The sequence below is a fragment of the Adiantum capillus-veneris genome, chromosome 22, assembly GCF_014529385.1.
Source record: "Adiantum capillus-veneris isolate H3 chromosome 22, ASM1452938v2, whole genome shotgun sequence".
NCBI classification, from domain to species: Eukaryota; Viridiplantae; Streptophyta; class Polypodiopsida; order Polypodiales; family Pteridaceae; genus Adiantum; species Adiantum capillus-veneris.
Window position 1 is genome coordinate 136,007,224 of NC_140952.1, and position 72,089 is coordinate 136,079,312.

Here is a 72,089-nt window from a genome sequence, read left to right on the forward strand (position 1 = left end):
AGTAAGCGCCGTCAAAGAGCAATTGAAACTGAAGCAAGAGAGTATGCTTTTATTGGGAACCAATTGTATTGGAGAGGTAAAGATCAACATTTACGTCTTTGTACAAATGAAAACGAGTATATTCCGATTATAGAACAAGCACATGCTGGATTAGCTGGAGTTCACTTTTCTAGTGAGACCACCGCAAGAGCAATATTGATGGTAGGCATATGGTGGCCAACACTTTTTGTAGATGACAAAGAATATGTTCAAAAATGTGATGCTTGTCAACCAGCAAAAATGCCAACACGAGTAGATAGCATGCCCTTAAGACCAATGATGGGGGCTAGAGCTTTCGCAGAATGGGGTATAGATTTTGTTGGACCAATACAGCCACCTGCTTATAGAACCCAAGCTCAATATGTCATTGTAGCTACGGACTATTTGACCAAGTGGGCCGAAGCTAAAGCAACTCAAAAGAATGATGCCAGAACCATTGTTGCATTATTATATGAGATTGTCAGTGATCGGGGAAATCATTTCCTCAATGAGGTAATAGAGTATTTGCTTAATGAGTTTATGGTCATCCATAACAAATCAGCTCCTATCACCCACAAGCAAACGGACAAGCTGAGCATACAAATAAAATTCTTAGCTTGGTGCTGACTAAAGTGGTTAGTTCATGAAGGACAGACTAGGAAATGAATCTCCATGCTACTCTATGGGCTTATCGAGTTTCATTCAAAACAGCTCTAAATGCTACACCCTTTAACCTTGTTTATGGTCTTGATGCCATAGTGGCGATAGAATTTCTATTGCCGACATTAAGAGTAGCACAAAATCTTGAGTGGATTGAACATGAATTGTCAGAAAGACTTGAAGATTTGGAAAATCTAGACGAGCAAAGGCTAACTGTTGTAGCTCATATTTATGCACAAAAGCGGAAACAAGAATAGTTTTTTGATTCCCACTTAATCACAAAGATCTTCAAGAAAGGGAACTTAGTTTTAGTCTATTCCCTCAAGAAACACATTCCCAAGTTCAAGAAAAAGGAAAACGGACCATTTATCATTGAAGATATATCTCCAAGTGGGGCAGTAAAATTGTCCACCCTAGATGGTGAACCAATGGCTAATTGGATTAGTGGATGTCGTTTAAAGAAATACAATTTTCCACTAACCATGAATTGCTAGAAAGAATGCATGCAACCAAACAAAGGAAGATCAAACGACAGCAGGTGATTGAGGAAGCCCAAGAGGAAGCTCGGCTTCGGGTACTCAAGCGGAAAGCTACTCTCAGAATCAACAGATATCGATTCCCATCAACACTTTTGAAATAGATGATTGACAATGGGAATTACCTAGAGACGTTGTTTCAACAGATGATGACTGGTTAGATGGAATGAACTTGCGCATCAAAGTACAGCTCAACAATCATAGCACCAATGCTTTCGTTGACACAGGAGCTAGATTAAATGCAATGAGTTATTCCACATACAAGAAGGCCACAAGTCAAGCATTGACAGCAGGAATAGTGACAATCAAAGGATGCAACAAGAACCCAACTCCAACATTGGGAGTAGTCAACTTGAACGTGATAGTACATGGATGTTCATGTACTCATCAGGTTGTATGCTTACCAGATGAACACATGAATGAAACGATGATTCTTGGAATTCCCTGGATGCGTACATACAAAGCAGTACCAGATTGGGATACGAATCAACTAAAGCTATCACCTAAAGGAGGGCAGCTCATTGTTCCAATTGCACCAAGCAAGAAGGCATGGAAAAGAAGCAATTAGCAGACCGATCCACAAAGTCAATCTTCTCTATCCCCTCGACAATCAAATGCTACATACAGCATGCAAGGAGTCAGGCAAATTTGGGTACCAAAAGCACAGCTTAAGGATATACCAATTCAGATCTAGGTGCCTAAAACTTCACCGACGAAACAAAAGAAGGTTCCAAGGGTTCGAACGCAAAAACGAGCATCTCCGAGCGAGGAACCTAACATGGAATTGGTTTGGAAGAAAAAGGAGCACTTATCTTCTCCACAACCTGCGAAACCAATCAAGCAATGGCAAGTTAAGTCTCAACAGACTCCACCACACCATGCAGCACCACGCCGACCAAATTACCAATGGCGATAAAAAGCTTGACAACAGTCAAAAGTGCTACCAACACCTCAAGCAATCAGTGTGCTAAAGCATCTTGATGGTACAATCAAACAGAGAGCACACAAACTACAATATTTTCTCTTTGGAAGACATCAGCAGAAAACCTCGACATCGAAAACCCTTGAGTTAATTACTCAAGACCCAGCTCTTACACAACATATTGGTTTGAATTGCATTGATCTTCATATCATGGTAGAGCCAATCACGGCTATGCATAGACATGATTGTTCAACCCATGCACACAGTCGTCCCGGAGTATGCCATCTAGGAGGGGTGGAAGGGCACTAAGAACTAAGTACTAAGTACTAAGTAATTAAGGGCAATGTTTGAAGAGGGAGGAAAAAGTTCTATGTTAACGTGTGTTTGTTTGCAAAATTACTTAATAATGCTCTTATAATTCATCACCAAGGAAAAATTCACTAATAATATCTCCCCGATGAGTGTAAATAGTGTATATACTATCAGAAAGTCATAAAAAATAGTCCTTTTTTTAGTATTTTTCATCATTGTTTTTATAATGAGGCTTAAAAACAAAAAAAATCCAACAAAAAACAATAAAGCTGTGTTTTTCAAGAAATTTTCTTAATTATTGGATTTTTACTTTCCTTTTTTGAGCATTTTTCTATTTTCTTTGATTTTTCCAAATAAATAGGTCAAAAATTAATAATAAGTAGCAGGGAAGCTCAGATGGAAAAATGAAAGACACGATGGTGATCAAAAAGACAAGGTGGACAAGAACAAAAAATTTCAATGAAATCAGAAGATGGAAGCGGAAGGCCTAAATTAGGCGACCATGCCTACTTTTACAAAACTCTTTTGCAGAATGAGCTACGGGAATCCGATCAGGAAATTTTTGAGTCTAACATAGATTTCACGGCCTAGTAGGACTAATGGGGGAATCTGAGGAAATTTGGTTCGGGAAGTCCGGGTATAGATATCCAAGGTAGGCTAAAACCACCTCATTTCCACTTGGAGCCTTTGCAGAGAGAGATTTCGGCCTCTTTCGCACGACTTTTTGGAGCCCACAGTTGACCATTTTCAGCGCCATCTCACATGAGACATGAGGGGTAAGTTCTTTACTCGACAATGATCCATTTTGTATGGCCGGTAGCTAGTCTAAAGCCCTAGAAAAAACACTAGAAACCGAGCAGTGCATGAAGACCTACAACCTAAAACTGCTGACCATAGCGACCTACCAGCTTGACCAAATCGGATGGGATTTGAACCATAGCATGCCCTAACATAATATAACCTTTCTATACCATCAGATGACCATTCAGCAGGGGTCGAGGGGTCCCCAGTAGAAAAGTTAGGTTTCGGCAAATGCTAGAATTCCGACTTGACTCCACAGATGGCTTGCTAATGAGGTCCATATACAATGTATATGATTGGTTTGGTGAAATCCATCAAGCAAAGCCCTTGAACAACAGAAAACGGCTCGAAGGTTACAAAGCATCAAATTCAACATATGAGGTCAAACTGACTCCAAATGCGCCAGAATTGGACAGGTTGCTTCACGACTATGTTACGGACATGTCCAAAGCCTCAAAGTTGACCAACCAACCCAACAGACAGAGTAGACACAAAAAACGTGGATTTCAGAGTCAACAGAGCACAAAGTGATGCCGGCATGACCAAACTTGACAAATTCAATTTAGGATTTGTATTAGGTGTATGAAACATGTATAGGTTAAAATTTGTAGGTTTTGCAAAGTTTTTGTCACTGTAGTAAATAATCGCGATTATTTACTTTTGCATCAGTTTTGCTTGGAAATTATCAAATCACCTCACCTATCATATGTACATACCTATTACATGCCAAAAATCAAGTATGAGCCAAAATGACCACCCATTACTTGTAAAATTGCCAAAAAACGCAAAGAAGTCTTTGCAAGCCAAAATTGGGATTATGGACCACATTTCTTGATCCAAATCACTTCATATCTCATACCCAAGGTCCATACAATGCCTAGAACCAATTTGTACCAAAAAATGTCAACTTTGGAAGAAAAGTTAATATTCGTGATTATTTACTTTCTGGTCAAAATTAGGGAATTTGGATATTTTTCCATCATACATCCAAAGTACATAATGTGTTAAGCCCACTAGCCAATTTTGAATCAATTTGGAGTTCAAAATCTCAAATTTTCTTTATATCTACTGTTTCAGAGACCTAAAGCCAAAATCTGGTACCATTTTCACCCCGTGCATCCAAATGAGCCCATATTTCACTCAGAGCATGTATTTGGTATAGATTTCAAGCCTATAAAGCCAAGTTTGCAAAAAGTTGGAAATTTTTCTCAGCTGTAAATAATCGCGATTATTTACTTTGGTTGCAAATTTTTGTTTTGATTATACAGTTTTGCTCCTTGCATGTTTTTATGCATCTTTGCTTGTTCAAAAATTGATTTGAAGCAAATTGGACCAAATTGTCAGCATTTCAGTCTAAAAGGACATTCCAGAGAAAATTCCGACAAATTTGCTAACTTTGCACTCTATTCACTGAACAGGAGCAATGCAAGCAGCGAAGAGGGCCAAGAAGAAGCTGAACCAAAAAGAGGAACTACAAGAACTACCTGCGTATCAACTAGACCCCGAGTCAGTCAAAGCAGGAAAGGCATCCTACCTTTTCAGAGAATAGTTAGAACAACACCACACTACTGTCTTCACTGGTAGGTTCAAGAGTGAAGAGGGGCATCAGGTGGAGTTGCAACTCCTACCCAAAGAAGTCTATGATGTAGCTGCCAAGATAGAGACAAAAGAGGCTAACCGCAGGTTGGGGCTCAGGCATTTCTACAAATAAGAGCCTTGCGGAGTGGACTTTCAGAAAGCTTACGAGCTTCTATCCACCATCAAACAAGACGGAACCGCACAGATATCAGACACCCAAGGGAACAAGGTCGAAGTAGTGATCACGAAAGAGATAGTGGCAGAGGCACTCAAACTGCCCACTAAAGGAATGACCATGCGGGCAAGAGACAAGAAAATCGCAGGCACATTTACCAAAGAGACAACTGCGGCTACATTCGTCGATCTTATCCACAAACAGGTGGAAGAGACAGCTCGTTTGTACCACCAACATTTCCATTTTCTAGCAAAAAGGCCACCAAGGTACACTACACCAAATCACGCCGTGGCCACCACATTCACTCAGGTTCTGAAGTCGATGACAAGGCAACTAGTGGACCACGTGCAGTATGCCTTGACAACATTGAAGGGCACCAAGAAGGAAGGCAAAATCACATACTTGGGCGCGCCAGAGGTCTTGACTAGAATAGCGTATCATGCCATCGGCATGACCGACAACCTACCACCTGCCCCTGATCTGCCCCTGATCAGAATACATGGATATTGGCAGCACAACCCTCTCCACGAGCTACAAGGTCAGGTAAAAGATCATATAAATTTGATGATGAGTCAGCTGATAGCTCGCCGGAACGGCACAGCAGTAAGAGCTCTGACAACAAAGAAAAGAGAGCTCGGAGAGAAGAGATGAAAAGGAAAGTTGTGGCCGCACACCAAGAGGATCTAGCTCAAAAACAAGCGCGCTTTGAAAGAGAGAAACAGGCGTACCAGCATAGTAGGCAAGCACAAGAGAAGGATCCAGAAAAATGGGTACCTGCAGGACTTAAAGGCCCTCGAAAAAAGCATCATGCAAGAAAAGAGGCAGATGCTCCAACAGAGCATTTAGAAAGAATGTACCAAGAGGCTGAAGCTCTAAAGCTGAAGGAGGCAGAAGAAGCTGCAAAGAAAGCCAAGGAAGTAGAAGACCAAAGGCAAGTCGAGGAAACGGCTAGCCAAGAGAAAAGTCATGGATCTCCTTGACCCACCTCACCGCATACAGAACAACAAGACCATCCCATGCCTAGCCCACCATCATCACCTGCAGGCTGTTAGACGGGAAGCTACTCACACACCCATGAAGTGCATGCAAACACTACCTAGATCAACATAATGTCAATCGAGGACACAGATGACACGATAGGCACACAGAGGAAATCTCTTAAGCTTGTCTGGCTGAGACCATCCTACACATACAACACTCTGGAAGGCCAACTAAACCACAATCAAGAACCTCACTGCCCTCAACTACACCACCTAGCCACATACACACATGCGTAAGGTAACTCACCTAATCATGCCAGATTCATAGGAAACTTAAGGAACACCATCCCCTCACTAGGATACACCTGTCCCTAAGCTTCTACACTCAAAACCCTCACTCTAAACCCATATGCAGAAAACGCGTAGGATGACAGAGCCGAATTTTGGAAGTTCCCGAAACTGAAATTTATGAGTACCTATGCGTAGCTTATGTCGCCACGATTCTATAGACTACTAGCACGCAGAAAACAGACATCGTTTGATACACTTACGGCGTGTGCGCTTCTTCCCGCGTGGAATGCTTGGCGTCGTCGCATAGCTCTCCTCGAGCCTACCGCAATGGTGCAGTCGGATCTCCAATGTGTTGAGCGAGCCGGGTGTAGCGGGAGGATGAAGCTCACACTCACTCTCTTTCTCTCTCACACACAGTAGACGGCAGCGCTCAATTTGATTATGATAAAAGTCTTTTTACAAAATGACCTATGTACCTTATATACTAAGGCTACCTTAGGTTTAACCAAAAATGGGCTTGAAAGGGTCAAATGGCTTTGTATTTACAATCTGGAAGTGCCATTGCACCCCGGCTTCTGAAACTAGAATAACTACTCATTACAAATGACGTTTATAGCCATAATCCGCAGCATTTCATAACTCTCAAAAGATAAGACTTTGGTACGAAACTTGAGTTATGTTGTGTTGTTGACCCAGAGGTCAACATTCCCCCCTTCTGCGTTCATGTCGTCCCCGACATGACCTGATTGTCGATGGCGATGTTGTCTTTGCTGTCGTTTTGTTGTTGGAAAGAAAGTATAGACTATAGCCTTTGCAGTAGCTTGTCTTATTCGTCCAATCCGATGTACATAGTCTTCTCATGATTCATGAAAATCATAATTGATGACGAACTTTATGTCTTTCACATCCACGCTCAGAGCTGCAACATCTGTTTCTGTCATTATAGGTCTACTGCCATATCTAAATTCAAAAAGAACCCAATGTCGTTTAACTTGACTCTTATCATCATGGATAGAGAAAGCTCCATCCATCATTTGCTCCAACAAACCTGTGAATTCCGAGTATTTGTGATTCTCAGAAACAACTTCTACAATCTGTAGAATTGAGTGATTGGCTTTCCGATCTTGTGAGCCAATGACAACTTTGTAAGGATTTTGTCTTGTGATTACTCTTATGTCTGCTCTTTTTCATTGAGGACTTCTTGGTTCTTGAGTTATGTTGTGTTGTTGACCCAACGGTCAACATTTTGCTGTTGTTTTGGCTTCATCTATTGCACTACTTGTAACAACAAGAACTATGATCCATTAGAGCGGACATCTATCATCGTAACCATTCATCTTTTGACATCCTCTGATTACTTTTATGTCTGCTCCTCTTCATCGGGGACTTCTTTGTTCCTATGCAATCATGTTGTGAGTGTTGTCTGTAGCTTTGTCATTGTAGGCCATTCTTCGACTTGCCATTGAGGAGAAATATGCTATGATCTGAAATTGGTGCTCCAATTCATTTGTCAATTGATTTGAGTAGCATTTCCTTATTGTTGATGTAGAAGGAATATGTACAAGAGGATGGTGATAGGTGTCTTTAGATTAGGGTATAAAACCTGGAATCGTAGGAAGAATTGTAAGAATTCAAGTGGCGATGCACTGACAGCAGTTATGTTGTTCTTCTTTGGGACCCATTTCTTTGCGATTATTGGTTGTTTTGTTGCTGTCTCTCGTTTGGGAACCCATACTTGCCCGTGCTTCGTTTGTGTTTGAAGAGACTCCTTTGGGATCCACCTTTTTGTTGTGTGAGTCAACAGTGGTCTTTGCTTCAGCCCTTGTACACTTGGTTGGTGACGGGATTCAGGCTTTGAAAGTTGATACCGTGGTTGTTTTGGAATCCAATGAATTCGTGATTTTTTTGTGCTTGAATCAACTTCTTTGGAGCCCAAACCTGAGTTGTGAAAGCTTGTGACTTTATGATATTCTTACCCGTTCGTGCACACTTTCCTTGTTTTTGTTTTGGTGTTGGATCTTGTGATTTTTCATTAGAGATCTTTGTCTTTTTGATCCATATCTGTTTTTGGCCGATCTGGCTTTTTGGTATCCAGATTTGTCGAGCTTTTTGGCTTTGACTTGTTGTCCTGTTCTTTTGACCTGTCATGGTTGTTGCTGAAGGGGTTGGTGATAGTGATGGCCTGAGTTGATAATAGGGGATGTCGTAAGATTCATCACTATCGCTACTATCCTCAGCAAGGTTGACTTCTTGTACTTTCCCTTGATTTTTTGGTTGGTAGTGGAAAGTTACTGTCTGTTTGCTCGTGGGTGGTAGTTTCTTGGAGAACTTTTCTGGCCCATTGATTAGAGCATTGTTAGCTCGTTGCTCTGGTCGTCTTCCTCCCAGATGAGTCTTTGCCTCCTTATTAGGAGCCATGTATGAGGATGCTTGTGGTGGCTGTGTCTTCACGGAGGACTTTGGAATCCACTTTTGATGCACTTTATTCGTGTAGCGATGACATTGATTCCAGGGTCATTGATCTTCTTGAAGCTCGAAGTGTTCTACAGAGTCATAGAACTTGTCGTCTTCTTCATCTTTTGATTCTCCACATTTCTTTGTTTGCTCCTTATTTCGAGAGCTTGTTGATGTTTGGATTTCTTCGTTTTCCTGGATTACACTCACTGCAAAATAAGGAACGACATCATAGCCATTTTCATCACAAAACTTTGTTGTGGGAGCATCCTCCACGGCACACACGTCCAGAGTAGCCAAGATGTGTTCCCATCCAAAAGGCTCTAACTCTTCTTCAGGAAATGGTTCTGGGATATAGTCCCTATCCTCCATAGCTCGCTCTAGGATACATTCCTCACGTTTCAAGCTACCACATTGTGAAGCTCCACACATCCACAGTTATTTAGGCTTACCTAACCAAGCTGGAAGTTCTGATCCTGCTACGGTGGCGGAATCAAACTCCTCAAGCAGTGTTCTCATCACATCCCTGTAGCTATGGTCCCTCAAGTTTATCTTTGTTATGGTTTCCATATGTCTCAGGTATATATGGTCATAACCCCAATCTTGGACCATTTTCAATTGTCGCATGAATGGTCTTCCCAGAATGATGTCATAGTTGTTCTTCTTGCCAAAGTCAACAACAGCAAAAGTGTGTTCATACTCAATGCCACAAGAAGTAACAAGTACTTTTTCTAGCAGTCCTATGGGCTTTTCCTTGTGTCCATCTGCAAGCTGCAGGGTCATTCGTGTGGATCTCAAGGCAGGTTTTCCCCATTTTTTCCAAACCTCTTTGGTTGCAATTGCCACACCAGCTCCACTGTCAAGGATTGCTATGGTTTGTACACCATTGAATTCCACAGGAAGGGTGGTGTTTCCATCTTCTCCCTCGTAATACTCGCCTACCTTGTTTAATGGCACTGGCCTAGTATTTAGTTGAGGCATTTCAAGCTCTTTGATGCCTTCCTCGATTTGAGTCATTGGGGTTTTTACACCAAATTTCTCTAGACATTTACCCACATTAGCCCACATGTTTGGTCTTATTCTGAGCAACTCAGCTAGCATTATTGTACAGGTGACTGGGGTAGATAGAATATCTACTAGCCCCTTTGAATCGATGGCCTTGTTGGGAGACAGTCTCTATGATGGGACCGCAACCACATCTGACTTGGTCTCATACTCTCCCATGTAGGACGATAGTGTTCTTAGCGAATGGGGTTGACTATCCATAGATTGTACAGATCCTTTGTCGCCCCAACACGATTGCACGTTTAGATTCATGTGAGATCCAGTCTCAAATTCCTCTATTGGTGGTAGAAACACTCCTCGTTCATCACCAGTCTCGTCTACTCGCCTTCTTAGGTCATCGGCTTCATTGGCCTCTCTGACTTGTTTCCACAATTCGCCAAGACCATCTATCTCTTTACAATCCTCAGGTATAGCTTTCAGGTATAGCTTGGTGAAATCCCTCGGAAGAGTTATCTGTGGTATTCAGTACTATCCTTGGTTCTAATGCTAGGTCTTTGAGGTTTGGTCTGTGTTCATGACTAGAATCTGGCTCTTTTAGTTCTTGGTTTGGTGGGACTACGTGTGTAGGCATGACACGAATCACATCCTCCGGTTTTGCAACTGGTGGTTCTAGCAAAGCTTGGGCTGTTTGAATCATTTTCCTGCACATTTCCAACCTTTGCTTTTCTAATTCCGCATAGGGATATGTTATCCACCTCTGTTCTTGGGTTTGGTTGTTTTTGAGCCTCGCATCATAGGCTTTCAAGAGGGCATCTAATGTCTCATTAACCTTCTCTGCCAACACCGATCCTCCTGAACTAGCACTTCTCGGTTTCTCATCCATGGATGGTTCTTCTAGAGGTTTAACCATCTGTGTAAGAGAAGGTGCCGCCTTTTCCTCATGTTGTTTTATCTTCTCCTCGGCTTCAGTAAGCTTCTCAGCTAGGGATTTTTGCTCTCGTTCCCTGCGTGCTTTCATCCTAGTCTTTCTAGCTTTCCAAATATTTCGTTTGCTCTTGGTTTTCTGACTAGGTGCATCTGTCTTTGGTCCATCATCTGTCTTTGGACTCGTGTCACTTTCTGTGTTCTTTGTCTCTGGATTCTTATCAGCTTTCTTTTGAGTTTGTGCTCTCATAACCACTTTAACTAGTACGACATTTTCATTTTCTGAGCTACTAGGTAGCTGAACAATCCCTAATGCATTTGTCGTTATTTTCCTGATTTTGTTTGGGTTTTTCGGGCAATCGGGGATCAAGTGAGTGATGCCACACTCAAGACAATAGGCATTTACTTCAATGATCTCCGTATGAGGACATTGTTTGACCAAGTGGTTGTCACGACTTTTGTGACAATCTGTCTCTGGTTGAGGAGATTCTTTTAGCATTTCCTCTTGGCTATAAGCAAGCTTTGACCTAGATAAGCCATTATTTGCAATGAATCGCAATGTCCTTTCATCCATTTCATACCTTCTTTCTTTCGACTAAAACCCAGGAGGTGGAGGTTGTACCGGCCGCACCACTCCATGTGTTGCTCTCACATTTTGTTTCTCCGAAGGGTAGTACTCACTTTGGTTTCTATACCACATTGTAGCTGGTACTGGCATTGGTTTATTTGATGCTTCCATCATTGGCATGTATCTCATGTCTACCGGCATTCTAGCACCTGGCAGCGGAGTTTGTTGTCCTAAGACAAGTTGTGTCCTTAATACTCCTACTGGTCCTGGCGCATTCCCCATAATGTATCTAGGTGGAGTAGGTGCTTCTGGAACAGGTTGTACATATCTCCCTCTAGCATTTTCCATGCTAGAATAGCACTCTTCCCCCGTATGGTTCGTCCATTTTCTCTCAATTTCACACCACTTTGGCTCTCCCAAATCAGACCTTACAAGAGGAATCAACCTCTTGACCAAGTCGTCGATAAGCTTTTCTTGATCAATAGGTGCCGTTGGCTTGGCAATGGACTCACTTATCTGTGAAACACTGTGCTGAGAGGATGTGTCATCTCCTTGACTCTTTAAGTCCGTTTCTTTGTATCCCTCACAGTTATCCACTAGATAAAGAGCTTCTTTGATCAACTCATTTAGCGTCATCCTCCTTATCATATGCAGATCCTTCTGAAGGCTCGCATGTCTCATTCCCTGGATAAATATCAGCATCAGTCGTGCTTGCGTAGGTAATTCCGCTCTCAGACAGAGCTTAACATATCTCTTGAGACGTAATGGTGCTTTGCGTACTGATTCATTCTGTTTCTGTTTGAATCTATGGATTTGCGAGACCGTGTTGTGAGCAATGCCTTTTGGCGAGAATTCTTCAATAAACTCCTCAAACAGCTCATCTAGGGTCTCAAAATCCAATATTTCCACCGAGTTGAACCAAGTAGCTGCATCATCTTCTAGAGTCAATCCAAATCCCGCAAACTGTGTCGCAAAATCTGAAACTTCCTCTGCTCTAATCACTCTTCTAAAAGCCGTTACGTGATCTCTCGGATCTTTATCTCCGGAGTATTTTCTGTTTACCCATTTCTGGACTTGGGATGGTCTAACTCGTCGATTGTCTACAAGTCTAACCAGAGACTCTCCCAATCCTTCTCTCGTTATCGCTCTTGAAGGAAATCCTGGTGGCTCTCTTCTTGGAATTCCTATAGGAATTCTCGTGTTTGGTGGAGGCATTTGTGGTCCTTCATTGACCAAATATCCACCTCTTTCTAGTACAGTCTATGGATTTGTGCTTTCTACAACTCTGTATTCTCGTCCATACTTGTCGACAACTATAGATATCCATTGGCAGTCGACTCCGTATGTGTAGACATATAAGAGCTTGTAATCTATTATCTCTTCTAGGTATGGATCTGAGCACCTATAAAGATTGACCTCATTGTCGTCAATGTATCTATATAGTCCTTCACTCTCATGACCAATCATCCAAACTCTCTCAACAAGATGGGTCTTTATCAATTGCAAGTTTGGAAGATCCATTGTGGGAGGATATTCCTCTATCGTCGGGCTCTCCAAGCTTGTGTAAGTTGCGTTTGAATCTAGGGTAGACATGATTTCTGGGCTTAAGAGCTTTTTCTTGGTTCAATAGACTTAGTCCACTGTGTTCAAGTGCTTTGGTTAGGGAAAAGTCGAAACTATGTCCAAAAGCGCAACCGTTTCGTCACAATTCTCATAAATTGTCGCTTTTAGACACCCCTAACTTCCGGATGAATTTTGAGGCCTTAAACGATATTTTTTTCAAAATAGAACTAAACGGTTGCCGTAGGCATCCATTTAGTTTTTGTTTTGCTCTAAGATCTGTAGAGCCACTCTCAGGCTACGTTTTGATATAAAAACTTTTCCAATCTGATACCGTTTGTGAAAGTTATGGCCAAAACAGTGAAATGCAGTTTGGACTGGTCAAAATGAGTCCAAAGTCAATTTTGAAAAAAAGATTTGGGATCTCTGTGACACTGTGAACACTCCTGTATGGTCAAAATTACAGTTGGGCCCTAAAACTGGCCTAGAGACATCCTACGCGTAGTATGTCTATATGCTAAGAATTTAACAAAATTTGGTCCAGAGACTCCCCTTAAGTCCAGCAACACAATGGTATGCTCAGAATTTCATTTGGATTTAAAAATGTCCTTGAGACATCCTACGCGTAGGATGTCTTTTTTCTCAGAATGACTTGAAATTTTCACCCCAGCTTCTCCTTGGTGTGCTGATCACAGTGGTGTGCTCATAAGCTGGTTTGGAGTCCTAAATCAAGCTGGATACATCCTACGCGTAGGATGTCTTTTTGCTCTGTTTCAACTCAAACTTGCACTGTAGCTTCCCCTTGATGTGCTAAACTCACAGCTATTTTTATTTTTTGATTCTGACACCTATAGGTTGGTCAAATGATCAAGAATCTGTTCCAAAAGCCTGATGTCTGTTCTGATGAATTTCCAAGTCAAATCAACTCCAAATTGGACCAAATTTGACTAGGAGGCTTGCCTAAGGCTATACAACACCCTGCTATGTCCACATTTTGAATTTGGCCTCTAAATCATGCCTTAGACATCCTACGCGTAGGATGTCTAACTGCTCAGAATTGCCCCAAATTTGAACCACAAGCTCTCCTTAAGGTGTTGATCACTGTGGTATGCTCAGAAATGTGTTTAGAGTCCAAAATCACACAGAAGACATCCTACGCGTAGAATGTCTTTTTGGCCTGTTTGACCCCAGACTTGTCCCACAGCTTCCCCTTGATGTCAGTAACCCAGTGGTATGCTCAGATTTTGGTTTGGATTTCAAAAGTCCCAAATTTTAGTTGTTCTAGCCTTTTTCAGTCAAAGATTCTAAATTCTATTCAATCTTCCTTCCGCTGACCCAAATGAGATGAAATTTATCACATGCACTCAATACAACATTTATAACATGCACATGAAGTCACCCTATGGTTTGGTCTCAAAAATTATGCCTTGGGTAGGATGTCTGACAATTCTCGTCTTTTGGCTTTGATCTATCAAAATTTGGTCAAATTTCCACTTTCCAGGTGAAAATAGGGTAAACCCTACCTTCTAAACACACTAGTAACCTCAGATTTCCAAAATTTCCACCAAATCACCCTGTAGACATCCTACGCGTAGGATGTCTACTACTTATTTTTTCAGACTGAAGTGTCCCTGATGCTTCCTTATGCTCTCAGCAAGTGCAAGTATGCTTCGCAATTGCAAAAACATGCAAAAATCACTCAATTTAAGCCTTTTTTGAAATTTTGCGTTTTCTGACTCCGCCTTTTGGCTTTTGGTCAACAAAAATAGGGAAAAACACCCAAGTCAATATGTTACTAGGGTAAAACCTACCCTCTAAACCCACTCGTGCAGTCAGAATTTTCAAATTTGGTCTCCAGAACCCCCTTGAGACATCCTACATGTAGGATGTCTATGTTTACAGAATTGCAGGTTTTCTTCACAGAACCCTTGCCAATGCTCTTTTATATGCACAGCATCAGTCAATCATACAAAAATATCCACAAAAGCTTGTTTAATGCATTTTTACCCTCAAAAGCACACTTTTCCGTGATTTCAAATGCAATCAAGCACTTTAGCAAATAATTCAATGTTGAATAGCTCTAGATCAGAATCAGATCACTTACCTAAAGCTACTCCTACAAATCATATGGGGTTTTGCATCTATGAGTAAAAAAACGCTTCACTGCCACACACGGACTAGTAAACGCTTTTATCACCTCACAAATCACTCGACCACCAACGACTACTCTAATCCACAGATCCTAACTAAACCTATCTAGTCGCAGACCCTCGGCAAGACACACGCTTCCTGGCTATCCACTTGATCGCGGAATATCCTCTTCCGAATCCACTTAAGAAAAACGCTTTCTTTAGCCGAAACTAAATCAAGCAACCATCACACGAGTGTTAGTAGGAAACCTACTTAGGTCCTTGTGTCCCCGGCAGCGGCGCTAATGTTGGATGGGAAGCAACTCACACACCCATGAAGTGCATGGAAACACTACCTAGATCAACATAATGTCAATCGAGGACACAGATGACACGATAGGCACACAGAGGAAATCTCTTAAGCTTGTCAGGCTGAGACCATCCTACACATACAACACTCTGGAAGGCCAACTAAACCACAATCAAGAACCTCACTACCCTCAACTACACCACCTAGCCACATACACACATGCGTAAGGTAACTCACCTAATCATGCCAGATTCATAGGAAACTTAAGGAACACCATCCCCTCACTAGGATACACCTGTCCCTAAGCTTCTACACTCAAAACCCTCACTCTAAACCCATCCGCAGAAAACGCGTAGGATGACATAGCCGAATTTCGAAAGTGCCTGAAACTGAAATTTATGAGTACCTATGCGTAGCTTATGTCGCCACGATTCTATAGACTACTAGCACGCAGAAAACAGACATCGTTTGATACACTTACGGCCACAAATAGCTCGTAGATGCGTTGGCATGTGCGCTTCGTCTCACGTGGAATGCTTGGCGTCATCACATAGCTCTCCTCGAGCGTACCGCAATGGTGCAGTCGGATCTCCAATGTGTTGAGCGAGCCGGGCGTAGCGGGAGGATGAAGCTCACACTCACTCTCTTTCTCTCTCACACATAGTAGACGGCAGCGCTCAGTTTGATTATGATAAAAGTCTTTTTACAAAATGACCTAGGTACCTTATATACTAAGGCTACCTTAGGTTTAACCGAAAATGGGGTTGAAAGGGTCAAATGGCTTTGTATTTACAATTTGGAAGTGCCATTGCACCCCGGCTTCTGAAACTAGAATAACTACTCATTACAAATGACATTTATAGCCATAATCTGTAGCATTTCATAACTCTCAAAAGATAAGACTTTGGTACGAAACTTGAGTTATGTTGTGTTGTTGACCCAGCGGTCAACACAGGCAAAGACAGCAATGAAGAAGCAGAGCCTGAGAAAGAGAAAGATGATGAGTCCACCCAACAAATAGAATCTGCACAAGAGACTGACCATCCCGACTGACAAAAAGAAAAAGAAGCCGAGCTGGAATAGGAGAAGGCAACAGAAGATACTCAAAAGACAGAAGAGGAAAAGGCAAGTAGATCTGAAAAAGAAACGATGCGGAAAAAGCGCCTACCACTGCACATGAGACGGAGCCCGAGCCAGAAAAGGAAGAAAGTCCGACACCTGAAGAGACAACAAGGGTTGAGACAACACTCTCTACTTCTACTCAGCCAGAAATTGTCGAGTCATCAAAGCCTGAGGATGGCCAAGAAGAAGACCGACCATCTACCTCCACACAAGAACCACCAGCAGTTACGACGTAGCAAGAAGCAATACATGAGGCTACAGGAACATCTCAGTTGGCACGACGGGAGGAGTGATAGTCAAACGATGAGGTAATAGTCCAAGTCAATGAATATGCACATCAGATGCAGGAAATGACGAAGAGACTCCGTTCAGCAGCTTTAAACTGCAGCACAAAGGCCAAGGAACTTGAAATGGTGATCGACGCTCTCCAAGGAGAGCTAGAAGACAGGATGACTATCATCACTGATCTCCAAAGGCAGGTGCAAGAGCTGAAGGCAGAAGAGGAACAACATCAGTTAGCCAGAGATAGGCAGCAAAAAGAAATGGAGAAGCTAGGTGATCTACTCACTAAACTGTCTGATGCCTGCAAAGCAAAAGATGAGCAGCTGACAGAAGTTACAAATGAACTTCTTACGACATCTTTGTCAGCTCGAAAAATTCAGGTACAATTAGATGTTGCCAATGCTTCTCTGCAATACTCGGAGCAGCGGATCAATGATCAGACCATTTTCTTACGACAAACTAGAGAAAATCCAGTTGTAGCCTCAATCAAAGGAACGGATGAAGTGTATAAGGCACTTGAAAAGAAAAACAAAGACCTAGAATTGGAATTAAAGCTAGAACCATCACAGCGCAAGGACCTAGCATTGATGCGGGTTCAGAGAGAGGAGGAGCTTCTAAAGGAGATAGCAGAACTCAAGCGGATTAATCAACTCCTCAGAGATGGAAAACCAGACAACGGGAAGAGGCAAGCACTTCAAAGCCGCCACAAATAGACATACCCTCGGTCTCATTGGCTGAGTTTGAGACACAGTCAACAATAGAGCCGAGTGGTAATGAAGATTTTCAAATTAACATCACGGATGAAGACACAGTGCCAATGGTCCACCTGTCAAAAGCTGAAGAAGACGCACTGAAGGAGAAGATCACCCTAGAGGTGGATGAGTAGTGGAAAGCCGCTATGGATTGGGAGTTGAGAGTTTTACACTCTGTCAACGTCCCTCAACTCACTCCCAATCAGATCAACGCTCAATGACACCAACAATCTCTACCGTAACCTCTCATCAAAGTAGAACTATTACAGGTGAAAGAAAGGCTGTATAAGGATATGCAAGAAGATGGTGCAGATAAAGACCACCCAACATGGAGGTTAAGCTGGCTGAACAAGAATCCGAGATACCTAATTCTGTTCACAAGAGCACCTGCAGCCCTTCAAAGAGATCCAACCTTCTGTCCTGTACCCAAAGTAAGGACATGGCAAGCGCATGAAGCACTGCAAGAGAAGAGGCCAACTTGGCTCAACTTTCCCAGACTTATATCAGCTCCAGAGAGAGGCCAAGCGATGGAGGAATACATGGTGAAAACCCTAACGGGCACCATGTCTTTCTTCAAGAGTCTGCCAGATCTCTCTTGTGCCATGTTGTATAAAATCTACAGAATGTTGCTGACATGTATATAAGTTTTTAATCAGCTTGAACAAATAAGAGCCCCATGGCTATCATTCTTGGAAGGAAACAAAGGCTTATGCTACGATCTGAGTGGGCAACCTTCAGAAGAGGTCTATGCCAGATGCATGTTCTTGCCATCGAATAATATGCTGGCCTTTGTAGAAGCTTCTACACTGGATTCTTCACCTGGCGAACGTAGATATTTGCACCGATGATCAGTAACCTAACATCTATCTTTGTAGGCTACTCGGTAGTGGAGCTGAAGAATCAAGTCACAATGCAATTCAAGTGTCTGACAAAGAACGAAGAATCAAATACCAGAAGGCAGTGGACGGGCTTAAAGACCACCTCACCAGCCATCAACTTGAAGACTATTTTAGCCCATAAAGCTGTGTCAAGGGATGACACAGGCGAGGAGGGAGGGAATGTTAGCAACAAGCTAACATGAACACCATTTTTCAGAGTTCTCTCTATAAAACATTTATTATTTTGATAAATCGGAAATATTGTAACTCCTATTTTCTCAGATAAACTCTGTAATTAATGAGCCAGGGCTACAAGCTTCCAGATTGTATCAGCCAGTCATCACCCAGCTTTGGTAGAACTCTAAATTATTAGTTTTGACCACCCAAAAACCTTGGTTAAGGTATAAAAGCCAATTTTTGTAAGGTTTTTATAAGTTTTGGATAAGAAATACACAGTGTGAGCTAACGGCGCTCACTTCTCTTCTTCTCGCGCTTCCTACTCCCTCTCCGATTGTCACATTGCGATTGCATTTGTTGCATTGCAACCGCAGGTAAGAGCTCTAGCATTGACATAAGCCATTCACAATATTTTGTAGCTTTTGGTGTCGCCAACTAATTTCATCATAACTAGGAATTTACACTTTTAAATCAAAAACTAAGCATAGGCGGGGTATTGGGGCATCATTGCTAAGCATTTAGATGCATTCTGGGTCGAAAACAAATAGGTCAAAAACCACTGCCGTAATAATCGCGATTTTGGAACTTGATGTAAAGTGGGGTTTGAGACGATAAGCATGTGTACAGTCTTGTAAACTTTTCCTAGAAGTTTCGTTACGTTTGGATGTCATTTGATGCTGTAACGGATGTAATTTGCTTACCGATGAGCGATTGACTTTTGGTGATTTCAGTCACTTGAGTGTAGCTTGAGTTAGATGCGAGTTGTAAGTTTTTTTCCGAGAGATAGACAACCTCTTGTAGCCTCTATGCACTAGTCGAGTCAACTTCGTCCCATGATTTGACAAATTAATCGTGGTTCTCGCTAATACTGCAATAAGATAGGATGGTGACGTTAGACATGAGTCCCACAAATCTCTTGTAGAGGCCTTTGCGATAAAGGTGAAGAGGTACTTGAAATTCTTAAGCTAAAACAAAGGAAACTCTTCCAAATTTTTGTCGTTTTTTGTACTTGAAAATTTGGTTTTGGATTCATATTTGTTTACTTTTAGCATATAGTTTGTGCGTACATTTTGTCTTTGACAAGCTCATTCAGGCCATGTTGCATTGCAAAAGAAGAAATAAATAGTACTAATTTATTGCAAGGGATTTTTGTTCTCTTTTTGTTTTTTTGAATGTACTTAATCTCTTGTAGAGGCCTTTGTGATAAAGGTGGAGATGTACTTTTTGAGATTTTAAAGATAAAACGAAGGAAACTATGTCAAATTTTTTGGTTGTTTAAACTTGGAAGTTTGGTTTTGGATTTTTTTTCAAAAAAACGAGATCTTTTTCTCAAGATGCTCACGTTCTTCACCTTATAAGTAGTCTACTTACCAATTGTGGTCTAATTTGGAGTTTGAGAAGGTCCCCTAAACCCTAATTTGGCAATTTTGGAGTCCTTTTCTGACTGTTTTGAGCCTAAATTATGATCCGAGTCTTCAAATTGATTTTAAAAAGACCAGTGAGTTTCTCACACCAAGGCCTATAAGCACACCAAATATCACATGTTTCTATCTATTTCTAATAATCTTTAGAAAAAAATACGGTTTTTCCTAAGGTCCGCACATAGAGTTGTCAAAATGAAGTTTATTATGTTTTGTTAGGTTCCCTACTCTCTGTAGATCTTGCCTACCAGTTTTGGTCTAGTTTTGACCTCTTTTGAGTGTTCTAGGCCAATTTCTAGCATTTTTTGACACTTAACTTGGATTTGGTTTAGCATAATATGCAAATACTCAATTTAGATTTTTACTGATCCTGGCATCAAGATTCCCCTCAGGTCTAAACTTGCAAAAAATTCTCACTTCAGCAGATAGCTAGAAAAGAACGTGATTTTTTCTCTACTCTTGCTTCTAGAAACCTTTTTCAATTTTAACTTGATAGGGGTTATCCTTGCATTAAGGCCTCCCACTAAACGAGATCTTGGCAAAAAAATACTTTTCTAGCAGTTAGCTAGAAAAAAATGCGGTTTTTTTCTCCACTTCTGCTTCTGGCAACTTTTCGCAAATTTTTCCAATTTTCAAGTATTTGGCCTTCTTTCAAGATTACACTCACCAAGTTTCACAGTGTTTGGTCAACTGCTTTGAGTTTAACTCAATTTTAACAAATTTTTGAGTCCAAAAGCTAGGATTTGATCTCACACTCCACACATTGTGTCCAAATTGACTTTTAATTTGATGGCTTGTTTTCTTAGGTTAAGCAGGATCTTCATCCCAAGTCTTCTTAGGTTCCAACTTCTCTAGTTGGGTGCTGAAAAAAGACGCGATTTTTTCCTTTCCTCCTTGTCCTTGAGTCCAATTTGATTTTTGACATTTGTAGTGTGCTTAGCAATCTCAAACAAGCTTAAAGACCTAATTTTGGACAATTTTGACTATCTTTTCTGCTTATTAAGCTCTTGTTACACTTCTTTTCGACTCAAATATCTGAGTGTGTGAGAGTCCACAAAGAAGCATACAATTTTTCCAACACAAATTAGCTTTCAAGGACCCAATGAACACATGTGTCCAAGAAAAATTCAAAAATTGAACTTCTAGAGTTACCTTAGGGAAAAAAACACATTTTTTTTCCTAGGATTTACTTCTGGACCTAGTTTTCAACTTTAGAAGTGTGCTTGAATTGGTCAGTGGATGCTCTATGCAAAATTTCACTGAAAATTTTACAAAAGAATATGAGGCCAGGAAAAAAACACGATTTTTTATTGTCAGCAAGGCAAAATCACAGTTTTTTCAGATTCACTTTTCCACAGGTTCTTGCTATCACTTTAGGTCTAGTATGTCATAAGAAATCAAACTTTCAACAAAAATTGAACTGCTTGGGTGAAGTTTTCTCTTTCCTCGCTAAGAACGCATCCTCTCAAGCAACTTTTTGCTAACTTCTTTTACTGATTTTCACATGAAGCACATGCTAACACAAATCTCAGCCAAAATGTAAATAAACCTCATCCAAATATTATTCCTAAAACAAAGTAAAAACAACTCTAAAAAAAAAAATTACGACAGAAACTCTGAAATCTTTTTTCTTGCATTTTTTTAGCGTAGTGCAAACTTCATTTACTATAACAATCACAAAGGTACACACCAAGCTCTTAACCTATTCTCATCACTTTACTCTATCTTTGATCACTCTTATAGCAAAAGAATCACCACTAAAAACACAAAGACAACGGATTCATTGATGTCCTCTTCTATCCTAGTCTATATAACTAGTCTATCTAAGGTACCTTTTTCGGTTCTTGTATGTGTTCACACTAGTCTAGGTACTCATTCCCTGACAACAGTGCCAAAGTATGAGGAGGTTTTTTACAGTATCTGTCACATCTCACAAAGAGCCGGTCCCAAGACTATAATATCAATCCTAGGGAACAAGTGACTCGAATAAGGCATGGAGGCATGCCAAGAGGTTGTCAATATGTTGTTTAAACACAATACGCTCTGTGAAAACAGTCTATGAATTCTCTAACCGCAAAAAACCTCATGTCTACCTCTCTGAACTAATCACACATCCACATTCAAAACAAATAGCAAATCAACTCCGACCAACACCAAACTTGGCATGCATATTCCTTACTAGGTCAAAAACACTTTTGGACCAGCAGAGCTAAAGTTTGCATCCTGGTAAAAAGTACAATTTTCTCTAGCAACAAAATTTTAGGTCATCAAATCTCATGTTGGACACACCTAATATGTGCTCCTAAGTGCTGGAAATTTGATGCAATTGACGAAATCTGAATATAGTGCTCAGATAGTGAGATATGTCACTTGAAAGGTGATGGGAGTCGACGTCTGGATCTTGCAAAATGCTTGCAATGTAGATATCAATGTGAAGAGCTCCTCGAGGCTAACACACTTATGCTCTTGGATTGTGGATATGGTTACCATGCGATGCGGTATAAAGAGATGAAATCTTGACAGCAAGAGAGTGCTCATGATGTATAGAGAAAACCTTATTATCTTATTTTCAATAAAAGAAACTAACTGTTCAAAACCTTACAAAGCTACCTTTGATACCCTAGCTAAGGGTCTTATATGTACAAAGGCTGAGACTACTTCAAAAATAAGTGACCTATCTAGGTAAATTGTTTAACTTATGATACATCTTGTAAGCTCGGAATGCCAACCCCAACTGCGACAAGATTTATAGAGTTTGTACAACTTTTGCATCAAATGTAATAACAATGTGCTGAAAACACCTGAACATTGTCCTCTTGTGGAAACTTGTATAAGCAGGCATACATGTGGACTACGAAGGTCTTGCAATGTTTAAAAGTCTTGTACATTAGCTACAAAGCTAGTACATTCACCATTGTCTCACTTGTGTTGTTGGCCCATTTTGAGGAATTCAACTGTCTTCAAAATTTAGGAAATTACATGTGTCCAAAGCCTATAACAAAGTTATCTTATGAGAGTTATGTTCATGCATGACTTGTTACATCAATTCTTAAGTTTGTATGGTGTGATGGAGAAGAAGTGGTATCCATCTTCACCACATCTTCAGATTCTTAATAGCATTTTGATCTTTTGTTGATAGATTAATTACACCACCTTCACAATTTATTTGTCTTGATCTTTTTGAAGAACATTACAGCAGTATTTGATGAGTAAAAACATGAAGTATTCTCTTTTAGCATTTCAATGCATGGATCCTTCTAACACTAGAATTAGGCACAAGCAAAATTTGTACGCCTCTCTCTTCTCATCAAGGCATATTAGCTCTTTTGACATGCTGAGTTATACCAAGCTTACAATCGTACAACGGTGCATCTAAAACTACTAATATTTTTCATCTACTACTGGCAAGGACATTCAATAATATTTGTAAAAATACACATAGCTAGTGCCACGTGTGACAAACATAGATATTGTGATTGTAAAAACCTACACACACACACACACACACACACACACACACACACACAATTATATTGTTGTTTTGTAGACATACTACTAATGGAGGCCAGAGGAAACCTTAAGAACGGGAATTTAAGGAGAGAGGATGTATATACTGGTAAGTTTAACACCGTAGCTTTAAGTTAATCTCATAGTCTCTTATTAGTATATAGGGCAGGTATAGCACAAGAACGTGCCAGTTTTGGGGTGTCGGGGCATTGGGAATGGCAACAACTTGCCATGCATGCCCCATTATGAGTTACAATGAATGTTAACTCGTGTTTTCTCCCCCCTGCCCCCCTCTCTCTCTCTCTCTCTCTCTCTCTCTCTCTCTCTCTCTCTCTCTCTCTCTCTCTCTCTCTCTCTCTCTCCCCCAACCTCCCCTCCCCGTGTAAAATATTCACGAAAAAATCCAAGAATAGATACTTGGAAAAAAAAGGCAAAAATAGATAGTTGAAATGCAATTATCTTGCGTTTTCTAACTAGGTGTGCACTATTTGGGTGTGTGACACATCCACACCACCAACTAGTGAGGAACCCCTCTACATTGGAAGCCTACACACTTGACATCACTGCTTACATCAGCAGATACTCTTTCCCAACTCTTTAAAAGACGCCTAAGCTACACGCTTATCCACTCATTACCATCACTCTAGCCCACTTTGTACTCATCATTTGCAAATTAGTTTGTCATTAACACTAGGTTGGTAATGGGACACTTTTATGTCTTGGGACACTTTTATGTCCTGGGACACTTTTATGTCTTGTTAAGTGACCATTTACCTTGAATTATGTCAAGAGTTTCAAAATGGATTTTGAGGTGCTATCTATCTAGAAAGTTGTCTCATGAGCTGAAAAAAACTCGACATTTTTTTGGAATATCAATTCCATCTTTAACCTTGTCCTTGCACAACATTTCACAACCTAAACTGTGTGAAAAAACGGGTCCTGTTTTTGGCTTTTTGCAACTATAACACTCTAGAATTCATGTTTGTGAGGTCTATAATGCTAGATAACTATCTTTAGTAGTCCTCAACATGTCTTGATTCTTCTAGGGAGAAATAAATGTTAAAGTTGTAAGTTATGACCAAATTACAAAAAATGTCAAATCCTGTTTTTTAGCCAATTTTAGCTCTTCTATGATTTTTTTGGTGGCTTTTATGATATTTAAATGCAGTTTTGATTTTCTATGTCACATATTGTAACATAAAGCTAATATTCCTTGAGTTTTGGGGCACCTAATACCCTATTTTTCATAGTAGACAACGATGGTTGATTTTTTCAATTATAGAAGAAAACGAAACATTCTAGTATATCAAGTATATCTTTTTCAATATTGTTAGTTTCTTGTCATAAGGATCAAATTTGGCTAAATATTGAATAGTTTCTATGGGATTCTACAACTCATAATGTTGAACCTAGTTTTTTCATGTTTGCTGTATTTAGCACTTCATCTTTGTCCCCAAGATTCCCCTTGGTAAGAGGTGTATTATTCTTTTGACATGCTTTATGGCTCCTTATGAACCTAAAGGACAATAGGGAACTAAGAAAACATGCATATATTATTTGTATTGAGCGTGGCTATAGAAACTTTGATGATAGGTTTGCAGAATGGTAAAATTTCAACTTTTTTGTACCTATTTCTTTTGGCAAAACAAAAAATAGTGAGTGAGAAGCAATCATATGTTCTAATCACCAACCCATTGAAGTTAACTAGGGAATTTATCTCAAGTCCTACAAAAATCCCTAATCATATTTTTATGCAACAAATGTAAGAAATGACTGTTTTGATGAAAATGTACTGGTCCATCAACTTTGGAGGCTTGGTGTGACCAAAAGATGAGAAAGTTTACAAGTTTCTTATTTTTTACATGTGTAGTAGGCCTTGAACTATAACCTCATGAAAGGATTTTACAAAATGAGTGGATCTACTATGGTTTTGGAGGTTTTTTTCAAAACCCTAAAAGGACACTTTTATGTCCTGTTAGGTTACCAACCTAGTGTTAATCTACTAAGGATTTTCCACTTCTATTAGTGCCAATCTCTCTTTCTAATCTCTTGTAATTAACAGACTAGTTATACCATGAACAACTCATTAGCATTTCCGCCATAATGCCGTTCCTCCCTTTCATGTGGTATCAGAGCCGATGGTTCATACCTAAGCTTCTTAACCCTCATTACATTAGCATCGATATGAATTGTAAAAACCTAGAAGAAATTGTGGAAAACCTTGGTGTCAAATCAACCATTCACCCAATATGCTAGAGCTAAATCTATATTTTTTTGGTAACTTGCTTAGCATGCCCAATACATGGAACGCCATCCTGAAAAAGTTGCACCAAACTTTCCTCAGCGCCATCTTGTGGGGCCAAAAAGCCGCGTGTTGTATATGGGTCACAAAATCACTATATTCATCCATTATCTCTCTCACCACCTGAGAGAAGGCCGATTTTGGTATGATCGGCTCAGTGCTCTTCTAATAGTTTTGGATCTCCAGCAAAGCAATTGTACCTATCCTCCATCTCCGTTTCTCCGATAGAGGTGTGCGGTTGGCATGATGTAGTGGTTGGAGATAACCAAAAATCTGCTGCATGGTGGTTTGATCATCTGAATTTGAAGGTTGGGGAGTCTGTTTGGGTTTCTGAAGCGGATTAAGGTATGGGTTATCCACATGTGATTGAGGATATGGATTTGAAGCCATAGATTTTGCATGAGGTGTTGGCTGCATATTTTCCGTGGTGTGAGTGGTGGTGATGACATTGATGTGTGTAGTGGTCTGCTCTTGTGAATCGTCCATGTGGTGCAAGATAAGAGTGTGTGCTTGTTTGGGCTTGAGAGGATCTTTTAGAATGTGCAAACGAGAAATGAACTTCAAGTTGTGAGTTTTGACTTATATAGTACTTAAAGTTTTTTTTAAAAATAGAAACTTAGTAAAACTAACTTTTTTTAAAAAAAAGCTCCAAAATACACGAAACTTGACCCACGGGACCATTGATTGGGGTGTCAAATCACTTGGCATTACAATGCATGTTTCCAACCATTGTCAGAATCAATCGTTTGCACTCGAAGCATGATATGATTGTGATCGCCTCACTCTAACCACTTTCCCTATTCCGCATTTCAAACTTCTTTGCACTCTAATCTTCTTCCTCTCTCTCCTTGCTAAAAATCTATAGAATCAATTGAACATCTCGTGTAGGGCATTGCTCTTTTTCCTTCCACCTCCATGCTGTATATTTCTGAAATACACAGCTTTTGCTTGATAGTGTGAGTGCTCCATTCCTTGGCTACTCCAGATGCCCAATGAACCATAGGTGTTGAGAAAAAATGCACTATATGCAAAAAGAATGTGCAAAAAAAAAACTCTAATTGAAACACAGATGCATTTTCATTGTAGAGACCAAGTGATGAACCCACCATGTATGCGTTATGTGTGTCTCCCCTCAGACATTCACCATTTGCACTGTGAAACTATTGATTACAAAATTTAAAGTGGATATCTCATCTCAGGTTGGCTCTACCTTTTCTAGCAGATGAAAATATCATCAACAAACTGCCAAACGCGAGCACGCTTAATTCCTAGGGCTGCTTTGTAACCTTTATAGGTGGTAATGTCACACACCTTTTTCCACAAGTGAAACTTATTGGGACTTTGGGAGTTAGAAGAGACTGAAAACAAATGCCTAGCTTTACTACCACCCATACATATTTTATTAGGGAATTCTTGTGTACTTCCATATGCCTTCTTGTCCTTTGGATAGCTGCGATAAGCAAACTAGAGGATTCACATGAAAAATTTGGTAGAGTCTCCTCTGTACAAAGATCAAAATCTCAAGAAAAACTTCAAGACAAATCAATACATAAAGAATCAAGAGTGCTCTTTGGGCATAAATTGGCACATAATGCTCAAAACAACTTGGCGTCAAAGCACCTATACTTGTCTATATATATCCTATGGAGAGGCCACGCTTGGGGATCTCCAACAACCTAATCTACCTTACACTAGGTAACCCAGTCCCCAGTGCTCGGATTAAAAAAACCTCAGGCAACAACCCTTGACTTTTCATAGTCTCAAAAAAGACTCTTCTAGATCGAATCTAAAAAATGATCGAGTACCAAAATAAGCCAAAATCGGTTCCATAATGATGTACAATGGCAGTATTCGCAACACAACTCACATCCAAAACGTGATACTATCACTGCAAAATTGTAGAACACCATCCTCAAACAACACCAATGAGTATGCAAGAAAAATCACAAAAACAGCTTCCTATAGAGAGTAAAATGCTATAAAAAAAGCACAAGTGCTAGTCAGTCATAAATCATATGCATCTGAAACTCCCACTAGAACTATAATGGATGTCGTATCTTGAGAGCAAACCATAAATGCACAAAACAAGAGAAAAACCAAGCTCAAGCCGAGTTCTTTGGATGTAGAAAATCATCTCCAAAAGCATTCTAAATCACCACAAAATGCATACATGGTCTGCATATCTATCTGCAATTTCAAGAATACCTTACAATCAGTCAGCTGATATCTCTCAAACTGTTCAAAATTTGTAGAATTTTCCTTCTGCAAAGTTTTAGATCTCCGAAAAATGATCAAGAAATTGCAAGAATGGGTATGAAACAAATTATTTTTACAAGTCAAAGCAGATTTGTAAAAAAATGCAGCTATCTACCCTCGACCTGTCGACAATCTGCTAAACATACAACAAAATCGATGCAAAATTCGAAAAAACTTTCAATTGGAAAGTTGTAGACCACGGTGTTTCTGGTGAAGACTCGAGAAATCAAGCTGGAAATTGACCTTTTACTCAATAATGTTTTTGCTACAAAATAGTGCTGATGATTTCACATCTCCATCGCATTCTCCGCCACAATATCGCAATGATGCAAGACCTTCACTCCGGCTTTGATACCACTTGAAGAGTGGTGCTTATGGAGTTTGAGGGATAACAAGAGAAGACACAAAGTGTTGGTGGAGCTCTGTGTGAGGATTCAGAATTACCTCACTACTCCTCATTATTCTAAATGATCAAAATAATAGATAAGATTAATACGGATAGTGTGATGGATGTCCGACGAGTTGGTTTGAACCCTAACAGTCTATGCTTGCCCTTTCTCTCTCTCATGTACACACTAAGAACAACAAAAAAAGTTTGCACCATCATCAATACACCAAAAGGAAAATAATAAATAAATTATATCTATGAAGCTTCTATTTTCAAAAAAATCAAACAAAATCAACATAAAGTGCATTTGACACTCTTAGTGTTAGACTGACATCTTGAGTTCTTGCATCAAAATAATATGTTAGACATACTCACATGGAGCCTTCAACCCTATGAGTACCTTGGTCAAATATTCACAACAATAGGAAAGAAAGAAAAATTGGAGCATAACCTATTCAAATGTCCAACAAACCATTTGATCAATTAATCCATTGAAGCTTTCAGAAGAAAAACATGATCAATCAATCTATTGATACTCTTAGAAAAAAATCATGATCAATTAGTCTATTTCATCAATATTCTAAAGGAAAATCATGAGCATATATCTCAAGCTAAATATTATTTAGGTAATTAACTAATATTCTCATAGAAAAAGAGGATTTTGTTTTAATTAAGAGAAGTAGATTATTGGAAAAGACCTTAACCAAATTTTGTATGTATAATACAACTTAGATGCTAAAATCGATGACCTTTTCTTTCCTTGCTCTTATCTCTATGAAGCTTGATGTAGCCATCGCAATTGGAATAGTTCTACCAATGTGCAAGTTTCCTTTCTCTCCTTTGCTTGCTCACAAAAAGAATGAAAAGAGCAAAAATATACTATATTAATTTCATAGCAACAAGAAAAAACATTGTCCAACTAAATCATTAGTAAAAGAATATTACATTAATCAACCTAAAAGAGAATCTTAAAATCCACCACGAGGTTTGATATGTTGTTTTGTTGTACTATAATATATGTATTTTTCTATTTCTTCTAGAAGCTCAAAGAAAAACAAGCTTCCCAAGTAATCCCAAGTCTTTTCTCACCGCACAACTAATTGCAGTTTGACATAGTAGTAGAGTCTAAGCACAACAACATCTATTAGACTAGAGTATGAGTGTTTGTAGCTACTTTTGCTAGAGAGTTGCCTCTACATTCCCCATTTCAAGGAGGAAAAGTAGCAGTGCAAACAGGTTTTTTTCTATCAAGAAGGAATTAAGAAATGCTTGTTGTTTTATTCTTTTATATTTTCCTATTTTCCCATCTCTTTTTCTCCTACCAGCAAATGGTCAAATGATATTGTTATTCTATAGTACAGAGTTCAATAAGATCTAGGTTGTGTTTTGTAGCATAAAAGGGCGTTCATTTGTGATGCTCCGTGTCATGTGCTTTTGCATGAAATCAAACTCTCTCTGTCTATGGTAGCCCATGTAAAATAGCGTGCTTTGTCTCTCTAGCCCCCCCCCCCCCCCCCGTGGCCTATATTTATAGTATTGGGTGCACTCTGAAATAAGCCTACTTCATCTAACTTTGCTTTGCCTCTATGGTTTGTGTGCACTTTCTCACCTTCAATAGCGTTGCACATGTTGTGCTTTTTTTCTTCAAAGCTCGTAGGCGTCCTACCTTTGTAGTGTTGCTTTCTTTCTTTGAATGATTATAGTCACCCTTATTTTTAGGCATCATAGTCTCCACCAATCTTTGGTCACCACTTGGGTAGCATGAGCGTGCAAGATTTTTGAAAATACTCTTAGACAATCAAGGTAAGCAACAACAAGCAACCTCCTTTCTAGAAAACCTCAAAAGAGCGAGCAAGATTTTTCAAGCAAACTAATCCGATCAAAGTTCAAGAAGACTATATTGTTGTGCCACCTTTAATAGCATTTTGGAAATTCTTGGTTAAACAACAGGGTCTTTTAGAGAACTCATCCTAAGCATCCATATAGAAGCCATTTAAAATGAAGTTTGAGTAAGAAGGAATGCACAAATCAGCATGTTAGCACAAATCAACATGAAGTTTGAGTAAGAAGGAATGCACAAATCAGCATGTTAGCACAACCAAAAAAACTTCCATTGTAGAAACCTCACTCAATTCTACAAACAAGGTCCACACTATGTAGTATTAGGTTGATCAGCTCTCCATATTCTAGATGATGCCTCTAGTGGGTCTAAGTGCTAGTGTATTATGGTTAGGAGCGCAAGCACCACTAGAAGACACATGAAAGCAATTTCTATTATTTGATGCTATTAATTATGTCTAAAATATTTATTAACTGGGAGGGGAGACATTAAAATGAAGGGAGGAGAGAGAGAGAGAGAGAGAGAGAGAGAGAGAGAGAGAGAGTTTTCATTAAAGCGTGTTAGATTTTCCTACCTGAGAGTGTGTTTGGGATACCGAGCATAGTGTTACAAAGGTGTACCTCAGAAAAAACCACAAGGAGGGTTAAAGTTTTGTGAAGCTCAATGTTCGTAATCATACAAGATATCAATGTTATCAATTATTTGTTGTTCTGTTTTTATGTTTAAAAAAAAAAAAACATGCAAGTCTCCTTGCATGGAGGAGTTTGAACAGTCCTTCCCAATTTTTATAATATGAGGGAACGTGTCATTCCACGGCAGTGTGCATTTTTCAGCGCGTTCATAAATTGAGTTCAAAGTGTCAAGAATAAAAAAATGCATCTTTAGATTCTAGGGAGGTTGAGAATACCACCTTGATTACCTTTCCATTGAAGATCGATGGACGGTTGAAAGCTCCAATCCTTGGTAGCAAATTAGTGTGTAAGTTAGAAAAATTAGTCAAATTAGCAAGGGGTTAGTGTGAAATTAGAGTGTGTAAACACACTAGCAAGATACGGTGTGTGAAATTAGCAAGGGGTTAGTGTGAAATTAGAGTGTGTAAACACACAATTGGCAAGATACGGTGACATATTAGGGAATATGAACATATTGCTTCATGCACACACATCCAAATCCACAAAAACATAAACACACAAGTGAAATTAGTGAGGAAACATATTTGATTATGCCACAATTACACTAGGCCATCGTCCCCGACGACGGCGCCAAATATTGGGGTTTTCATCGTTGCATAGCTCCAATGACCAACAAAATTATCAATCCAGAGGGATGAGCTACCCGACTAGGGCATGGAAACACTCACACGATTAGTGAGCTAATCATGGCAACACGAATGGTGACTCTATGAGGTGAGCTTATCGGCCTATGGAGGAGCTAAGCCACAATGATGGGCCATCTCCACATCCACTTCTCTTCACCTCTAATCAACCCAATCACGCACACTACGATTGCAAGATTCTCACAACACTAATCCTATCATGCAACACACTAATCACAAGCACACACACATAGATCTATCGAGCACCACACTCCAATCAAACCTACATGCACACACGAGCAAAAGAGGGAAATCACACAAGATTAGAGAGGGATTAACCACTAATTAGTTACGATCTAGCTAATCAAAGCATCATAGGCAATCATAAGAAGCATGAGAGAGGCATAGTGAAAGAGAATTAAGAATTGATTAGTGCTAACCAAGTCACATGAGCAAGGAGAAGCTCAAGGACTCCATAGCCACACATCTCAAGAGATCTCACTAAAGAGTGTGCTCAACAAATGAGCTTGAGAACCCTAATTTCTTTTACACACTGCCTTATATACCTAGGGTAAAAATATGCAATGTCCGGACGTCCAACACATTTAGGGCTCCACCAGTTACTGAATCTGCTACCTAGGCACACTAACTGACCTGTTCTTTATAGCTTGGAGCTCCCATTGAGCCCGTAACACATTAAAATATTACAATGCCTTGAACTAAATCGAGAATTTATAATACATGACCATTTTGGAAAAATGTGAAAAATGTGTAACTCCATCTTTACTGCTTCTTCACTTTGATCTTCGATGTGCATTCATACGTCTTCGGTCTCTAGCAACTTCTGTTAACTAACGTTGACTCAATTAACATTAGCACAATCTTTCTTGCTCTCCATTTTTGCTTCTATAGCCTTTATTGCTGATTGCTTGGTGGTGTTGTGAGAGAAAACAAATGTGTGTGGACCAAGGCATTGCCAAGAATGACTTTTTTTGCAAAAGCCCTTTGCTAACAATATAAGGTCAAATATTTAAGCACATATCAACATGTTGGGTAGAGCCACATGCCTTCAAGATGCATGTGTAAGTGATTGCATGTGGATGGAGGCCCACACTTTGCATCCGCTGAAAATAGCCTAGAGCTTTCTTGTCCTGCTCCTCTTGTGTAGATCTTGCAATCAATGCATTCCAAGAGACGCGGCTTCCAATAATAAGCTCCTGAAGCACTTTTTGTGCTTTCTCAAGTGCACCACATTTGGCATACATTTGCCAAGGCATTGCCAGGTACGTCATTTTTAATCCAACAACCCTTGGGTAACAATATCATCGTGAATTCTTTTGCCCATATCAGCATCTTGCATAATGCCACATGCCTTCAAGATACAAGCGTAGGTAATCGATTGCATTTGGAGAGCTGCCCTCTCTTTGCATCTGCTGAAAATAGCCCAGCGCTTCCTGGATTTGCCTCTGTTGGGCATATCCCACAATCAGAGCATTCCAAGAGATGGCATTCCGGACAAGAAGCACGTCGAGCACTTTTTGTGCTTTATGAAGTACACCACATTTGGCATACATGTCGAGCAAGGCAATACCAACCATGACATTTTACGTCAACAGCCTCTCTCTAACAAGATCACTGTGAACTCTTTTGCCCATACCAACATCTTGCATGATGCGAGATGCCTTCAAGATGCACGTATAGCTGATTGCATCCGGAGCTTGAGGCCCTCTCTTCGCATATGTTGAAAGCAGTCCAGAGGTTCTTGGCCCTACCCTTGTTGGATATATCCCACAATCAATGCACTCCAAGAGACAAGATTTCAGAGAGGAAGCTAGTTCAACCATTGCTGATTCTCTCTCTCTCTCTCTCTCTCTCTCTCTCTCTCTCTCTCTCTCTCCCCCCCCCCCTTGCTGCAACAGAAAACAGTCCACAGCTTCCTGGCCCTGCCCCTGTTGGGCATATCCCGCAATCAATGCACTCCAAGAGACAAGATTCCGGACAGGAAGCTAGCTTTACTGACTCTCTCTCTCTCTCTCTCTCTACACTCCACGCACCTGATATACTCTCTCTTCCCAGCTACGGTGTGCTCTGACTAACAAGATCATCGTAAACTTTTTGCCCATACCAACATCTTGCATGATGCGAGATGCCTTCAAGCTGCACGTGTAGGTGATTGTATCCGGAGCTGGAGGCTTTCAAGCTGTAGCAGAAAACAATCCAGAGCTTTGTGGTTTCTCTCTCTCTCTCTCTCTCTCTCTCTCCTCCGCGCACCTGATTCTCTCTCTCTCTCTCTCTCTCTCTCTCTCTCTCTCTCTCCCCGGCTACGGTATGCTCTACTCGTTTTCCAAAAATACCTCACTGCCTTTCGCCCTTTCGATTTTTTAATAAAAATTATATCCCTCCAATGGTCTTCTTGCAACATTCTCAAATACGAGCTTTGGCTCACCAAGTAATGAAATGCAAGGGTAACCCGGTCAAATTACCGAGTCCTGGACTCGGTCCACGGAGAGCCGTAGCAGGAGTTTTCTAATTGACCGCACGAAGGCGACATACACGCCCCTCCCAAAGCTTCCCTTTGAAAGTACATTTCCAGATTCGCACCCAGCATACAGATCAACGCAAGCGGCAACACAGCGATAATTCCTTCATGAAGACCGATGCAAACCCTCGCGATGTCTTCGATCTCTCTGGCCCGATTCACCTCTGTGGCAGACGGTAAGCCCTCTACTGCTGATCTTGAATTACAATTAATTTCATCTAATCCCACCATCATGACTGATGTGCTGCTCGTTAGGGCCCTCTCTGCAAGCAATAGCTCATGCATTAACCACTAATACAATCCTTTATTCTATCCTCTGCAGCTTGGCTCCAGGGGATAAACAAGGTTTAATGGCTGCCCTTGCGCAGGCCATTTATGTGGCTGAAAATGACAGACTCAAGGGAAGGCTGGGTACGTATGCCCTCGCACCTAAATGGTCAATGGAGCTTGGTTATGCACCTGTGAAATACATACACGAAGAAGAAGAAGAAATTGGACCTATCATAGGTGCCACGTTTCAAAGGATAGACACTGTGGAAGTATTAGAACAGGATGCCAATGTTACCCCGATTATGGTTGTGGCTTTACGAGGCATGATGCTAGGCAATGAAGAATCGATTCATAATGACATGCTCACAAATCTTCAACTTATTCTGCACCAGCTTCATACAACTGCTCGCTTCACTAAGGCTATGGAGTTGATCCGGGATGCCATATCTGAGGTATATGTCTTACCATCAACTACAAAACGCAGATACATTTATGCACGTATGGAAAAGACATGGACATGCATCCATACATACATATACACTTACATGGAAACATAAATACTTATGGGTAAGTAGGTAGACATGGGCATACATACATACACGCACATGTATGGACATACATACATACACACACATGTATGGACATACATACATACATACACATGCACGTATGTATGTATGTAGACATGGACATGCATACAAACACACGTATGGACATACATACATACATATGCACGCACATACATACGTATGTGTATGTGCACGTGCACACATTCATATGCATTTGCACACATGTTATATGGTAGATTTGTACATTTGCTATGCGTGTTTCAAGTATGAGCAGGAATTGCATACGACATCCTAGTTATTGTGTGGCAAAAGTAGCAAAAGTAGGTGTCGCAACCCATGTTTGAGCTATACATCCTAATTTCTTATGTTCAGGTGGGTCATGAGAGAGTGAGCATAGTTGGGCACTCCTTAGGAGCAGCGCTTGCTTTGCTCGCAGGACAGATGCTTGTTTCCGAGGGGATACTTGTTGATACACATATGTTCAATCCACCTTATCCAGCTCCACCAGTGCAATACATTAAGAGTAGGCGAGTAAAGCTGGCCTTGAATCTTGTTGGCATGGCAGTTGCGACGGGTGTCTCTCACCTCCTTCTCGACTCTGACAAACGGCATGGCATCACACATGCATTCTTCTCTTTAAGGAGATGGGTTCCACACTTGTACATTAATGCGCGTGATCCTATCTGCTCGTCATATATCGGCTATTTCATGACTCGTGATTTCATGCAGAAGGTTGGGGCAGGGCCTCTTGCGCAGCAAGCGGCTCCCGTGTCCTTACAAGGGACAATTCATCAGTATTTACGGGATGACTGCAAGACCTTTCATCTCATCCCATGTGCACATGTTCACGTCGCAACGAAGAGAAGCTCAAAGCTAGTGAGAGCACATGGGTTGCATCAATGGTGGTGGCCAGATCTGGAGGTGGATCATCAAGAAGTACATATGGTCATGGATGAATAAATTGAGGAAGTAATTTTCTGATTTTAAGATGCATTTCTTGTGGTGGGAGAAACCTTTCGTCAAAGGGTTATTGTGAACTTAGCCATCTCTTGTGGTGGGAACAGTCTCTGGTTAGCATGGGCAACCAGACTATGTGCATCCATGCGAGCGTTGGATGCGGCAGCCAATAGAGGCAGAATGGGAGCTGACAAGAAGGTGGATTCCACTGCGTGTGTGCTATTAGCCACGTCGAATGTCATGTGCCAATCCCACAAGGGATATGCCTCACAAAATTGTTCTTTTCTCATTGCTTCTTCGAGCCAAAGTTCTTCAGTGTATTTCAAGTGAGGTTGCTTAAAGGCTTAATTAATTATTTTTTACACTTTCTGCAAGGGTATCTGCATTTGTTTTTGCATGACATGGCGAGGAGTTAAGAAGGTTATATGCCAAGCCACCCTATAAGATGCACATTGGGCTTGACTATACCTGCAACATGCGGCTTATGATGCAAGATTGGTATGCAAGGTGGTTGTGGACATACCGAGTCGCCCATCTTCATCACTACACTTGCAGGGAGAAATGTTTCTTCCCCCCCTTCTCTTTTTCATTCTGTCTCCTATCTTGAATTATCTTGTTTAACAGTTAGGAGGAGATTTGACCCTGGAAAAGGGTAGTGTAAACCCGTTCTATTTGGCAAGTGTCACTTGCAATGAGAGACTATTCTTATTACTTGGGTCGCTGGATGTTGGGGGATTATACGGTGCTTAGTCCATGCCAGAAACAATTTCAATAAAACAGCATCCTTCATGGGTAATGCTTTAATGATCAGTAAACTCTGGTTCCAGGTCCATTGGGTACCCCATAGAGATCCTTTGTTGGCACTGCTTGGCAGGAGATCTTGGGAATACTTTTTCTCGGACAGAGGAACGTCACCCACAAAGAGGTGAAATTGGACACGTGCAGACCTGCGAGAGTGGTCGGCTGTCGCTGAGAGAGAGAGAGAGAGAGAGAGAGAGAGAGAGAGAGAGTATGAAGAAGCATCTGCACGAGAAGGCATGTAAGATTACTGAGTTCGTTAATAAGATCCTCCCCAACTAAACGATAGATGCCAGTAATGTCCTCTCTCTCTTTCTCTCTCTTCCACACACTAAAGGGCCCAGGGAGGGAGGAACCAAAGCAGCATTTGATTCTCCAACCATCACAAATACACGGGCTCTGACAGCAACAGCCTGGGCAATGTAACCAACATTGACGATGGGTTTGTGTTTGTCTAGAATCTCCATTGGCCCGTCCTGTCTCCCCTGTACAAGCTGTCATTCGTCCCTTCATCCCCCACAACCAAGTCCAATCCCTCGACAAACAGAACTTGCCATGGTGCATTTTGACCCATAATTTGCTACTCCTCCCAACTCTCAAATGGCCAAGAAATGATACAACATTGTCTCAATACTTGCCTCATACAACATCACCACCATGAAAATTGCTCGACCAACTGACATGAGCAGTAGCGTCTAGTCCATTTGGATAAATTGCTTGTTCAAAGGCCTGTTTCCCAAACTCCTTGCTGCCCCCTTTTTGGCAAGCACCCAATAAAGTATGCCAAATGGCGAGATCTGGATCTATTTGCATTTCATTTATCATGCATAACGCATTTTCTACCTGTCCTGCTCGGCAAAGTGGGCCAATCATGCAAGTATGGTGCTCCAGCGATGGATTAATGCCGTACTCTCTTACCATGATGTCAAAGTACATCAAGCCCAAGTCGACCAGACCTGCATGACTGCATGCTTTTAGAACACTCATGAAGGTGATCACGTTCGGTGTTTCATTTTGTTCCACCATCTTATTTAACATATATGATACGGACTTACTTTCTCCAAGCTGGGCGTAGCTAGCAATCAGTGCATTCCATGCAACGACGCCTTGGATTACCTGCAATTCAAACTTTTCATGTGCTTTTATGGCTAAGTCGCACTTAGCATACATGTCAATCAAAGCATTTCCAAGGATGGGGACTCTCCTTCCAGTAATCCTGCCTTGGCTATCTTGGCATGTATCTCGAAATAGCCGAGTGCCTCCTCCGCGCAGCCATGTTTAGCATACCGTTTAATTAGTGCAGTCCATGAAACCACATTCCGAACGGGAAGGTTGTGAAACGCTTCCTCTGCCTTTTCTTTTCAGGAGAGCCACACTTGTCATGCATGTCTAGCAAGGCACTCCCAACAATAAGGTCCTTCTCTAAGCCATGTACTCTTGTCACCTCTACATCTAAAATTTGACATTGATTTGTGTGATAATAACTAATATCTAATCTTTCTAAATGATTTTCTCATGTTAAACTGATCATTTAATATGGGGAAGTGCCAGGGGAGAAAAAGCTAGAATATTGGTTAATCTGGCAGATCGGCCATAGTAGGGATCCAAAGGGGGGGTCATTTACAAAAGAGCAATGTGCAACAATGGGCTTAAAAGACCCTAAGGTTCAGTCCATTAAGACTTCCAAAATTCTAAGGTTCCAAAATTCAAAGGTTGTGTCCGAAGGCCAATCACTAGGAAAATTGGATGCTTAGTGTGTGTGTCAAAAAGTCTTTAAAGAGTCCTACTTAGGAGGGGGCCATCCCTGGAAGTAGGGGATGAGAGAGAAACACACACACACTCACAAGCTTCCTTTACACAAGGGGAAAGAGATGTTGAGATGTCGAGCTCTACACCTTGAGCCGGCATCCACTACGGGTCTTGGCCGCTTACGGCATTTACTCGCTGGCGCGTTAGGTGACCGACATGGAGGATCTCTGTCAGTGATTCTGCAGCTGGACTACACTTATAGTGCCAGCTTAGTACGCTTCTAGCAAATTCACACTTAGTGATCGCATGTACATATGTGCTACTTTTCAGCTTTAGCACTTAGTCATTTTGTACTCTTTTTTCTGTGAAGACGAAGAAGAAGCTTTCCATCTCTGTGTGCTTTGTGCTTGTCTTGTGTAGCTCTCTTGCCTCCTCATTCTTTACATGGTATCAGAGCCTGGTGCAGGCAAGAGAAGCTAAGAGAGCAAGAGCATCACAATCCATGACCAGATGCCGAAGACGCCTCGCGCAGCGAAAAAATTTTTAGGGGTTTTTCGCATAAATTTCTGAACAGGTCTCCAAAGTGAAGTATACAGAGATTTTATTGTACAAGTACAGTGGTTGTATGTACGCTTGATTGTGGACACTCGTTGAGTGTAGAAAGCGTTACAGGTACCACGATAGCAGGTGCAGCAGGTTTGCAGGTTTTTGCAGATTGCAGCTATTTTGTCTTAGTGCTTCAAGATGTCTGACGGTTTCAGTCAGATTGTTACTGAGAAGCTTGAGAAAAATAACTACCCTGCATGGAAGTTCAGAATAACAAATTTCCTAAAAGGAAAAGGTTATTGGGACTATGTAGAAGGAGACAATGAAAAGGAACCAGAGATTCCCGAGGCAAATGCTACAGCAGAACAAAGGAAAGCTTTGAGGGACTGGCAACAAGGCCAGAGGAAAGTGATGTATTGGCTTTCTATGAGCATCACAGATGGCATGATGGGCTATCTACAGGATGCTGAAACCCCCGCCATTGCATGGAGAAACTTAGGCAGAGTGTTCGAGGTGAACACCAAGGCCAGGAAGCTTCAACTAAAGTCGGAGCTAAATCAGATTAAGAGGAACAACCTCTCAATCAATGATTACGCCTTGAAGATCAAGAGTATCATTGAGGCTCTTGGATCTATTAAAGTCTCAGTGGAAGATGATGACATTGTCCGTGCATGCTTGGATGGTTTAGGAGATGAGTATGTACATTTTAGGTCTTCCATGAATACAAAAGACGACATCCCCGTGTTCCAAGATTTGATTTCTATGCTTATTCTTGAGGAGAAGAACCTTGACACATCTTCTTCTCATGGCAGAAATAATTCTGAACAGGCCTTCTATTCTAACTCCAACAGAGGTAGAGGTAGAGGTCGTGGTCGAGGCCCAAGGGGTTGCAGGGGCCAATTTCTGGAAGGTCAATCAAATCAAAACAATACAGGTGGCAGGGGAAACCAGTCTCAAGGCAGGGGGAGTCAAAGAGGTCGTGGTGCAGGATCAAGCAGGCAACAACATACTCCAGATAGCAGAGAATGTTGGACTTGTGGTGAAAGAGGTCACATGTCACGTGACTGTTCAAAGGGAAAAGCAAGTGGAAAGAGAGAACAGGGCAACTATGCATCTAGTAGCAGAGATGCAGATGACAGCAAAAACGAGCGCATGTTTGTTATGCAGCATGTAATGAATACAATGACTGCAGAGAATTCTATCCAAGATGATGTTTGGTATGTGGATTCAGGTGCCTCTAATCACATGACGTCTCGTGGAGAGTGGTTTAGAGATATGCGCAAACCAGATGTGTCAGGCTATGTGCAGACATGAGATGACACAGCTCACCCCATTGCTCATGTAAGGGACATACCTCTAAATACGAAGAGTGGGAAATCAAAGTACTTAGCAGATGTACTTCATATCCCAAACATTACAAAGAATCTTGTTTCTGTTGGACAAATGGTTGAGCAGGGTTTGCAGGTTCGCTTCAATCCAAATGGTTGTTATGTAGAAGATTTCCAGAATGGCTGTAAGCTGATCATAGAGGGCAAATGTGTGGGCAGAATGTTTATGCTGAATGTAGACATGCATGAGGTAAAAGCTGCATTATTTGCACAGGGCACAGGTGTTGTGGCTGATGTTGACATTTGGCACAAACGCATTGGCCATGTCAATGAGCAGAGATTGCGCAGCATGCAATCAAAACAGATTGTAAAAGGTTTGCCCAAATTCAAGGTGGATGGTATGCATAAAGTGTGTGCAGCATGCCAGTTTGGAAAACAATCAAAGGGCTCATTTCCACATGAGCGCAATGTATGTAAAAAGCCACTTGAGGTGGTGCACACAGATGTTTGGGGTCCAATCGATACTGCAAGTATACATGGTTGCAGGTATTATGTCTCTTTCATTGATGACCATACAAGGAAAGTATGGGTCTACTTCATGCGTAACAAAAGTGAAGTGTTTGGTCACTTTCAAGACTTCAAAGTCATGATTGAGAAGGAGACAAATATGCAAATCAAGACATTGAGGTCAGATGGAGGGGGAGAGTACTTCTCCAATGATTTTTCAGATTTTCTGCGAATGCATGGTATACGCAGGCAGTTTACATGCAGATATACTCCACAACAGAACGGGGTCGCAGAAAGGAAAAACAAGCACATTGCAGAGGTTGCACGTGCATTGATGAATGAGAAGAACATGCCTCATCATTTCTGGGCTGAAGCCGTAAATACAGCTGTGTACATTATGAACAAGACACCTACAGCTGTGGTGCATGATGTAACACCTGAGGAAAAGTTTACAGGTACAAAGCCCGATTTGGCACACTTGAAAGTTTTTGGATGCATTGCTTACGTGCATGTACGAGATGAGTTGCGTAGGAAATTGGATCCTAAAGCAGAGAAATGTATTCTTGTGGGATATTCCCTTGAACAAAAGGGGTACAGGTGCTACAATCCTACTACACGAGAATTATGAGTGAGCAGAGATGTAGTCTTTGATGAGATGAGTAGCTAGTACAGTAATGCACATGGCACTATTGGGGCTGATGTAAAAGATGATGTGGTTGTACAAAATGTGAGGCCACAGCCACAGGTTTTGAGTGGACCACAAGAGTCCTCTTCTCGTGGCTCTATTGAGAAACCATGGAATGGTAGACTACGTACGCAGGTTACTCCACCAACAGGTACAGGGAATGTATCACAAAAAGGAAAGGAAAAGGTTGATGAACCTCCCTTTATGGCTGATGCATCATCAGGTTTTTCACATGTAGACATGGATTCAGATGGTTCTGAACAAAGTCTTGATAAGGAATTTGGAATTCCGGCTGTCAGGACACCTGGTGTAAGGAAAGTACAAGAAGATGCTAGAGGGCAAAGGAGTGACCCAGTACCGCGCAGATCTAATAGAGTCAGAAATCCAGTTCAGAAATTGACTTATGATGGGTATCTAGCGCATCACCAAGCCTACATGGCTAAGGTGATACGGGATGTGGAGCCCACATGTTTTGAGGATGCAGTTGGAAATGTACATTGGGATGATGCAATGAATGAAGAGATGGTTGCATTGGAAGCAAACGACACATGGGAGTTGATGCCATTGCCAAGTGGCAAGAAAGCTATTGGCTGTAAATGGGTGTATAAAACCAAGCATAAGGCTGATGGTAACATTGAGCATCACAATGCAAGGCTGGTCGCAAAGGGTTATGCACAGACGTATGGCATAGACTATGAGGAGACCTTTGCTCCGGTGGCAAAGATGACGACTGTGAGAGCTGTCATAGCAGTGGCTGCATCTAGAGGATGGATTATGCATCAAATGGATGTAAAGAATGCCTTCTTGAATGGTGAGTTGCAAGAGGAAGTGTATATGGATCAGCCACCTGGTTATGTCGATCCAGGTTACCCAGATTATGTATGCAGACTTCTCAAAGCTTTGTATGGTTTGAAGCAGGGCTCTAGAGCATGGTATGACAGGATTGCCAAGTATCTTGTCAGTATTGGTTTTAGGAGAGCTCATGCTGATCATTCACTCTATGTACGTGAGAGTGATGTGGGGATTGTGGTCATTACCATATATGTAGATGACCTTATTATTGTTGGTGACAATGCTATGGAGATTGACCATGTGAAGGGTCTTCTCAAACAGGAGTTTGAAATGAAAGATTTAGGCGAGTTGCGCTACTTTCTTGGCATTGAGGTGATCAGGACTCCAGAGGGTGTATGGCTATCACAGAGACAGTATGCTTTGGACATGTTGTCAAAGTATGGTATGGCTGATTGTAAGCCAATTTCTATTCCCTTGGATGTGAATGCAAAGCTGAGTGCAGAGAAGGGTGATGTTGTTGAGGATGTCAACATGTACAGGAAGATTGTGGGTAGTCTAATCTACTTGACTATCATGAGGCCAGACTTGAGCTACACAGTAGGCTTGGAGAGTTAGTTCATGCAGCTTCCGAGGAAGCCACATTTGGATGGAGTACGACGCACACTTAGGTATGTGCAAGGTACTCTTGACTACGCATTGTTCTATGCAGCAGATGCACCATTAGCATTGTATGGGTATACAAATGCAGATTGGGCAGGTAGCATTGTTGATAGGAGATCTACGAGTGGCTTCATGTTCTCTTTTGGGAGTGCTGCTGTTCATTCATTGTGACAACCTCAGCAGCATGCAGTTGGCTAGGAACCCAGTGTTCCATGCGAGGACCAAACACATAGAGGTCCATTATTACTACGTTCGAGAGTGAGTGTTGGCGGGCGACATCGACTTGGTCTACGTCAGCATAGAGGAGCAGATAGCGGATATCTTTACCAAGGCCCTCAGAGCTGAGAAGCTTTGACGTTTCTGGACAATGCTTGGACTTTGCGACATGCAGAGCTCGAGGGGGAGTGTTGAGATGTCGAGCTCTACACCTTGAGCTGGCATCCACTACGGGTCTTGGCCGCTTACGGCATTTACTCACTGGCGCGTTAGGTGACCGACACGGAGGATCTCTGCCAGTGATTCTACAGCTGGACTACACTTATAGTGCTAGCCTAGTACGCTTCTAGCGAGTTCACACTTAGTGACCACATGTACATATGTGCTACTTTTCAGCTTTAGCACTTAGTCATTTTGTACTCTCTTTTCTGTGAAGAAGAAGAAGAAGCTTTCCATCTCTGTGTGCTTTGTGCTTGTCTTGTGTAGCTCTCTTGCATCCTCATTCTTTACATGGTATTAGAGCCTGGTGCAGGCAAGAGAGGCTAAGAGAGCAAGAGCATCACAATCATTCTTTACAAGAGGGACACATGTCAGTTACCTAGCACAGATGCCCACAAGGTGTAATGAAATCCTATTGGATGGCCATGGAGGTGGACCAATGAGAATTAGGCTAGAGTAAATTTAGTTTAATTAATTTAAAAAACATTTAATAAAAGAACCAATAGGAATTAAGCTCTCTAGAAGACTATTGGACAGTCTCCTAAGGGGTCCAATGAGCATTCAACAGCTCAATGGCTTGCTAATTCCTATTGGCCAGGAGACAAAGGGGTTCAATGAGAGTTTAGTTGCATCAATTAATTACCTAAAGCTCTCACAAAAGGGAAAAGGGGGACACATGTTAGAAGGCTATCACTTATGCTCTTGAAATTCCATTGGCTAAGCCTGGAGAGGTCCAATAGGGTGTGAGCATGAGCAAATAGCAAGAGGGGTCGACCAAGAGAGAGAGGGTTGATTTTCTGAACGCGTTATTGCATACACATACACACTAGTCCATGTGTGAAGTAAGAAGACTCTCTCTCTCTCTCTCCTTCTCAAGCTTTAATGGAAAGCTTATCACCTACTCTAAGCTTGTGAGAAGGGAGGCCTACACCAACAACTCTTGGCTTTGTGATTCAAATCCAACCAAGAGACAAGCTTCAATGCATACTGATCTCCTCTACCATGCTAATTACTAAGCTAAGCTATGCTTATATGAGTGATTATGTGAGGAGATCACTACAAGACGTCGCGCAGAAGTCGACGCAGGTATCGATGAAATAGCGCTAATTTTTAAACTAAAAAGCGCTGAAATAAGCCTCGTAAGAGACACCTGTAAGGTTTCCAGTTTCTGAAACCTTAAAGGTTGTATAAAGCTTAATCAAACTAATATGATTATTGAAAAAGCAATGTAGATTGTCCGACCATGGCAAATATTGGTATTTTTGGAATCTTAAGCACAACAAACCTCGGGCTAGAAATTTTCAGAATTGAATTCCGATAAAAACTGGCATAGTTATGACTCCTGGAAGTTTACACTGTGAATTGAGTAAAATAGGTAAAATTGAAGGGTTAGAGTAATCATTTAAGCATAGACTTTATTAAAGGTCTCCCAGATATTTACCAATTAAGCAAAAATAAGTCAAATTATAACAAAATTGACATTTTAAAAGCTGACAGAAAATGGGAGAGTCATCACTGACCTGCCAGGGACTCATTTAGCAGCAGGGGGCGTTTTTTGACTTGCTGGGGGTTGCTTGAACTTCAAGCAACTGCCTTTTTCAGCCGGTGAGAGCTTATGAGTGCCAGAAAACTATAAATAGGACCCCTAGCTTCACATTTTACAAAGATTCGGAGCCTTGATACTCTCTCTCTCATCTATAGAGGACACTACGCAGAAATCATTAGAGATTAATCTCTAATTGATTAACCATAACGGTAATTAGCCTAATCCTTCTTAATTAGCAAGGTTAGATTAAGATATTTGTTAATAAATCAAAGATTAGGCTTAAGTATGCTTCTCAAACCTCTCTTAATTAATTAATCTCTGCTGATTATTAGAATTAAGCTTAGTAATACTAAGCTAATTAATTATCCTATTATAATAGGGCTGAAATTAGCCAAATTAACCATGAATTAATGGTAAATATATTAATTAAAATTAGATTAAGTTGAAGTAATTATCAGAGATGCATTAGACAGTTATTAATTTATAAAAATTATCCTATAATTTTTTGAGAAGTTTTCCTAATTAATTAGGCATAATTACTCTGTTTTCTGAGCAATTTTAATAGGGAAAATTAGTAAATGAATTTCAAATGATATGATATATTTATTAGTGGTTAATTAGGTGTTCAAGAACCCGTGATAATTAGGAGAAGCTCAGAAAATTAATCTAGATAATTAATTTAGCAAAAATACTCTATTTTTTGAGTAATTTAAATAGGGGAAATCAGTAAATGGATTTCAAATGTTGTGATATATTTATCAGTGATTAAATAGGTCTTCAAGAACCCGTGATATATTTATCAGTGATTAGATAGGTCTTCAAGAACCCGTGATAATTAAGAGAAGCTCAGAAAATTAATCTAGCTAATTAAGTTAGCAGAAATACTCTATTTTTTGAGTAATTTAAATAGGAAAAATTAGTAAATGGATTTCAAATGTTGTGATATATTTATCAGTGGTTAATTAGGTGTTCAAGAACCCGTGATAATTAGGAGAAGCTCAGAAAATTAATCTAGCTAATTTCTTTAGCAGAAATACTCAGTTTTTTGAGAAATTTAAATAGGGGAAATTAGTTAATTGAATTCAATACTGTGATATATTTATTAGTGGTTAATTAGGTGTTAAGAAACGCGTGATAATTAGGAGAAGCTCAGATAATTAATCTAGCTAATTACTTAGGCAGAATTACTCTGTTTTTTGAGAAATTTAAATGGGGGAAATTAGTCAATTGATCTCAATTGCTATGATATATTTATCACTGGTTAATTAGATATTAAAGAACCGGTGATAATTAGGAGAAGCTCAGATAATGAATCTATCTAATTAATTAGACAGAATTACTCTGTGTTTTGAGAAATTTAAATAGGGAAAATTAGTAAATTGAATTAAATTACTGTGATATATTTATCAGTGGTTAATTAGGTGTTAAGGAACCCGTGATAATTAGGAGAAGCTCAGATAATTAATCTAGTTAATTACTTAGGCAGAATTACTCTGTTTTTTGAGAAATTTAAATGGGGTAAATTAGTAAATTGATTTCAATTGCTTTGATATATTTATCAGTGGTTAATTAGGTGTTAAAGAACCCATGATAATTAGGAGAAGCTCAGATAATGAATCTATAAAATTAATTAGGCAGAATTACTCTGTGTTTTGAGAAATTTAAATAGGAGAAATTAGTAAATTGATTTTAATTGCTGTAATATATTTATCAGTGGTTAATTAGGTATTAAAGAATCCGTGATAATTAGGAAAAGCTCAGATAATTAATGTAGCTAATTAATTAGGCAGAATTACTCTGTTTTTTGAGCAACTTAAATAAGGAAAATTAGTAAATAGGTTCAAATTGAATTGAGTTAATTTTAGAGGTTTTTTAGATGTTAAATAACCGGTGATAATTATGCTAATCTCAGATAATTAGTTTAACTAATTATCTTAGTGAAATTACGCTATTTTTAGGGATAAACTAAAGAGGGAAATTAGTAAATCATGTGCTATAATTATATGCTATTTATCAGAGCTGTATTATAGGGTAAAGAGGCCGTGATAATTATGCCAAGGTTAGAAAAGTAGTATAGATATTTATCTAAGTCAAAATATACTAATTTTGGTGGAAATTTCAAGGGAGAAATTAGTAAATCATGATATATGATTACATGCTATTTATCAGAGCTATATTATAGGGTAAAGAGGCTGTGATAATTATGCCAAGGTTAGAAACGTAGTATAGATATTTATCTAAGTCAAATTACACCATTTTTAGCTAAAAATTAAAGAGGAAAATTAGTAAATCATGCTATATGATTACATGCTATTTATTAGAGCTGTATTATAGGGTAAAAAGGCCGTGATAATTATGCCAAGGTTAGAAACGTAGTATAGATATTTATCTAAGTCAAATTACACTATTTTTAGCAAAAAACTAAAGAAATAAATTAGTAAATCATGTGCTATAATTACATGCTATTTATCAGAGCTGTATTATAGGGTAAAGAGTCCGTGATAATTATGCCAAGGTTAGAAAAGTAGTATAGATATTTATCTAAGTCAAATTATTCTAATTCTAGCTGAAAATTGAAGATGGAAATTATATAATTAAGTTAGAAAATAATAAGATAATTATCAGAGGTCAAAAATATCCTTATCTACTTGTGGTAAGTATACCATAGTTAATTGGTGAGTTTAGAAAATTATAATTGACCAAAAGTCCTATTTTTAGCGAATGATTAATTAAAATAAATAGACTTTGTGGTCAGAAGTTTTTAGGAAAATTATAGTAAGTGTAAACCTACGATATCAAGTTGAGGAAATGAAATATTCAAGAGAAGTTAAATACAATAAATATTGAGCCCAAAATAAGTAGATTATTAGCTTAAAAGTTGATAGGAAAATTAGGAAAAAGATATAGAAAATTATAAGAAATTTAGGAGAGCTTAGAAAACCCTTAGGGAAGCGGTGGAAGAAGTTATCATGCTTATATAGACAAATAAGAAATTACTAGATCAAGAATTTATCAATTAAGACTATAAATTTAACCTTGGAAGGGTTACCGTTGAATACAAAGGTTAAGTCTAGATTTTGAACTATTTACCTAATGATTAGACGACCTTTTTATAAGGATAAGAAGTTATGATACCAAAAAGAACCCGAGCAAATCCTACATCTGATGATGAGGACGTAGCTTCAAAACGAACTAGAGTGTCACACGACGACGAAGCCGGGCCTAGTAGTAGGTCTACAGAGGAGAGTCTTGAAGCGCCAGGGCAGCAGCAAATGGTCAATCAATCCCAGGTGGGTGTCCCATTGTTTAATTAAGTCTTTAATTAGTTTAAGTTATTTTATAAGTTAGCATTGCATACGTAAGAAGGATAATCTGGCTGAAAACGGAAGGTAACTTCCAACGTGCATTTGTTTATAATATAGGAAAGAATTGTTTGGGTTAAAACTGGTTGAATTAGGAAAGATATGTTTGATCATCCTTAAGACAGTTTGTTTCAAGACACCTCCGACTCCTTGATATAAATTGATGATAATGATTGGCTTTCTAGCCATGGTTAAGTCGGTTACCCCCATGAACGATGAGTTTCTACTCCGTGTCATGTCTTGATGTTTCTACATAAGTTAGGATACCGTTTTTTATCCTAGGGGATCCACCTGGTTGTATGGGCAACTGGTTTGGTGTATGGGCACCCGGAACCTTGGGTGGGGGTTTAATCCACTCCGGATTTGAATAAGGAATGGGTGCCGTTTTTCACCCTTAGGTGGTCTTGAGACAAGAAGAGTACTGTTCATGGTTATTATGGATAATGTTTTGATTGACAGTACCCTGTCTTAAGTTTAAAGATGTCTTTTTTCTAAAAGAATGCTTTCAATGTTGCTTTTAATAATTGATTCAAGGAATTACTGTGACAGAAAGTTAAAAGAAATCATTATTTTCAGTGTTAAAACAATGTGATAATAAGATAATTGAATCATGTGTGAGTGCGGGGTGGTAAGTGGGGATCGATCGCAGCCTATCAACAATCTTGACAATATATCGAAATTTTGCCATTTGATTCCTACAATGTAGAGAGTGATGCGGTTTGCATCTTTGGCTATGTATGGCACACCATGGTGCTATTTAAGAGATAGCTCATCTTGTTTTAGTGTATGTAAGTGATACTTTGGGATGTGAATTTTGGATCGTCAAACATCCAGATGTGGTTTCGTACGCATTCTTTGACTGTGTGGGGCATTTTAGAGAGTTATTTTAGCATGGTTTTGTGCAGTTTAAAGGGGAAAGGGGGACACATGTAAGAAGGCTATCACTTATGCTGCTTAATTGTAATTGGCTTGTTGACTTGGGGAGGGCCAATGAGGCTGCAGGAAGAGCAAATAGCAAGGGGGCTCGCCCAAGAGAGAGAGGGGGCTGATTTTTGCTTGGCATTATCACACACACACTCACACAATATGAAGTGTGAAGAAAGAGAAGACTATCTCTTTCCAAGCTTTAAGGGAGAACTCATCACCTACTCCAAGCTTGTGAGATAGAAGCCTACTTCAACACTCTCTTGGCATGTGGATGCAAATCCAACCAAGAGCCAAGCTTCAATGCATTCTCATCTCCTCTACCAAGCTAATTACTAAGCTAAGCTATGCTAATATGAGTGATTATGTGAGGAGATGTACATCTTTCTCGTAAGATTCTTCTTCTTCCTCTCAATCTACTCGCATACCCTGCTAGCTCTCACCATCTTCGAAGGTGTGTGAGGTCTTGGGTCTGAGAACGGGGATAATTCAAGTTGTGTTTGTTAAGTGTTTTGCTTAGTGCATGAAGCTTCCATCTTCATTGCACTAGCTAGTCTTGAAGGAACACAAAGAATTGTATTGTACAATGTCTCTCTTGATGGGAGAAACCATAATACAAAGCCTTTTGGAGGGGGGACCGGCTCCATGCAAATCCGGTCCTCAACTGTTGTCAATAGCTTAATTTCTCTCTCTTTTGAAAGTATTGTTGATGCTATCTAACTAGGTGTTATGCTTTTTGTTGCTCTCTCCACCCAAGCACTCTTGTAATTCTCATTAGGAATCTCTTCTAATGAAATGCGCACTATGTTCATGCTAATTTCCGCTACACATAAGTTATTAGGCCATTAAATGTTACATAAAAACAACACAATGGTGAGGCGTTTAGCAAAACGACAAGCCATACAGCTTACCCACAATGCATATGCGTGTGGGCAAGCTCTATGGCTTGCCAATTTGGCAAACGGCTCACCATTGTGTTGTTTTTAGAGTTGTGAAGCGATTTTATGGCCTGAAAATCGCTCGCAGACATATAGACAACACAATGGCGAGCCGTTGGCAATATGGCAAGCCATATAGAGCTTGCCCACAATGCATAAGCCCTCTGGGCAAGCTTTATGGCTTGCCATATTGATAAACGGATCGCCATTGTGTTGTTTTTAGGGGCACGAGGTAATTTTAGCGCTTGAAAATCGCTCGCAAACATATAGAAAACACCATGGCAAGCCGTTCGGTAATACGGCAAGCCATAAATCTTGCCCACAATGCATATTGTGGGCAAGCTTTATGGCTTGCCGTATTGCCAAACGGCTCACCATGGTGCTATTTTAGGACTTGAAAACCGCTCGCGGATATATAAACAACACAATGGCGAGCCGTTGGCAATACGGAAAGTCATAGAGCTTGCCCACAATGCATATGTGTTGTGGGTAAGATTTATGGCTTGCCGTATTGATGAACGGATCGCCATTGTGTTGTTTTTAATATGCGCTGTGGGTAAGCTCTATGGCTTGCCGTATTGTCGAACGTAGCTTAACTTAATTTAACCTAATGTAGCTTTACTTAACTTAACATAACCTAACGTAACTAAACCTAACGTAGATTAACTTAACTTAACCTAACATATAAGATAACCTAACCTAACTTAACGTAGCTTAACCTAACATAACCTAATATAACTTAACCTAACGTAGCTTAACTTAATCTAACCTAACGTATAAGATAACCTAACCTAGCCTAACGTATAACATAGCATAACAACGCAGCTTAACTTAACGTAACCTAACCTAATCTAACTTAACTTATAACCAAAAACATAAACCCCATCAACTACATAATTTGAAAAACGACATAATTCAATAAAAATTTTCTTCAAAACAAGATTTTTTCATAAACTTAAACAATTTTTTTTCATAATTTAAAATAAAATTTCACATAACAAATCCTAATTTCTTTTAAAGCATTAAAAGTTTAAAGCATTCAAAGTTTAAAGCATGAAATTTTCTTTTCTTAATATACAAAGTAATTTAAATAAACTTAATATGCATTTAAAGGTTTGAGCACTCACATTCGTCCTATTTGAGCAATGAAAGTTGTTGTAAAAGTCATGGAACCTGCAAAAACGCACACACAAACACAAAGTTAAAACCTAAACCCTAAATCTACAAGTAAACATGAAAACAATTTTACCTTAGTGTTATGCGCTAACCCACAAGCAAGATTAGCACCTCCCACGGCGTATATCACAGCAGATCTGTGAGAGATGGTGAAGAAGAGAGCTTGAGAAAACGCGCAAGAACTAAGAGACATGCGTAGAGAAAGCCCGCGGTTTTGATTTTTGCAGGTACAACTATCGGTACAACCGTCGGTATAGTCATTGGAAGGGGCGTCGGTATACGCATTCGCACTGCTCTCGAAATACGTGCCAAAAGAGGCTTCGAAATTTGAAAATCAATTAAAAAAAAAAACTGCAGTTCCCTCCATAAATACACACATATATACTGACGTCCGCTAGTGATGCCGATAATGTGGCACCAGAATTCAAGTGACCTCTTGTAGTGGATATACATCTTTCTCATAAGACTACTCCTTCTTCCTCTCAATCTACTGTCATACCCTGCTAGCTCTCACCATCTTCGAAGGTGTGTGAGGTCTTGGGTCTGAGAGCGTGAGGGAATTGATGTTGTGTTTTATAAGTGTTTTGCTTAGTGCTTGAAGCTTCCATCTTCATTGCACTAGCTAGTATTGAAGGAACACAAAGAATTGTATTGTAAAATTTCTCTCTTGATGGGAGAAACCATAATACAAAGCCTTTTGGAGGGGGGACCTGCTCCATGTAAATCCGGTTCTCAACTGTTGTCAATAGCTTAATTTCTCTCTCTTTTGAAGTATTGTTCATGCTATCTAACTAGGTGTTATACAAGTTTTGTTGCTCTCTCCACCCAAGCACTCTTGTTATTCTCATTAGGAATCTATTCTAATGAAATGCTCACTATATCCATGCTATTTTCCGATACACACAAGTTACTAGGTGTAACATTTAATGGCCTAAATACTTGTGTGTAGCAGAAATTAGCATGAACATAGTGGGCATTTCATTAGAATAGATTCCTAATGAGAATTACAAGAGTGCTTGGGTGGAGAGAGCAACAAAAAGCATAACACCTAGTTAGATAGCATGAACAATACTTTCAAAAGAGAGAGAAATTAAGCTATTGACAACAGTTGAGAACCGGATTTGCATGGAGCCGATCCCCCCTCCAAAAGGCTTTGTATTATGGTTTCTCCCATCAAGAGAGACATTGTACAATACAATTCTTTGTGTTCCTTCAAGACTAGCTAGTGCAATGAAGATGAAAGCTTCATGAACTATGTAAAACACTTAGCAAACACAACATCAATTATCCCCGGTCTCAGATCCAAGACCTCACACACCTTCGAAGATGGTGAGAGCTAGCAGGGTATGAGAGTAGATTGAGAGGAAGGAGTAGTCTTACGAGAAAGATGTACATCTCCTCACATAATCACTGATATTAGCATAGCTTAGCTTAGTAATTAGCATGGTAGAGGAGATGAGCATGCATTGAAGCTTGGCTCTTGGTTGGATTTGCATCACAAAGCCAAGAGTTGTTGGTGTAGGCCTCCCTTCTCCCAAGCTTGGAGTAGGTGGTAAGCTTTCCATTAAATCTTGAGAAGGAGAGAGACAATCTTCTTTACTTCACACATGAGATTGTGTGAGTGTGTGTGTGATAATGCCTTGCAAAAATCAGCCCCCTCTCTCTCTTGGTCGACCCCTCTTGCTATTTGCTCATGCTCTCCTCTCATTGGATCTCCCCAAGCCTAGCCAATGGTAATTAAGCAGTATAAGTGATAGCCTTCTGACATGTGTCCCCCTTTGCCCTTTTGTGAGAGCTTTAGGTAATTTAATAAATCAACTAAACTCTCATTGGACCCATTTGCCTCCTGGCCAATAGGAATCATGCAAGCCATTGGGTTGCTGAATGCTCATTGGACCCCTTGGGAGAGTGGCCAATAGTCTTCTAGAGGACTTAATTCTCATTGGTTCTTTTATTAAGTGTTTTTAAATTAATTAAACTAGATTTACTCTAGCCTAATTCTCATTGGTCCACCTCCAAGGCCATCCAATAGGAATTGGGTACACCTTGTGGGCAAATAGGCTAGGGGGCTGACATGTGTCCCTCATTCCCTTTGTGTAAAGGGAGCTTGTGTGTGTGTGTGTGTGTGTGTGTGTGTGTGCGTGACTTTCTCTCTCATCCCCTACAAGCAAGGCTCGCCCCCTCCTAAGTAGGGATTTGTAAAGACTTTTTTGACACACACAAAGCATCCAATTCCCCCATGGTTGACCTCTGGACACAACCTTTGAATTTTGGAACCTTAGCATTTTGGAAGTCTTAATGGGCTGAACCTTAGGGTCTTTTTAGCCCATTGTTCCACATGGATCTTTTGCAGATGGCCCCCCCTTTGGATCCCTATTTTCCCTCCTTTGGATCCCTACAGTGGTGACCGGTCTTCTAGCTTAACCAATATTCTAGCTTTTTCTCCCTTGGCACTTTCCCATATTAAATGATCAGTTTAACATGAGAAAATCATTTAGGAGAATTAGATATTGATTATTATGACACTAGGCCATTAAATGTTACATCGGTATCAGAGCACAAGGTTTCTCTTTTCTTGCTCAAGAAGGGAGGTCCTCAAGCTAGCTATAAATGGTTGGTACTATTAATTGCATTTGAGTAAATAAAATAGGGAATTTTCAGCCTTGCAAAGGCAGTGCACCTGCCTTCGTGCAGATAACGAGGCATCACCGTCGAGAGATATGGTCTTAATATGGTGGAGTTCTATGGAGCTTGCCTACAACCACTATTGAGCTATTAGAATCTTGACAGGAGCCGGTGTTGTTTTGGTGTTGAAAGACCCCCTCTTCTATTCCTTGCAATTAATGGTATTTGAGCCATGGGTACAGTAGCTTGAGTGATTTTTCTAAAGGGGTAAAGTGGAGTAGCAACTAGGGCTTGAAGTGCCAAAGTACAGCTAAAAAGTTTACACCTAAAAGTTGTTAGACTGGCTGACAATAGTAAAGAGAGTAAAATTAATGTTGATAACTTTGATTTTGCTAATGAGCAGGCTATTAATGATTCCCCTATGCTTGTTAGCTATCTTGTTTCTAGACTTCAACAAGCCATGGACAATCCATCCCTCCAAAGTGAAGTGCAATGGCAGCTTCGTGCTCATGAGATTCTCCAATCTCCCCACCATGACGAGAGAGTACCTAGGAAGCCTCGTTGTGAGACTCCCAAAAGAGGCCTCTCTCCGATTTGGAAAGAAGAAGAGGATCCATACGAAGGGCTCACAAATTTGCTTCTTGATGACGCATCTCCTTCTCAAAGGAGAACTCAAGCACCCCCACCGAAGGAACGAGAAAGAAGTCAGTCTCCTGCCACCTCGGCAGAGATGGCTCCACGAAGACGGTGGGCTAAACGCTCTCCATCACCTCCAAAATGGAGAAGGCTATCACACACTTATCCACACCATAATTCAAAGAGGGATGACAAAAAGCAAGAGAAGAAAAAGGCGAGAAAGAGGACACCCTCTTCTCCATCTTCTTCATCCTCTTCCTCTTATGAACGTGATGGTGCAGACAAAGAAGATCAAGGCAAGAAAAAGGCGAGAAAATGGCGAGAAAGAGGTCAACCTCTTCCTCAAATTCATCATCTTCTGAAGAAAGTGATGGTGCAACTTTTGAACCATTAAAAAATAGGGGCCATAGGAAATCCTATGCCACATGGAAGAGATGGTCCAAGCTCAAGAAGTTCAAAGAGGGAGGGAAGAGATTCTCTTTCATTACTTACGATGGCACCTTTGGTGCTACGGAAAAAGTCTTGGCCTTTATCCAATAGTTCTATGCGGTGTTTGGAGATGAGGGCTTAACGGAGTCCTCTAAGCTACGCCATGTAGCTATGAACTTCCAAAAGTCTGCCAGGCAATGGTGGTCTAGCCTACGGGCGAACGGGCCAACGGTGAAGCTCCATGAACATGGAAAGCTTTAAGAGCTTCCATTATGAAGCAGTTTTTGGCCATCGATGTCAAAGACAAAGTACTCACCGAATGGCGAAGCCTGAATCTCTCTCCCTACGAATCCATTCACAAATATGTAGACAAGTTTTGGGACTTACAACTCAAAGCCACTGTCTTCAAAAAGTTGGATTTTGGAGAGAAAAAAGCAACAATTTTGTGCGGGCTTAACTGAAGAAATGGCAGAGTACGTCAACTCCCAAAGGCCACACACCATATCCGCGGTTATACACCATACTATGGTGGCTTCTCGAATCAATTTCCAAACAGGGGCTAAAAGAAATTCTAAGCCCACGAAAAACAAGGGTTCCAATGAGTTTAAGGGGAAGGAAAATGTCCAAAAGTCTTTTAAGGGCAATTCCAACAAAGCCAAGGAGAAGGGAGTTTACAAAGGCAAAAAAAAAACTCTCTCTTGAAGAGCTTGAGCATTATCGCAAGGATAACCACTGTTTCAAGTGCGGCGAGCAAGGGCATGTGTATCGCGCTTGTCCCCAAAAGAACACCCTCCATGAGCCTCTTAGAGCTACCTTGGTTGAAATCCAAGAGGAGGAAACTCACCACAAAGGATCTCCTCTATGCCATGCTTGGGGAAAGGTAAGAGAACATGATGCTTTTATTCTATTTGACCCTGGTTGACCCTGGTTCTACTCACAATTTCATATCCACAAAGTTGGCCACCAAGCTAGGCATACAAGCTTACGAGATGGGAGATGTCCTACTCACAGACGGTGATTTCAAGGGGCAAGAAGCTTCAGTCACTCCCTTAATTGAGAAATTGAGGCTCCACGTCGAAAGCTATGTGGACAAAAAGGACTTCTTTATCTCTACTCTCAAGCATGAGGATGTAATCCTAGGGGCACCATGGTTTGATCGCATGGCTGCCAATGTTAAATTCCCTGAAAGGAAAATCTACTTTCGGTTTGAAAAGGTTAAAGAAAAGCTTATCTCTCAACATGTGCTTACACTACCGGATCTCTCAAAGCCATTTGAGGTCCAATGTGATGCTTGTAGTGATTCCCTGGAGCTGTTTTGCTCTAAGAAGGGCACGCCATAGCCTATGAAAGTCGAAGTCTTGACCTTGTTGAGCAAGCTCTAGGCATATATGAAAAGGAACTCCTCGCAGTTCTACATGCCTTAGACTCATGGAAGCACTATTTATTGGGGACTCCTTTCATTATGCAAACAGATCACCAAACTCTTAAGTACTCCATGATGCAGACCAAGCTCTCCGACAAACAAATGAGGTGGACAAATTTCCGTTTACAATTTCATTTTCATATTGCTCACGTTGCTAGCAAGCATAATCAAGTAGCCGATGCACTCTCAAGACGGCCGAGAGTGAATGTGGTTTCCATAGCAACTTACAATGATCTATCTTCTATGATAGATGAGTATGCTATTGATTGCGATTTTAGAGATATGATTTCAGCCCTTGTATTAGGGAAGAAAGAGGAACCTTTTACTTTACAAGATGGTTATCTTCTCTATGGCAATAGACTATGCGTTACTAGCTCACTACGTGAGAAAGTAATGTATGAATCTCATGCTCCTCCTTATGCAGGGCATAGAGGGATTTAGTCTACCCTAAAAGGGATTGAAACATATTTCTATTGGCCTACCATGAAAGCAAACATACAAGAGTATGTTTCTAAATGTGTGGTATGCCGAAAGACGAAGTTTGATAGAGGGAAGCAACTTGGATTGCTTCAACCTTTGCCAATCCCTAATTCACCAGAGAGCATATCCATGGATTTTATCTTTGGACTGCCTAAGTCTATCCATGGGAATACGGGAATATGGACGATAGTAGACAAGTTCTTATAGCTATCAAAAAGACTATCAAAGCCCATCAAGTACCATGGCTTGCCAATGTCCTAGTGTCAAATAGAGATCCTACAATGACCAATAATTTCTGGAAGGGTCTCTTTGAGAATTTAGGGACAATGCTAAATTTCTCTTCGGCCTATCACCTGCAAACGGATGGCCAAAGTGAAATAGCTAACCTAACAATTCTTGATTTAATAAAAGCCTATGTAACGGAAGTAGATCAAAGGTCCCAATGGGAGAAGTACTTACCCTTAGTGGAGTATGCCTATAATAACAATGGACACACTTCCACGGGAAAAGCACCTTTCAAGGTTATGGAGGGAAGATCAAAAAGTCCCCTGCTACTTAAGATACACGTGAAGATCTTTGCTGCAAATGAGTATAGCCGAGACCTACAATAATCTTTCTCAATGCATTATTGCTACACACTCACACTAGTCCGTGTGTGAAGTAGCAAGACTCTCAATAAGCCTTATTGAGAGTCTTACAAGACAAAAGAGAGTCTTGCTACTTCACACACGGACTAGTGTGAGTGTGTATGCAATAATGTATTGAGAAAAAGTCCCCTGCTACTTAAGGTACACGTGAAGATCTTTGTTGCAAATGAGTATAGCCGAGTCCCCTTAAGTAGCAAGGGACTTTTTGATCTTCCCTCCATTACCTCGAAAGGTGATTTTCTCAATGCATTATTGCATACACACTCACACTAGTCCGTGTGTGAAGTAGCAAGACTCTCTCTCTCTTTCTCAAGCTTTAATGGAAAGCTTATCACCTACTCCAAGCTTGTGAGAAGAGAGACCTACACCAAAAACTCTTGGCTTTGTGATTCAAATCCAACCAAGAGACAAGCTTCAATGCATGCTCATCTCCTCTACCATGCTAATTACTAAGCTAAGCTATGACAATATGAGTGATTATGTGAGGAGATGTACATCTTTCTTGTAAGACTACTCCTTCTTCCTCTCAATCTACTCTCATACCTGGCTAGCTCTCACCATCTTCGAAGGTGTGTGAGGTCTTGGGTCAGAGACCGTGAGGGAATTGATGTTGTGTTTTATAATTGTTTTGCTTAGTGCTTGAAGCTTGCATCTTCATTGCACTAGCTAGTATTGAAGGAACACAAAGAATTGTATTGTAAAATGTCTCTCTTGATGGGAGACCATAATACAAAGCCTTTTGGAGGGGGGACCGGCTCCATGTAAATTTGGTCCTCAACTGTTGTCAATAGCTTAATTTCTCTCTCTTTTGAAGTATTGTTCATGCTATCTAACTAGGTGTTATACTTTTTGTTGTTCTCTCCACCTAAACACTCTTGTTATTCTCATTAGGAATCTATTCTAATGAAATGCTCACTATGTTCATGCTATTTTCCACTACACACAAGTTACTAGGCCATTAATTGTTACAATTTGTGTCTCTTAGACTACCGCAAGCTTTCAAGCAGCAAACAAATACAATAGTTGCAGGTGTGAAGCCTTCATGTTGCATCTGCCAAAAGCATTGAAGTGCTTTTTCACCTAGGCCATGATTTGCACACCACATCCTTCACAGGAAGCTCACTGAAAAATTCTTGAGCTTTTGCAAGCGATCCACACTTTTCATGCATATCAACCAAGGCACTGCCAAGAAACTTATCTCTTTGTAGCAAGCCCTTACTAAGACACAGCAACTCTTCCGTCCGCAGTCGCTCATAAAGGCTAAGAGCAAGGAGGGGCTGCCATCATTTTACATAGCCTGCCGATTTTGTATTTCTAGATTCTCAAAGACCTGTTGTGCTTTACTAAAACAGATGTCTAAGTTCGAGCGCAAAGACAAGGTTGTTTCGGAGATGAGGGTCAGACTCGTGACCGAGAGTGCGGATGTGGGTGAGCAAGCGTGAAGGAAGGGCGAGTTTTGGGCCTTCCTACATAAGGGCGAGTTTTGGGCCTTCCTACATTTGCGAAGGATGCAAGCAAACTCATGAACAGTGGGATGGGGGAGTCGAGCAAGGAGAGAGCTTCTTCCAAACTTTAATCCTTTGCGCATGAAAAAGGGCTGCTGTTGCGGGTGCTTACGATCGTAGTCACAGCTTCTGGAGTTGTGAATTGAAAGATGTTCAAGCCCAATGTCAGTTGATATTGCTTCTGGATCATTTCTGACATTCCTTGGAGGCCGGGAGCTTCATCTTGCTGTCGATGAGGGGGGCTAGTCCCAAGCTCCCTTCTGTCAGTTGACAAATGCCAATGCACAGTCCATTGTTGAATTGTCAGTTATGTCATACATTATGCAAGTTCATTGCCTCTAATCATGCGGAGCCTCCCAGAGATTGGCTTGGATGGCAATGCAATTGCTCTTCTACCCTCTTGATTGGTAGCTGCTTTTAAAGCTTTTGCAAGCAATAAAACTGCCTTCCAAATTAGTTTTTTCAAGACTGACCTAATCCTTGGAGGTAAGAATTCAAGTAGTCCTGCACTCCTCGTCAGCACTCAGATCGTCAGATACTTCTTCTTATATAATGTATGTCAGACAAGGAACCGCCGTGTGTTTGAAGGAGGTTTTGAGGTGGCAAGCTTCGCAAAAATTATACAAGAAACCAAGTTGCTAATATGGACACTCGGGCGCAAGCAACACTCGGAGGATTGGTATAGGACTACTTGTGCCTTGTTGTCAGTAGATGGAATTTCTAGGATGGGGGCTAATCTTGGTCATCACTAAATAAAAGAGTTCAGAATGACATGATTATGGACCTTGTGTATCAAGGAGGAGGGGGCGGATTGGTAGGGGTGGCTACCCTGATAGCCAATTTAAGTATGGTCTCTGGATGATGTCATGGCTTAACAAGAGCATGACAAGACCTTGTAATTTTTTGGGTTGTTCAATATAATTCACTCACAATTGTGAGTTTTGCTAAAAAAAAATCTGCCTTCCAAATGAAGGGTCACATCTTAAGTCTGTCATCTTTCTTCAATGCCACCTTGAAAATAGGCCTTTGGTTGTGTATTGAATTGCTTACAGCACCGTTGAAACAAAACGTTGTGCTTGGCACTACCTTGGCTGACATGTATGCCAGATGTGGTATACTTCAGAAAGCACAAAAGGCTCTCGAGCAGCTGCCTTTCCGAAATGCTAAGTCAAACAATGCACCGATTCCAGATGCCAAAGCTCTTGGCTGTTTTCAGCTGATGCGAAGTAAGTGCATCTCTCTAGATGCAATCATGTCACAAGGTGATGATGTGGCATGCCCACTGGAAGAGAAATAGCCGAGTGGACAAGAGGAACTGAACCCGGAAGATGGTCCGAGGGGCCTACCAACTTAAAGAACTGATGAAGCACCGGCCAAGGGGCCTAAAACCCAATCCCAAAGCTCGACCTCTGGAGCTGATTTTCATAAAACGCACTGAAATGCTAACATGGCAACTGGTATGGATGTTGACATGGCAAGGATGTGCGGAATTTTTGCAAAATTGCATTGGTTGTGCTACGTGGCAGACTGTACAAATTTTCACAAATTTTGCTAGCGCTTTTGGCAATTTCCAGTGCTAGCTTTCCGGAGTAGATGCTTTTGGGGCTCTGCTTTTAGATATATGGGGCCTCACTTTGCAGAGCATCCGAATGCAGAGTCTGAGAGTAGAGGACCCTCGGGAGTTGTACTTTGTAGCGAGCAATAATAAAGAAATACTGGAAGGATCTCCAGTCTTTGGGGCCAGTGTGTCTAGGTGCGGAACTCTGCCGTGCCATGTCGACTCTCTCTCTCTCTCTTTCTCTAGTCAAAGTTTAATGATTTTGTAGTTTTGTTGCTATTGATTTCTTGCTTGGAGTATCCAAGCCTGTAATAGTGGTATTAGAGTTTAGAAAGATTCTTCTTCTACAGAGGATTCAATCTCTTCTGCAACACAAATGGGTTCTATCGCAGAATCCGACAAGACAACACTTCTGAGAGGGGAGACGAACAAAAGTTAACAGTATTCCAGAGGCTCAAAATTAGCGAAACACCTGAAAAACTAAGCGATTGATGAGATTCACTAGAGATGGCGTGAGACCCTAGACTCTCCTCTCAGGTCGAGAGGAAAGTTGAAAGGACATACGAGTGCAAAAAAGTGCAAAATGTACTCGCAGAAGGAGCTAGATAGAGCTCTTGAAAAGAAGATGAACTAGATAATGAAAGGCTCGAAGCACTCTCGGAAGAAGAGGAAATCGACGGATTTCCCTGGTTATTTGGGATAGAAGATGACTTTCGAGGTGGCAAGAAGATCCAAGAAGCATGCTTGTTTTGATGATGACTGATTTTTCTTTGTCTTCACAGGGTTCCGACATTTCGTCGTCCTCTAGTTCCAATGAGAAAAGGTGGATGAAGCGAAGAAAAAGCAAGAAAAACAGATGTCTTAAAAAGTCTAGAAGGCATGGAAGGTCATCTAGCAGTTTAGAAGAGGAGATCTCGTCCTCTTCTGATAGTGAATAAATGAGCAAGAAGCCCAAGGAGTTCAAAGAATAGGGGTTAGGCCATCACGTTTGATACGTTTTCAAGCTACGAGGACCCATCAAGCCCTTGAGTTTATACAGTAGTTTGACGTCGCCTTCTCAAGAGGTCGGTTCTCGGAATGCTGCAAGGCGTGAAGGGTGGCATCATACTTGAATGAAATGCACATACATGGTGGTCTACTCTGTTGTTACGCAGAGAAGCATCTATGAAGTGGGTAAAATTCAAGAGGATTTTCATGTCAACTTGGATATCACATGAATATGAAGATGTCATCACGGCTTGGCATCATGTGAGGATGACTAAGAAAGACACATTGGATGACTACTGTTAGAGGTTTTGGGATTAATTATTTGCTAGTGTCCTCGTTTCGGAAGATTACTTTAAAGGACTAGATTGAGCGATTTTGCTGTAGTTTGACAAAAGAGATTCGACAATATTGTTTGGAATAGCAGTTTGACTCTATTACGAGACTTATGGGACATGCTACGCAATGTTTGGAAGGCATGCCAGCTCATTGACTTACCCTGTGAACATGACAGTATCCACCTCAATTGGGCTGCCCGCCAAGTCCTAGGGCACAAGGAAAGAAAGTAAAGAAAATTAGCTATAGATCAGAGAATTCCATAGATCTAGATCGAGGTGCTAAGGATAGGGAAGCCAATAGGGCTACCAATAGGTCACAGGACAGAAGAAAAGAACTGAAAGGTAATCTAGGTCCACCGGATAATTTGGTCAAGGGTACATTTTGGGCTCTCGATGCAAAGTGGATGGACGAGGAGAACCTCGCGAATTCTCTTCAAAGAGAGCTGCTATTCGGCCATAAGCAGTGTCTATGCAAAAAGTTACCAATGCTTCAGGACGGTGCGGACTGCACATGTGGGGAGCCACTCCACTTTTTGTCACAGATAGTCTAGATTGAATAATTTCTCATTGAGGTTTTAGGGTACTGACAAGCTGACAAAATATTGCGGAATGACTTTATGAACAGATGTGCGCTAAGTTGCAAATTTCCTTTATTGAATTGAAAACATGTGCTCTTTCATGTGTGTATGGTTAGAGACGTATAGAGAAATTAAAGATAGAATGTATGCAATTTTTTGTCTGATGAATGATTTGAGCTTAGTACATATATACATTTGTTAGAGATCAGTGAGATCTGGATGTGATGGCCAAGTGAATAAAAACTAAATGCGAACTGAATGAGATTCTAGTACATCAAGATGTCCATCTGGATGAGATGACTCGGTATTGTTGTGAGTGTATCAAGAGTTTCGGAAGGATGAGATGGCTGTACAATGATCTAGGTGTCTAGACGGAATGAGATAGCTGGATTGAATGATTGAAACATGGATGTGAACTAAGTGTGTGATTTTGTGAATTGCATGCTATGTGGATATAGTGTCGTGTGGGGATGGTCATGGGCATGGTTTGGTTGATTGAAATGAGAGGATATAAATCTGATAGTAGCAAGATTTAGTAGACCAAGAAATCCGTGAAAAGATCAGTGTGGTCTGGATGTGCTTACTAAATTTTTACATTGATGAGGATTTGTATCTGAGACCCTCGACAGAAATGTGATGTGATCAATGATTGACTGATGTCTACCTTCCTCGCCAGCTGCATCCAGATCAGTGTGGTCTGGATGTGCTTACTAAATTTTTACATTGATGAGGATTTGTATCTGAGACCCTCGACAGAAATGTGATGTGATCAATGATTGACTGATGTCTACCTTCCTCGCCAGCTGCATCCACGCCAGTTCAGCAGCCAACAGGCGAGAGGACTAGTTAGTCCGCAGCTTGGCAACCCACCCATGCTCGTCGTAGGGGCGTCAGCCTGCGCAACCGGCCCCGACAAAGAGTAAGCCTCAGCAGCACTAGGTTCCTCTAGGAACCGATTTGAGACCTTTCCTCAAGAGACAGTTGATTAGGAGATTGAGGCACCCTCCCACCCTTCACAACCTTCTCGAGCCTCACAGCCCCCGCCAATGGTATCGGTGGGGGCTATGGCGGCACCCTCCCACCCTCCAACTTTTCCAGCCTCACAACCCCCGCCGGTAGTACCGATGCCCTCCTTGATCGTTGAGGGGGTCGGTGCACCGGTGAGTGCACCCTCTCACCCCCGCCTTCTCTTCCCCCAGCCCCTTTACCTTTACCACCCCTGATCCCCCACACTTCCACTTCCACTTCCACTTCCACCTCCACCCCTCCCTCCTCCATCTCACCTCCGCCCTTAGAGACGCCGCCAGTCTCATGGCGTTCTCCCACAATGCGCAGATCCCTAGGTTGAGACTTCATTAGAGGTCCGACTCAGAGAGAAGCCATGCCGATTTGTGCCTCTCGCCTTTCGTCGATTCGAAGGCGGTTGATTTGCGGACGACGCTCAGCCAACTTCGACTACTCTTTGACCCACTTGTTTGGGGGTCGAGGAGGTCCATGAGCCATCCCCCATTCGTGTGCATGTTGTGGTGCTACAAGCGCATGGGGAGGGAGCTTCGGACTCTGTGGTGGCCTTCTACTTTCCGTTTTGTGGAGAGGGCAACCGAGACTTCGCGGAAGAGTGCTTGCGGTTGCAAAAAGTTGAGTTTTCGCACCATATGGGGGATTTGGAAGTCACAGACGTGCTCACTCGCTTTTGGGAGCTAGCACATTACTTTGTTGCAGGCAGTGTGGATACGGACGGGGTACATCACCTCGTGGTCCGCATTTTGGTACACCTAGCTTACTCACATGGGTATGTATGTGTACATGAGAATTTTGTGGCAGAGCAGGATGCTTTGGCCATGGGCCGCATATATTGGAGTATGATTCGCAGTGCATGTGGAGCACAGCGTGGCCCAGCTCACAGTTGCTCGGATGGGGATTATTCCCTCTCCAAGACGCTCGCGAAGGTTAGACGCAGTGCTGAGATAAGACGCTTCTTTGCTAGGACATCCATGAGGCTGGTTTCATGGAATGTACAGGGCATGGGAGGCTTTGAGTGGAGTCTGGTGCATGAATACATAAAACCAGTGTCTATTGAAGAAAGTTTTTGTCCTTTGGCTATTTTTATAGGCATAATCGTGGGTGATTACAATTCTTTCAAGAGGAGGGAGCCGAGGGGCCTAAATCCCAAAGCTTCACCCCTGGAGCTGATTTTTGTAAAACATGTTGAAATGCTACATGGCAGGGATATGCAGGATTTCTTCAAATTTCACTGTCTGTTCCACATGGAAAATTTTACAAATTTTCGTAAATTTTGATGGCAGCTTTCGGCAATTTTCAATGCTATCTTTTGGGAGCAGATGCTTTTGGGGTTTAGTGATTTTGGGGCTCTGCTTTTAGGCATCCCTTGTACTATTTATAAGCACCCTTGGGGCTTCACTCTGCAGAGCATTTGAACGTAGAGGACCCTTGGATTTGTACTTTGTAGCGAGCAATAATGAAGAAATACCAGAAGGGTAGCCCAGTCTTTGGGGCTAGTGCGTCTAGGCACGGAGCTCCGTTGTGCCGTGTCTACTCTCTCTCTCTAGTCAAAGTCTAGTGATTTTGCAGTTTCTGTTCGTGTGTTGCTATCGATTTCTCACTTGGAGTAGCCTATAACAAATCACCTATGCTTGCATCTTGAAGGCATGTGGCAATTTGGAAGACGCTAAGATTGGCAAAAGAACTCACGATGATATTGTTAGTCAAGGGTTGCTGAGGAGCTTCTTGTACGGAATGTACTCTTGGAATGCATTGATTGTAGGATATGTGAAATAGGGGAAGGGACAAGAAGCTCTTGGTTGTTTTCAGCAGATGCAAAGTGAGTGCGTCTCTCCAAATGGAATCACCTATGCGTTGGTCTTGAAGTCTAATCTTACATCTTGAATGCACGTGTAAGATTCCCAACCCACCCAAGACCAAGATTGGGATGGGGTCCTTGACAGGTCTTTAGGCCTATTGAAAGTCAGAGTCTCTAAACAAGAAAAATCCAGGGAATAGTCCTTTACCATTGACAATGGCTTGAGTCTATAGCCCTAGAAAAAAGACATATTCCTGTCTCACAACAGAAACGAGACAATACTTTAAAATCTAAGACTGTTTCAACCCTATAACTTCAACAATTTGGGTTAAGGTATTCTCAACCAACGCTTTTTTCCCCCTAACAGATGTGAGGGCACAGCCGCTGGTGAACTCCTCTTCCAATTGGAGAAGTTTACTAAATGCTTTTAGTGCATGGGAATGGATAGTTACTTGAGTAATAAGGTCTACCCGTCCATGATTGAGAGCCTTAGTGAATTTCCACTTACCACCCCGCACTCACACATCATCCTTTTGTTTCCTGATTACTATCACATGCGTTTTAACACTTAAAATAATGGATTCCTTTTTAACTTTTAATCACATTTATTCATTAAGATAGTTCATTGAAATCAGCATTGAAACAGTCAGTGAGAAAATAAACATCTTTAGACTTAAGACAAGGTACGATCACTTATAATATATCTTCAAAATCCTGACACGTACTCCACTTGTCTCAAGCACACCTATACATGGGTGAACAAACAACACCCTTCCTTATTTATAAACAAGGTAGAAACCCATCACCCAAAAGTTCGAGACGCCTATACGCTAGTACCAGTTGCACATACAACTGGACGGTTCCCCTAAGATAAAAACCGTATTCTAAGTAATATCCACAAAAATACACATGTAAGAGGTACAAAATCCACGTACATGGGGGAAACCAACTCATCCATGGTTGATCAACCATCATTACTCATCACCGTGGATAATCAGCTAGAGTTTTTGCTCTCTAGTGATTTTGGAGTAGAGTTCTCTCTAGGTGAGAGAGAAATGGTTAGGACTTCGAGTCTGTGTCAGAATAAGAGGCCTAGGGCTCTATTTATACTTTTTCTGGGCCTTCTGCACATTCCCTCGCTGGAACAGGCAGCTGTTTGCAGCTCAAGCAGCCCCCTAAGCTCGAGAAGGCGCCATCTGCTGCTAATCATGTCCCTGGCAGGTCCTGCAACCTACTCCTAGAGCCTGCCTGACTTAAAAAATCAACCTTTCTAATTTTTTTGTTTTTTTGCTAATTTCATAAATATCTGGGAAAAATATCTGGAGGACTTAATAAAAGTCTATGCTTAAATGATTACTGCAACTATCCAATTTTTCTTAACAATTTAATTTACATCGCCTTCTAGTGGAATTAGCGGGGTCAATTTTGTCTGATTTTAATTATGAAAATTCCTAGCCCGGGGTTTGCTATGCTTAAGATTCCAAATTTACCATTTTTTATTGCCTTTGGGATAGTGTTTTTACCTGATGGTAAGACCAATGCTTTCTCCTTAAGCTTTGAGTTTATTCCTGGTTGCTAGAAAAGTGGAGACCTTACAGCACGTAGAATTATGCAAGACGTTAGACATGGGCAACTTTTTTTTATGAGATTCTTAGTCAAGAGCTGTTGAAAAAAAAAACATCGTGCTTGGAAATGCCTTGGTTGTATGTCAACTACTTCGGAAAGCTTGGAAAAGAGGAGGATTAATTGTACCTTTGTGGATTTTTTAAAAGCATTTGATACGGTTCCTTTCCAAGATTCCACACTCCAGACAGGAAGCTCTTCGAGCACTTGTGTAGAGCCACATTCCTTCAAGATGTAAGCATAGCCTTCAAGACCAAAGTATAACTGACTAAATTTGGAGAGATACAGTTGGTTTGCATCCAACTAAAAACATCTAAGATCTTTCTAGCCCTGCTCTTGTTGTGCACATCCTGCAACCAGTGCATTCCAAGAAACAACATTTTGGACAGGAAGCTCCTCACGCACTTTTTGTGCTTTCTCAAATGCACCACATTTGGCATACATCCAAGATAGTTCCAAGCACAATATCTTTTTACAACATCCTTTGACAAACAATACAATTGTGAATTTTTGTGCCCATATCAACATCTTGCGTATAGCCATATGCCTTCAAGATGCATGCATAGGTCATTGCAACTAGAGAGAGGCGCTTTCTCTAGTGGGGAAAATCTTGCAATAATGCATTCCAAGAGTCCACACTCTAGATAGGAAGCTGAAAACAGCCTACAGATTTTTGGCCATGCTCCTGTGGTGCATATCTCGTGACTAGTGGATTCCAAGAGATGCCATTCCCATCATCCAATGTATCTGACATGCAACATTACGGGTAAAATGGTCATCAAGAACATGCCAAGGTTGTATAGAAGCACTCCAAGAGACTTTGTATGTTGAGAAACCCTCAGTTTTCATGTGGTTAAAATAGCCGAGATTTGCCTTGCCACAACCATGTCAATAAACATGCTCCAAAAGGCGACAATTCCTAGAAAAAGCTCATCTAGAACTTTTTGTAGTTGCGCAAGGGCACCACATTCAGCATACATATTGATCAAATTACCATTAAGCATGACATTCCCCTCCAATGACCATGACTAGAAATTACATCAGGGATTCTCAAACCCATGTGAAGGTCTTGCATAAAGTGACCAACTTTCAAGGTACAAGCATGGGTGAATGCAGTTGGGATTGATTTGTGTTGCAAGTATTGCTTCTTCCCCAGAGTTGTTAGTGGATTGTTTGCCTCTCTATGGATATTTGTTGGCACCACAATTGGTATACATATCGACCAACGTACACACTCACCAGTATGATCCTAAATATGCAACTTTCTAATGCGAAGCAACATATCTCACTGTTGACTTGGTACAAATCCTTCTTTTGAGCACTTGCTTCTAGTTCAAATGCATGAAGACCATGACAAGGACTCAAGCACGCGTATGTGATTGCATCTAGAGAGAGCCCCTCTCTTTGCATCTGTTGAAAATAGCCAAGAGCTTTTTTGGCCCTGCTCTTGTTTCGCCTATCCTGCAGTCAATGCACCCCAAGAGACGGCATTCGGGACAAGAAGCTCCTCAAGTGTTTTTTGAGGTGCACCACATCTAGAATACATATCAAGCAAGGCATTGCCAAGCACGATTTGTTTTTGCAATAGCCCTTCACTAACAATATCAGAGTGAATTTTTAAACTCATATTAGCATCTTGTGTAGAGCCACATGCCTTCAAGATGCACGCATAGGTGATTGCATCTGGACAGAAGCCCTCACTTGGTATCCGCAGAAAAAAGCCTAGAGCTTTCTGTCCCTACTCGTGTTGTGTGTGTCCCACAATCAGTTGATGTTGTTCCAAACAGTAAGCTCCTCAAGCACATTTTGTGCTTGCTCAAGTGTCCCACATTTGGCATACATATCGACTAAGGTAGTGCCAAGCACACCATCTCTTTTCAAGGGCATCTAGCATAGAGCCACATGCTCGCAAGCTACAAACGTAGATGATAGTGTCTGGAGAAAGGCCCTTGCTTCACGCTTGTTGAAGACATCCCATAGCTTTCTGGCCCGCTGGCCCTTGTTGGGCATATCTTGCATTAAGTGCGGTCCAAAAGACGACATCCTGCATAGGAGCACCACATTTGGCATACATATTGACCAAGGCATTGCCAAGCACGTTATTTTTTTGCAACAGCCCTTGACTAACAACATCATAGTGAATTTTTACGCCCATATCAACATCCTGCGTATGGACACATGCCTTCAAGATTCACACATATTTCATTGCATCTAGAGAGAGGGCCTCGCTTTGCATCCACTGGAAACAGTCGAGAGATTTCTTGCCTCGCTCATGTTGCACGTATCTTGCAATCAATACATTCCAAGAGAAGGCATTCGGGATAGGAAGCTCCTCAGGCACGTTTTGTGCTTTTTGAAGTGCACCATATTTGACACATATCAACCAAGGCATTGCCAAGCATGAATTTTTTTTGCAACAGCCCTTGACTAACAATATCAGAGTGAATTTTAAAGCTCATATCATCATCTTGCATAGAGCCACATGCCTTCAAGATGCATGCGTAGGTGATTGCATCTGGACAGAGGCCCTCACTTTGCATCCATTGAAGACAGTCAAAAGCTTTTTGGCCCTGCTCCTGTTGCACCTATCCCCCATTCAATGCACTCCAAGAGATGGAATTCATGATAGGAAACTCCTCAAGCACATTTTGTGCTTTCTCAAGTGCACCACATTTGCCATACATATCGACAAAGGCATTGCCAAGCACCACAATTTTTTGCAACAGCCCTTGACCCCGGGGTGGTCACTTATCAAAAGCTTCCTATATCACGTGCGTTCAAGAGGTTATTAATAATACCTCAATATACATACTATATTTACACTACGTGCCTATTTAAAAAACCCCCACCCCCCTCTGTATGTATACATTTTAATCTTTTAATAATCCTCTCCGGTTAACTCACGTGATAGCATACACATTCTAAAAAGTGACCGCCCCGGGCCCTTGACTAACAATATCAAAGTGAATTTTTAAGCTCATATCAGCATCTTTCGTAGAGCCACATGCCTTCAAGATACACGCGTAGGTGAGTACATCTCGACAAAGGCCCTCACTTTGCATTCGCTGAAAACAGCCTAGAGATTTCCGTCTCTACTCCAGTTGTGTGTATCCCGCAATCAGCTGACGTCGTTTTGAACATTAACACTAGAATGGTAACCTAAAAGGACATAAAAGTGTCCTTTCAGGGTTTTGGGAAAAATTTCCAAAACCATAGTAAATTCACTCATTTTGAAAAATCGTTTCATGAGCTTATTGTTCAATAACTACTACATATGGAAAAAATGAGAAACTTGTAATTTTTCTCATCCCTTGGTCACTACAAGCCTCCAAAGTTGATGGACCAGTGCATTTTGTCTAAAACAACAATTTCTTATGGTTGATTGCATATAAATAAGAGTGGAGATTTTTGTAGGACATGAGATAAAATGTCCCGTTAACTTCAATGGGTTGGTGACCAGAACATATGGTTGCTTTTACCTCACTAATGTTTTTTTGGGCAAAAAAATAGGTACAAAAAAGTTGCATTTTTGCCATTTTGCGGACCTATCATCAAAGTTTCTATAGTCACGCTCAATACAGATACTATATACATGTTTTCTTAGTTCCCTTTGGGCCTCTGGATTCAAAAGGAGCCATGGAGCATGTCGAAAGGATAATGGATCTCTTACAATTGGAACCTTGGGGGCAATGATAAAGTGCTAAATACAGCAAACATGAAAAAACTGGGTTTAGCATTATGACCTCTAGAAACCCATAGAAACTACTCAATATCTAGCCAAGTTTGTAGTCTATGATTAGATATGGTTACTACCTACAAAATACACACAATTGGCCTAAGAAACTAGCAATATTGAGGAAGTTATACTTGCTACTCTAAAATGTATCGTATTCTTCAGCAATCAAAAAAATCAACCATCATCATATACTATGCTATATAGCATATTAGGTCCCCCAAAACTCAAGGAAGATTAGATTTATGTTATACATTACACTTACACAATCAAAATTGAATTTGGATATCAAGAAAGCCATCAAAAAAATCATAAAAGTGCTAATCTTGGCCAAAAAACAGGATTATGCAATTCTTGTAAATTGGTCATAACTTTCAATTTTAACATTGAGCTCTCCCTACAAGCATCAAAACATGTGGAGAACTATGAAGGCCTAACCTCTAGCCATCTAGACCTCACAAACATGAAGTTTAGAGTGGTATAGTTGCCAAAATTTGAAAAAAAGCCAAAAACAGGACCCGTTTTTTCACACAGTTTAGGTTCAAAAATGTTGTGCAAGACTAAGGTTAATGGTGAGATCGATACTCAAAAAAATTGCTAAGTTTTTTTCAGCTCATAAGGCAACTTTGTGGATATATAGCACCTAGAAATTCATTTTCATACTCTTCAAATAATTCAAGCAAAATGGTCACTTAACAGGACACAAAAGTGTCCAAGGACATAAAAGTGTCCTGTTACCATTCTAGTGTTAAGCTCATCAAGCACCTGCTAAAAACAGCCCAGAGCTTCCTCGCATGGCCTTTGTCGGGTATATCTTGCAATTAGTGTGTTCTGTAGAGTGCGCAGGTGATGGAGAAGGTAGAAAAGAAGACTACACACACACACACCAACACACATCGAGACACACACACACAATCGTTACCCTGTAGCAGCCATTCAACGAGCTGCTCTTCTCTTCCTCTCTTTTCTTGAACTATTATCCAAAGTATATTTACAACATAGTATAGTCAGTGTCCAGTCGCCCATAGCACTTAGTGCGCAGGTGTGTTCTGTAGAGTGCGCAGGTGATGGAGAAGGTAGAAAAGAAGACTACACACACACACCAACACACATCGAGACACACACACACAATCGTTACCCTGTAGCAGCCATTCAACGAGCTGCTCTTCTCTTCTTCTCTTTTCTTGAACTATTATCCAAAGTATATTTACAACATAGTATAGTCAGTGTCCAGCCGCCCATAGCACAACCCATAGCACAATGGGCATATTCTTTAACACTCCCCCTCAAGCTCAGAGTGAGCTTGCATATGATGGATTCCCAATGCTTCACGAAAGTAGCAAAACTTCTCCTTTCCAAGAGCTTTTGTGAATATATCCGCAACTTGATCATTTGTCTTCACATATACCAAATCAATCTCACCTGCCAAAACTTTTTCTCTAATGAAGTGATAATGTACCTCAAT

General features: G+C 40.8%; 1 protein-coding gene and 1 pseudogene across 1 annotated transcript; one reads left to right on the forward strand and one right to left on the reverse strand.

The window, feature by feature from the left end:
• Positions 1-33,971: 33,971 nt before the first annotated feature.
• LOC147430284 (GDSL esterase/lipase At4g10955-like) lies at positions 33,972-36,167 on the forward strand. The gene is made up of 3 exons (XM_086494771.1): positions 33,972-34,178; positions 34,325-34,724; positions 35,214-36,167. Exons 1-3 carry the CDS (start codon positions 34,111-34,113, stop codon positions 35,799-35,801), a joined length of 1,056 nt encoding a protein of 351 aa, XP_086350897.1. The 5' UTR covers positions 33,972-34,110; the 3' UTR covers positions 35,802-36,167.
• Positions 36,168-37,235: 1,068 nt separating this feature from the next.
• On the reverse strand, positions 37,236-37,766 carry LOC147430285 (pentatricopeptide repeat-containing protein At4g16835, mitochondrial pseudogene; annotated as a pseudogene).
• Between the last annotated feature and the right edge of the window lie 34,323 nt (positions 37,767-72,089).

What these genes read in the sequence shown, in the direction of transcription:
- LOC147430284 (XM_086494771.1), top strand. Translation starts at nt 34,111, where the DNA reads ATGAAGACCGATGCAAACCCTCGCGATGTCTTCGATCTCTCTGGCCCG. An exon ending in ATTCACCTCTGTGGCAGACG is followed by an intron (nt 34,179 to 34,324) that starts GTAAGCCCTCTA and finishes TATCCTCTGCAG; the next exon opens with CTTGGCTCCAGGGGATAAAC. An exon ending in TCCGGGATGCCATATCTGAG is followed by an intron (nt 34,725 to 35,213) that starts GTATATGTCTTA and finishes TCTTATGTTCAG; the next exon opens with GTGGGTCATGAGAGAGTGAG.